Consider the following 51,308-nt stretch of genomic DNA (forward strand, 5'->3'; position numbering starts at 1 on the left):
ATGTCTTCTCAAAGATAAAGATGGAGGACAACAAACTGTTGTTAGTGTATGTCAGCAACCCTCTTGTAAGGTTTCCTCTCGGGGGGAAACGGGAAACGGGAAGAGGATGAGTTTAGGGATATTGCCTAAGGTGGGCCAACGGCCCTCAATTAGGCGCAAGTTCTCCCAAGCCCATACTTGGCGCGATGTTGGATTTCATCTTAAAATTCAATTTAACCTATGGGATTCTAGGAGTCACTACTAGCCTTTTTGGGATCGGCTAGAAACCAAATGAAATACGAGAATTTTGTCTCGTTTCTACGTAATCAGAGACTAACTTGGTTCGGAGACTTGATTACGCTAATCATCTAATTAGCGCCCTTTCGGTATCTATAACTCGATGGGATTGTTCATCAAAGTGATCAAGTGTATTTTTACGAATTATTACCCTGAAGGTTTTTGAGTCGCTACGTGTTCATGCAAACATTTATTTTTGGGTTTATTATGTTGTTAAGGGTTGTCCTAACTGATCTAGAAAGGGAAATAACAACCAATCTATTGAAAGTTTCTGAATTAAACACACGAGTATTTTAATCCTCAAAGTAAATGTACGGAAGTGAAAACCCGATACTCATTGGGCAAAAAACATACATGGCTATGTTGTAAGCCTGGGACATGACTCCCCATGAGCTAAATTCGAATCGAGTTCAATTTCTTGTCCAAAGGATCGAGCTCCCAAGAAAGACTAAACTACGTGAAAAGGCATTTGCTAAAAAAGTCCAACTATATATACTAGCTAAAATGAAACTAAGTTAAATCAATACTAAAATAAAACAAAGCTTGCCTCTAAGCCATTTTTTTTTTTGGATTTTTTTGGAATTAAAAAAATATATATTTTGATAATTTTTAATTCCGAACAAAAGAGGACTCGGGCCGGGCCCTTGAGCCCGGTCCGAATAAGGGCAAGCCACAAATGGCTATTAACTAAGCCTCTTCCAAACCGACATTTCCTCACCGGCGGCGAGCACAAACCGCGGGAAGACTTGCAAAACAGGGGATAAAAACGAACAAACGTATGCTCAGTCCCGGTCTTATAATAACGGTAACACTCAATAAACAGCAAAGCTTTTTTCAGTCGTACTAATATCCGGCCAATGCACATCCTAAAACGGACAGAAATCAGTAATGTGGTCGTACTGGATTGACTCGGGCATTTCATCAAACACGTAACGAGCGACTTCCTGGTGGTGTTCGTGCATTGGAAACAAACCGGAAAATCGACATCCAGCCCAAGATTTGGTTTAACATCAGGTTTGGTCTCGTTTTTGGTTCAAGCAGGGACTGGGTTCTGACGCTTTTGCACATATGTTCGCCAAACCGAGATGGGTTCGTACCTTGACGAAAAGAACTTCGAATCGTGACACAACAGCGAAAACGCGAGCCGGCTCTAAAACTTGTTGACAATCGAGATCAGGGTCGGAGTAGGGATTTCGAAAGAGATTTGGCGGCTTCAAGGTTCTCGGCTACGAAACGGAGCAAGACAGGGCACTTCTGGTTCTCCTTCCAGAGATGAAGCTGGCGGCGCCTTAACGGTGACGAACGGCAACGAATGGCTTCAGGAGTTGTGGGAATCGAAGATTTCGAGCGGTTTGATGTTCTTGGTCACAAAAACTGGGAACGACCAGAGAACCAAACCTTAGAGGAGACACTCTCTGGTTTGGTAGAGACCGTGATGGATGAGAAAAATGGTGAACTCGAAAACGTAGCTATGGTGGCGAGATGATGGTGTGGGCACGGTGGCCGACGGTCGGAAAAGAGGAGAATCTGTGGGTTTAGGTCTGAGGTGCTGTGTTAGAAAAATGGCGTTTTTTCCTCTGTTACGTCTCTACCCCACTTTTGTTCACTCTGTCCCCCTCAAAATTAAAGGAGCGAGCTTGTAAATCAAGATGGGATGTTGTAATCCCTCCCTTTTCCCTTTTTTATTTTTTAAAGGAGAACGATACAAACGGTTCTTGAACTACGGCGTAATATGCTACGTGGTCCCTAAATTTTTAATTTGTGGTCCCTAAACTTTAGCCAAATATTTAACGTGGTCCTTGAACTTTTGATTTGTGCAATGTGGTCCTTGGACTTTGGTACATAATCAATATAGTCCCTGAACTATATGAAAATTTTCAATGTAATTTCTAATCTTAAATTAATGGAAGTATTATATTGAACAGTTTCATATAATTCAGGGACTAAATTGAACATGTACCGAAAGTTCAAAGACTACATTGCATAAATTAAAAGTTCATGACTATATTGCACATTGAATTAAAATTCTGGGATCACATTATACGTTTATCCAAATTTCAAGACTATTTGTGTCATTTTCCTTTTTTTTTAATCCAAAAGAGCCACCTTTCTCTTTTTGTCATTTTCTAGCCGACGACCATACTTCTATTTTTGTAGGGTTTAGTGTGGTGGTAGCAAGTGTCAAGCTTGCAATTGTGAGGATTTGGGCCATTGAGGAAGTGTCATGTGGCGTGAGAATTTTATCTGTAGAGAGAAAGGCGCAGTTTTTGGTGGAATTGGGCTGAGCTCTGTTCGGCCGTGCCTAATGTGCTAGGTCAACCCTAGTCAAACTTAATTGACCCGAGTCTTTGCAATCTTTCATAATTAACCGAATCTCGTTGGGATACTAGTTGAGGAATTTCAGGTGTCAACAACCATTAGTACAACTGAGGTCTCACAAGAGTTGATACTCAACTAGTTTACCAACGTTCGTTGGCCCAGGTGGTAAGGAGCCTGGGTTCCCTTAAGCAGGGTCTCGAGTTCGAGTCGTGTATGGACCAAACGGCGTTGGGAGAGCCACCCCCTGTGGGTCCGACAGTGCTTGATTCCGGATTTAGTTGAGGATACTCGGAGACCAGAAAGTCACAGACCAAAAAAAAAAAAAAATGGAACTGGAGTCCTAGGATTAATTGAATATAACGCTCATATTACTCCATTACCATGTCAAACTAACTGGTTATCAAATACTTCAAAAAGTTTGGACAAACATGAAATATTAGGTATTTTATTTACCATCAACAGAATATTATGATGCTTGTGCTGAGGTTATTTTATGTATCCCACTCTAAATTAAAAAAGAAACTTCATCGAAGTTCGAGAATTTTATTGGAAAAATGACACAAACAATCCCTGAACTTTAGCTCAATGTGCAATTTGATCTTTGAACTTGTAATTTGTTCACTATAATATCTGAACTTTAGCCTAATGTCCAATATGGTCCCTGAATTTTTAATTTGTTTAATGTGGTCCTAGACTTTTGATTCATATTCAATTTAGTCCATGAATTATATGAAGATGTTTAATGTAGTCCTTTCATTAATTTAAATTCAGGGACTACATTGAATATTTTTATATAGTTCATGAACTAAATTAAATATGTACCAAAAGTCCAGGAGCTATATTGAACAAATTAAAAGTTCAGTGATCACATTGAACATTAAGCTAAAGTTCAGAAATTACATTGAGTAAATTAAAAGTTCAAGGATCAAATTATATATTGGCCAAAGTTCAAGGACTTTTTATGCCTTTATCCCAATTTCACTCAAGCCATTTGTACAGTTAGAGTCAACTTATAAGTCGACCAAAACCTCTATCATTTCCTTTCCTTTTCTTTGTTTTGGCCCATGTAAGTCTTGGTCTTCTTCTTTGACCAAAATATAAAAAAGAAGTCTTGGTCTTCTTGGACGAGGATTCCACACTTCTCTTCGCGAGAGAGTATTGTCAAACTTGTATGATAAATCAAACTAGTTGAATATCAAGAAACATGATTTTATGAACGCAGTTTTTGCGAAATGGGTCCATCCGATAATCTCCGATATTTCTCGGAAAGCGCTTTCACTATCATGATTCCTCGTCGTTCTAAGCCTAACACGTAATGATGATGAAAGAGTGATAAGCGTGTTAGAGTGCAGCCATCGCAGGAAGGTTGGAATGTTCCTTCCTTTGGCTGCTGCTAAGCCTTTTGGGCTCCTCCTCAGTCTCGCTCCTGGTTTCATCAGACAGTCTTGTAGTTTGGAGCTGATGGGAGTGTTACGGACGACATTGTTTGATCCTCGCCGGCTGTCCTTTGGGCTGAGCATCGCCGGCGTAGGTTTCGGAGCAGATGGGAGAGAGTGTTCATGCGCTTGCCCGTTGGGATTCTCCAAGTCTCTTCAACTGTGAGTACCATGTCTTCCGATTTCTTGTGATTAGTGATAAAGTGGGAATAACTCCTAAAGAGTTAGTGAGATTAAGATAAAACGATTCCTTCCAGTTTTGCTTAGCAAAGAAGTAAAGGGAGAGGCTTTACTCCCACAGTCCCACACTCACTTTTTGCCTTTATATTTTAAGCGATCATTGAAGATGAAAGTCATGGCAAGGACAAGGATGTCTCACCAAAGAACGATGGAAGGCGTGGTAGCAGGAGGAGTGGTGATGAGGGTGATTCTAATTTGAAAACACTTACCTAGTGGGAGAAAAGATGCGAGTCCGGAAAGAGCGACGGTAAGTCTTGACAGAACGGAGGAGCACGTCTGTTCGGAGGATGGAGGCTTGGTAATCGTGGGAGCTACGACGAGGGTGATCGTAATTTGAAGATGCCTTCCGAGATGAAAGAAAGCACACGAGTCAATATCGAGGGATGGAATTCTTGACAAAAAGGACAAGCATCGTCTCTTTAGAGATCAAAGGCAAGCTTGGTAGTAGTAGGATCAATGGTAAGGGTCGTTCTAAATTGCAAATGCCTTGCTTGATAAAGAAAACGCACAAGTCAATAGCGAGTGACGTGAGTCACTTTTCCATCTTGCTAGACCTCAGACATGACTGAGATTGACTATTTACGATTCTCTCTCTTTCTTTCGCAGGGTCTTTGGGACAGGAATGAGGATTCTGCGCTGGTGGCTGCCTTAGATGGGACTGGATATTTGGTGGGCAGTGATCTCAGGAGGGTCATCTAGTCATTCGCATCTGGACCTCCTATTTATTCTTCACTTCAGGCCAAGCAAAATCCTTGTGGACCTACCGGTGGCTTCTTCATAGACTGTGGTGATGATGATTGGGAGTTCTAAGAACACCATGAGCACTTTGGGCAAAATGGTATGACTGAAAGACCACTAAGCTGCTCTTGAACAGATAAATTATCTGTGTTCATGCGGTATGTCTGCTAGTGCTAGGGCCGTGGCTTCATTGATCTTTTTGCGGGCTTGGTCCACGTGAATTAGGTCGGTTGTTTACAAATAGTGTTGGAGCAATCCATAGACCGAAAATGTGGAAACCGAAGAAGGATGTCACCTAATTTCAGTACATTACCTGGGCTGATGGCTAACTTTTTGATTCTGATTTCAGATACGAATGTGAATTGTCACACGGTTTTCTCAGGAAAAGGGATGACTATATGTTCGAAAATTTTGATTCTGCAGTTAATCTTTTCTTGAGAAAGCAAGACATGCTCACGATTGGGTTTAGTTTTGATGTTTGCATTTCTGAAACGCATGTCGAATAGACCATGTTGATGCCAGGAAAAATCTTAGTTTTTGTCTTGAACATGTGATTCATGTGATTAAAATATGGATGATGGACTTTTCGGACATTAATCTGTTGGTACAGTGTGGCAAATCAGTTACTGCATTCCTCAGTTTTGGACCTGTGGATGGATGTATTTAATGTCACGTCTCTGTCTGCCTTCAAGAATTAGGAATACCTCCTGGTTACTGCGGCTGTTACTTACGTCTCTGGTCTCTTGTTACTTGTAAAAACTGTTAAATGCTTTGCTTATTGCCCCGGTTTATACGCCTTGTTAATCTGACTCCCACGAACGCAGAAATTAGGAGCTAATGTCGATGATATAATCGAAAGCACACCACTGATGTCGGAGGATGGATCGGTTAGACTTGGATCTCAGAGAAGCACTGTGTTTGAAATTGATACTCTGACTGGAAGACTAGTACGTGTTTATGGTTCATCAGATTTTCCATCTACCTCTCGAAATGACATGGAAGAGAGTCGAGACAATGTTTTATTCGTTAATGATGTGAAGGATTTGGCAAAGTTGAACTTTAAAAATGAGCAGCCACATCTGAAGATCATACGGACAGACTACTCATTACAATCATTCGCTCCAAACTCCGATAAGGTTTCGCGGAGCTTGTCCCCAGCTGAGATAGAGGCTTCCTTACTTGGTAAAGAAGACAACGGTCATCCTAGTAATGTATCTCCTGTTGATTCAAGATATCGACTTGGTTGGGAATGTGGGGACCCCTTTACAATGCGACTCTCTTTCTCTTGTCCACCTATTGTCGTTCATGTTCGAACTTGTCAGATGTACAATTCATTTTCTAGACCTTCTCAGTCTGAGATTGGTCAATCCTTGAGTTTTGAGCCCAACAATGTGAGACTTCCTTCTTCAGATCTCACGCTTCATCAGCAACTGAAGATGAATATTATGTTAAGGTTGCAAAACGAGGATGCTTTTGATGTGATACTGTCACTGCCTGCTCCAGAGATCCATAATTCAGGAGTTGTCTGTTGGTTGGACCATACAGCCTTCTCAGGCGATACTTCGTATATCTTTTTTGAGCTGTCAGAAGCTTCATCTATCATATTGATGATCCTCTTGATCATTGGCTGGTTTGTCTGCTATTCCGTTCAGGTCCCAAATGAACAACTGAAGCTGTTGGGAGATTCTAATTTGGAAAAACCTTCAAAGAGAAAGAGAAGGCGTAAATCTAGAAAGGGTAATGGAAGTCTTGACAGCAAGGAGAAGCATGCTTCATCAGGGAACAAAGGCAAGCATGGTAATATTAGGAGCGACAATGAGGCTGATCATAATTTGGCAAAGCCTTTCCAGATGAAAGAAACACATGCGTCAAGAAACAGTTGTGGACGTCTTGTTCATCAGCAACTGAAGAGGTTGCAAAACGAGGATGCTTTTGATGTGATACTGTCACTGCCTGCTGCAGAGATCCATAATTTAGGTGTTGTCTGTTGGGTTTACCGTACAGACTTCTCTGGCGATATTTCAGATATCTTTTTTGAGCAGTCAGAAGCTTCATCTATCATATTGATGATCTTTTTGATCATCGGCTGGTTTGTCTGCTTTTCTGTTCAAGTGCCGAATGAACAACCAAAGCTGTTGGGGGATTCTAATTTGAAAAAACCTTCCAAGAAGAAGAGAAGGCGTAAATCTAAAAAGAGTTACGCAAGTCTTGGCAGCAAGGACAAGCATGCTTCGTCAGGGAACGAAGGCAAGCTCGGTAATATTAGGGGTGCCAACGAGTCCAATCGTAATTTGGCAACCCCTTCCAAGATGAAGGAAACACACGAGTCAAAAAACAGTGGTGGTCTTGTTCATCAGCGATTGAAGATGGATAGTAGGTTAAGATTGCAAAACGAGGATGCTTTTGATATGATATTGTCATTGCCTGTTTCAGAGATCCATAATTCAGGAGTTGTCTGTTGCGTTGACCATACAGGCTTCTCTGGCGATATTTCACATATCTTTTTTGAACGTTCAGAAGTTTCATCTATCATATTGATGATCTTTTTGATCATCGGCTGGTTTGTCCGCTTTTCTGTTCAAGTGCCAAATGAACAACCGAAGCTGTTGGAGAATTCTAATTTGAAAAAATCTTCCAAGAGGAAGAGAAGGCGTAAATCTAAAAAGATTAATGCAAGTCTTGGCAGCGAGGAGAAGCATGCTTCGTCAGGGAACGAAGGCAAGCACGGTAATATTAGGAGTGCCAATGAGTCCAATCGTAATTTGGCAACCCCTTCCAAGATGAAGGAAACCCAAGAGTCAAAAAGCAGTGGAGGAGGTCTTGTTCATCAGCAACTGAAGATGGATAATATTCTAAGGTTGCAAAACGAGGATGCTTTTGATGTGATACTGTCACTACCTGCTCCAGAGATCCATAATTTAGGATTTTTTTGTTGCGTCCACACAGCCTTCTCCGGCAATATTTCGTGTATCTTTTATGAACGGTCAGAAGCTTCGTCTATCAAATTGATGATCATCGGCCAGTTTGTCTGCTATTCCGTTCAAATGCCAAATGAACAATTAAAGCTGTTGGGGGTTTCTACTTTGAAAAAACCTTCCAAGAGGAAGAGAAGGCGCAAATCTGGAAAGAGTAACGTGAGTCTCAACAGCGAGGACAAGCACGTTTCATCAGGGAACGAAGGCAAGCATGGTTATATTAGGAGCAACAATGAGGCCGGTTGTAATTTGGCAACGGCTTCCAAGATGATGGAAACACATGAGTCAAGAAACAGTGGTGGAGATCTTGACAGAAAGGATGAGAATGTTTCTACAGACAACGAAGGCGGGCTTAGTGATGATGAAGTTGATCCTAATTTGAAGACGCTTTCCAAGAAGAAGAAACAAAGGAAGTCTAGAAAGAAAAATAAAAAAAAAGACAAGCTTGTCTCTTTAGAGAATGATGACAAGTTTGGTAATAGTAGGAGCAATGATGAGGGTGATTCTACTTTGGAAAGGCCTTCGAAGACGAAGAAAGCATACAAGTCAAGAGAGAGCGATGGAAATCTTGACAAAAAGGACGAGCATGTCTCTTTGGAGAAGGAAGGCAAGATTGGTAAAAATAGGAGCAATGATGAGGATGATTGTAGTTTGAAAATGCCTAGCAAAATGAAGAAAACAAACAAGTCTGGAGAGAACGATGGAGGCCTCGACAAAAAGGAAGAGCCTCCCTGTTTAGAGAATGAAGGCAGGCTTGTTAGCAGTATGAGCAATGAGGGTTATTCGAATATGAAGACACTTTCCAAGAAGGATGAAAGTCGTGACAACAAGGATGAGCATGTGTCTTCAGAGAACGATGGCAGGCTTGGCAATATGAGTGATGATGAAAGTGATACTAATTTGAAAATGCCTTCCAAGATGAAAAACTTGCACACGTCAATGGAGAGTGATGGAAGTCTTGATAAAAAGGACGAGCATTCCTCTTTGGAGAACGAAGGCAAACTTGGTTATAATCGGAGCAATGACGTGGCTGATTGTAATTTGAAAATGCCTTGCAAGATAATGAAAGCACACTTGTCTGGACAGAATGATGGAGATCTTGACAAAGAGGACAAGCATGTCTCTTTAGAGAATGAAGGCAGGCTTGGTGATAGTAGGAGCAATGGGGGTGATTTAAATTTGAAAAAGCTTTCCAAGAGGAAGAAAGGAAGCGTGTCCAGAAAGAAAAATAGGAGTCTTGACAACAGGGACGATCATGTCTCTTCAGAGAATAATGGCAGGCTTGGTAATACCAGGAGCGAAGATGAGGGTGATCCTAATTTGAAGATGCCTGCCAAGATGAGGAAAGCACACAAGTCACTAGAGAGTGACGGATGTCTTGACAAAAAAGACGAGCATGTCTCTTTTGAGATTGAAGGCAAGCTTGGTAGTAGTAGGATCAATGATGAGGGTCATTCTAAAATGAAAATGACTCGCTGGATAACGAAAACACTCAAGTCTGGGTGTCAAAAGGACGGGCATGCCTCTTCAGAGAACAAAGACCGGCTTGGTAACAGTAGGAGTGGTGATGAGGGTGTCTCTTCAGAGAATAATGGCAGGCTTGGTAATACCGAGAGCGAAGATGAGGGTGATCCTAATTTGAAGATGCCTGTCAAGATGAGGAAAACACACAAGTCACTGGAGAGTGACGGATGTCTTGACAAAAAAGACGACCATGTCTCTTCAGAGATTGAAGGCAAGCTTGGTAGTAGTAGGATCAATGATGAGGGTCATTCCAAAATGAAAATGACTTGCTGGATAAAGAAAACACTCAAGTCTGGGTGTCAAAAGGACGGGCATGTCTCTGCAGAGAACGAAGACCGGCTTGGTAACAGTAGGAGTGGTGATGAGGGTGTCTCTTCAGAGAATAATGCCAGGCTTGGTAATACCGAGAGTGAAGATGAGGGTGATCCTAATTTGAAGATGCCTGCCAAGATGAGGAAAACACAAAAATCACTCGAGAGTGACGGATGTCTTGACAAAAAGGACAAGCATGTCTCTTCGGAGATTGAAGGCAAGCTTGGTAGTAGTAGGATCAATGATGAGGGTCATTCTAAAATGAAAATGATCTGCTGGATAAAGAAAACACTCAAGTTTGGGTGTCAAAAGGACGGGCATGTCTCTTCAGAGAACGAAGACCAGCTAGGTAACAGTAGGAGTGGTGATTCTAATTTGAAAACACTTTCCAAGAGTTACAGAAGTCTTGACAGAAAGGTGGAGCATGTCTCTCTAGAGAATGAAGGCAGGCTTGGTGAAAGTAGGGGCAATGATGACACGTGGATGAACCTAAAGAAACTTGTTAATGGTGGCACTTCTGGGGGTTGGATTGGTAAACTCTTTGTATCAAATACAGAAATCTCTAAAGGAAGTAACTGCACCATCCTCCTTGAGGGCTTCTATGAAGGTCGATCTGTCATACTGAAGTGCCTTGTTTGGGGTCATGACTATGTTGGTTCACTACAAATACAGGCTCTGACAGCATCTGACCGAGACTCAATTATCACTTGGTTATTTGGAGCAGAGTATGATCAGGATTTCGTGTATCTTGCTCTGGAGTTATGTGCTAGCAGCTTAGATGACTTAATAAGAGCACATTCAAATTCTTCAGAGATATCTGTCTTCCCTGATGACCCAGCATCAAATGCTATCATCAAGTACAAAATGCGATTGGATTTGGTTAAGGGGATGATGCAGGATGTGAACTTGTGGAGGGAAGATGGCCATCCCTCACCTCTGTTGCTCAAACTGATGAGGTAATTTCTATGTTGTGACACGCGGAAAAAAAGGTTTGAACTGAGACATTACCACAGAATTTTGCTCTGGTGGCACTCCTAAATAAACTGTTACATACTTCATATTGTATTTTGTGCTTGCTTGCCTATGTTCTACTTTTACATGACTCTCAAGCATGTTCACGGCGACAATCTCCATGCCTCAATCAAACTGGGTCCTTTAGACCTCTTCTTTTGCTGGCAGTGATTCTGAGTTACACATGAGACGGGCAATTATTAGGCCACTAACTGGCCTCGAGTTACCCTGATGGATTCGATATCATGGGCTGAGTTTTGATCCTCGCATGTTTCAGTTTCATAAATTAAGGTTATTGTTACTATCTAGGCTGAACTCGGCGTTTCTTACTATGATACTCAGTTAGTAATCATTTAGTTATAAAGTGGCAGATTTCCCATTTTAATTGAATTTGGCTTACAGGGGGTGGCAATTCGTATTGTGTTACCTTGTTCATCTCAATCCTTATTGTCATTTGATATTTACCGAAATAGTTTAAAGTCGATGAAAAAACTGGTTTTTGCAAAAAGGGTCATGTAGTATAAGTTTTGAGTTGGTCATCCTCATGTTGTTCCGGATTCGGGTTTCTATCTGTGAATCGCTCTCTTATCATCTCAAAATTTGCCACCCAGCTTCTTGCGGCAGTTGTCATGATACAAAAATATCCTTTCCACGTTTTCGTTCTTCTTTTAATGATAGACCTAATGATTATTTTTTCTCCACTGTTGTCTTGACATTCTTACCATGTCTCATCTCATTTTGTGTTAAAGAAGTTTCTATGAATCGGGTCTAACTATCAATTAATGCCTTCAAGTGGGGTTTCTATTTCTAGCTTTTGGTTAATCGATTATTGGTAGAGGGCAGACGACCACCCTTGTCCACATACCTTGCCTTCGTTGATCTTGAATGTCTGTTTAATTAATGGAAAACATTGTTTGGTTCATATGTTTTGTTGGTTTAAGTGCTAAGATCGACTCTATATTGTCATACAGGGATGTGGTCTCAGGGCTTGTCCATTTGAATTGCTTAGGAATAATTCATCAAGTGTTAAAGCTTCAAAATGTCTTGATTACTAAGGAATTATGTGCCAAGTTATCTGATACGGGCAGTAGTAAACTCCTCCTCAGGGGTACGTTTTCCTCAGGATATCATGGTGCTGGTAAGTGCTCTTGACGGCTTTACCTGGACCCTAGATCTTCCTTGCATCTAAGATTGATCCATGCAGGTCTGAATCTGTTAGGTGATACTGTAAAACCTTCAGCCATATAATTTCAGCTGTAACAGCTGTCTTTTTTTATTTATTTATTTAAAGAAGACCTTATATCGAAAGTTGGATCACTCGATATTCTGCTGTCTAGATTGTGGTATGATTCTGGAGATCCAAAGAGTTTCTGCCGCTCTCTTTTGATTGACTGTTGAATCCGTAATGCCACATCTGTATGTGTCTGTCACTCAATATTTTGCTGTCTAGATTGTGGTATGACTCTGGAAATCCAAAGAGTTTCTGCCACTCTCTTTTGATTGACTGTTGAATCTATAATGCCACATCTGTATGTGTGACAGTAGCTCTTTGACAAATGCGAATACCGGATGTCTATCTTGCAGATTGTGGCAGCTTGGGATTGCAAGCGCCTGAACAACTTTGTACTGCCCACCAAACATGCTCAGTTGATGAGTTTGGTCTTAATCGTGTCTCGTCTTTTTGCATCACTGGTGGAAGACATGCATTTGGAGGCAGTCTAAAGGGCGATAGTAATATCGAGGAGAATACAATGGATTTGTCCTTGGTGGAAGTTATGCCAGAAGCTGCAGATTTGTTTGCTTGTTTACTACACCCTGATCCTTACCTGAGGTGAGAGTACCATGTAATGTGCATGAACTCTTTTTCTATCCTTCGATGGATTTTATGCCAGTCATTCCTAATGTAATATTTAGGGGACTGAATGATTTTCAGGGATTGTAATTATGTTTCTTGCTAGTAATTGAGGTTAGAGAAAATCGTTTTCATCTTCCAATTTTCATTAAAGATGCTTAGTGAATCACTGAAGTTATCTGTCTCTTGTGACTGAACAACAAAAGAATATTTACATTCTGAACTCTTCTAATGTCTAGCAGGCCAAAGGCATTGGAGCATGTCTATTTAGAGGATGAAGGCAGGCTTGGTAATTGTCGGAGCGATGATGAGGGCAATCCTAATTTGAAGGCACTGCCCAAGAGGAAGAAAAAAGGCAAGTCTAGAAAGATAAATCAAAGTCTTGACAACAAGGATCAGCATGGTTCTTTAGAGAACGATGACAGTATTTGTGATAGTAGGGGCTATGATGAGGGTGATCCTGGTTTGAAGATGCCTTCCCGGATGAGGAAAACACACGAGTCAATAGAGAGTGATGGAAGTCTTGACAAAAGGGACAAGGATGTCTCTTCAGAGATCGATGGCAAGCTTGGTACTAATAGGATCAATGCTGAGGGTCAGTCTAAAATGAAAGCGCCTTGCTGGATAGAGAAAACACACAAGTCAGGAAAGAGAAATGAAAATCTTGACAAAAAGGACAAGCATGTCTCTTCAGAGAACGAAGACAGGCTTGGTAACAGTAATAGTGGTGATGAAGGTGATTTTAATTCGAAAACACTTTCCAAGAGGAAGAAAAGACGCAAGTCTGGAAAGAGTAATGGAGGTCTTGACAGAAAGGATCATCATGCATTTTCAGAGAATGAAGGCAGGCTTGGTAATAGTGTGGGCAATGATGATGCGGGGATGAACCTAAAGAAACCTGTTGGTGGTGTCACTCCTGGGTGTCAGATCGGTAAACTCTTTGTATCAAATACAGAAATCGCTAAAGGAAGTAAGGGCACCATCATCCTCGAGGGCTTCTATGAAGGTCGACCTGTCGCAGTGAAGCGCATTGTCCGGGCTCATCACTATGTTGCTTCACAAGAAATAAAGTCTCTGACAGCATCTGACCAAGACCCAAATATTGTTCGATTGTATGGAGAAGAGAATGATCAGGATTTCGTGTATCTTGCCCTGGAGCGTTGTGCTTGCAGCTTAGATGACTTAATACTAGCACATTCAAATTCTTCAGAAAAATCTGTTTTCCCTGATGACCCAGCATCAAATGCTATCATTGAGTACAAAATGCGATTGGATTCAGTTAAGGGGACGATGCAGGATGTTAACTTGTGGAGGGAAGATGGCCATCCCTCACCTTTGCTACTCAAACTGATGAGGTAATTTTTTTGTGGTGAAATTTGAAAAAAGGTTTTTGAACTAAGAGATTACTGCAGTATTTTGCTTCTGGTGGCACTCCTACAATCGACTGTTGTAGACCTCTTATTGTATTTTGTGCTTGCTTGCCTATGTTTTACTTTTACATGACGCTCAAGCATGTTTACAGAGAAAATCTCCATGCTCAATCAAACTGAGTCCTTTAGACCTCTTCTTTTGCTTGCATTGAATCAGTTCTCAGGCAGCAATTTCCAAGTCATACATAAGACAGGCAATTATTAGGCCACTAACTGGCCTTGAGTTACCCTGATGGGTTCGATGTCATGGGCTGAGTTTGAACCTCACGTCTCAGTTTCATAAATTAAGGTCATTGTTGTTATCTAGGCTGATACTCAGTAACCATTAAGTGATAAAGTGAAAGATTTCCCATTTTGATTAAATATGGCTCACGGGGGGGCAATTTGTATTATGTTACCTTGTTCATCTCAGTCATTATTGTCATTTCATGTTAAGCCGAAATAGTGTAAATTCGATGCAATATGAAAGAACTGGATTTTGAAAAAAAGGTAATGTAATATCAGTTTTGAATTAGCCGTCCTCGTGTTGTTCCAGATTCAGGTTTCTCCCAGTGAATGAGTTCTTCTCTCATGTCATCTCAAAATTTGCCACCCAGCTTCTTGTGGCAGTTGATCAGAATACAGAATTATCGTTTCCACGTTTTTCTTTTAAAGTAGTCCTAATAGTTTTTTTTTTTTTTACTGTCGTCTTGACATTATTTCATTTCCCCTATCATGTTGTGTTAGAGAAGTTTCTATCAATTTGGGTATAACTGTCAACCAACGCCTTCAAGTAGGGTTTCTGTTTCTAAATGATGGTAATCAAATATAAGTAGAGTTCACACTACCACCTTTTTCACAAACCTCGCCTTCGTTGATCTTGAATGTCTGTTTGATTAATGGAAAACATCGTTTGGTTGACAGATGTCTTGTTGTTTTAAGTCCTAAGATCTACTCTATATTATCATACAGGGATGTGGTCTCAGGGCTTGTCCATTTGCATTGCTTAGGAATAATTCATCAAGGCTTAAAGCCTCGAAGTGTGTTGATTACTGAGGAATTATGTGCGAAGTTATCTGATATGGGCAGTAGTAAACTCCTCTCTGGGGATACGTCTCCCTCAGGATATCATGTCACCGGTAAGTGCTCTTGACAGCTTTACCTGGACCTCAGATCTTCTTTGCAGTTAAAATCGATCTATGCAGTTATGAATCTGTTTGGTGATACTAAAACCTGCAGCGGTATAATTTTAGCCATAGAGCTTTCTTTTTTTCTAAAGAAGATCTTACATGGAAAGTTGGATCCCTCAATGATTTTGCTATCTAGATTGTGGTATGATTTTGGAGAACTAACAGCTTCTGCCGCTCTCTTTTGATTAACTGTTGAATCCACAATGCCACATCTGTATGTGGCTGAGTGATAATGGCTCTTTAACAAGTGCGAATACCTGATGTCTCTCTTGCAGATTTTGGCAGCCCGGGATTGCAAGCGCTTGAACAACTTTGTCCTGTGCACCAAACATACTCAGACGATGTGTTTGGTCTTGGTTGCATCTTGTTCTTTTGCGTCACTGGCGGAAGATATCCATTTGGAGTCGGTGTAAAGGGCGATAGTATTATCAAAGAGTACCCGATTGACTTGTCCCCAGTGGAATTTTTGCCAGAAGCTGCAGATTTGTTCACTCGTTTACTAAACCCCAATCCCAACCTGAGGTGAGAGTACTGGCATGTAATGTGCATGATCTCTTTTTCTTTCTATACTTCAATGGATTTCCTGTAAGTCATTTATCAACTCTCAATTCCCTGTGGCACTCAAATCTTGTGTATCTGTTCCTTCTGGAAGTACAATGACCGAACAATATTGAACTGTAAATGCCATTGATAGTTGTACATGTTCCCACATAAGCCGATTACAGGTAGCTGCTTTAACTTGTCAGTACTCAAAGATGCACATGCCGATCATTCCTAATGTAATTTTAACGGGACTGAATATTCTCAGGGATTATAACTATGTTTCTTGCTAGTAAAGGAGGTTAGAGCAAGTTGTTTTTGCCTTCCAATTTTTCATTGAAGATGCTTAGGGAATTACTGAAGCCGGTCTATCTCTTGCGGCCATAAAAAAAGGACATCTACATTCTGAACTCTTCTAAAATCTGGCAGGCCAAAGGCATTGGAGGTGCTTGGCCATCCACTCTTTTGGAATTCAAAGATGAGACTGTCCTTTTTCCGAGAAGTCAGCGACTGGGTAGAATCGAGAGCAAAGGGAACAAAATCTGATCTTCTGGAAAAACTGGAGAGCATTGCTCAGCATGTTTTCGACGAGGAATGGCACGAAAAGATAGATTGTAAAGTCATTGAGCACCAGTGTAAATTCAGGGCCTACAAGTTTAAAAGAGTAAGAGACTTACTGCGAATTGTGCGCAACACGTTTAGCCATTACAGAGAACTTCCACCGAAAATTCAGGTATGTTTCTACTTTCCAGTGCAAATAATGCATGAAAATTTCATATCTACAATGACATGGACATTACTGATTACATTACTATCACCAATACGTGAAGTCAATATTTTATGTTCGATGTTTATCTGTCTACTTTACAATCATTAAACACGTCCTGCGGTGAGCCATCGCTGTACAGTTATATGTGATTACTGCAACTGAATCTCGGCAAGGCTTATAGAGTGAATGTATCCGCGAGCAGTAGTGTGGACTTTGTGGCTCATATTTGGTATTGTTCTGATGGTTGGATGTGGCAGGAGATAGTTGGATCATCTCCCGAGGATTTGGACAGCTATTACGCGAAACGATTCCCCAGACTCTTGATTGAAACGTACAGATTCGTCTCCATGTGCTGCGAAGATGAGGAACGCTCTCTCTTTCCGGAGTACTTCAACTGGTGATCACAATGGTTTATCAGCAGCGAACTTCGCAATAATCTGGGTCGATGACCGCAATTTGCAGGATGGTTGATTTCGGCATCGTGTGTATTAAGACGAAACATATACATTTAGGAAACCTGTATGTGCATGTTTATATGATGTATATGGTTTGTGGTAAATTGCTATCTAGAGGTGATTGATTCATGCCTGTATATGCCTAAAAGAGAAGGCAGAATTTTCAGAATATGTTTTTTTATGAGCCGTTCATAAAATGTTGACCTACTACTATCCATAAGCGTAAGATATATTATACTGCAATTTCTGCTGCTAATGTTCTTTCTGACGGAACAAAATGGACTTAATCCAAACTAAAATCGAGTGATAATTAACATTTAAATTAGGGTTAAAATCACGAAAAATCTTATACCGGTACACCTGTGATAAATTTATCTCAAATTAATTTTTTGACTACCAAAAATCTTAAATTAGTACATATGTGACAATTTTACCCTCCGTTAGTTTTCCTTAAATTTTACTGTCAAATTTCTGAGTTGGATGGCACATGATAGTCGATGGGTATACCAGTTTGGGGTTTTACCTTTCGTTTATCACAAGTATACCGATTTGTGATTTTTCGTGGTATTAATTCAATTTAATGGAGGGTAAATTTGTCATAAATGTATCAATTTAGGGTTTTTAATAGTCAAAAAATTAATTTTAGATAAATTTGTCACAAGTGTACCCTTTTGGGGTTTTTCTTGATCAAAAAATTAGTTTGGGGTAAATTTATAACATGTGTAATAATTTGGGATTTTTCGTGGTATTAACCCTTTAAATTAATATACTAAATAATGTGACAAATTTTAAATACTCAAGTTACCAAGTGATCCATGTTGGACCGAATCAGATCTGACTGATGTGCTAGCGTCGATTGACTGCTTGGACTGGGTTGAGCACGGGCTTAAAAATATTGAATTTTCTAATTAATATCACAAAAAACCCCAAACTAGTAACATTCATATCACATTTACCCCCAATCTAATTTTTGTTCACAAAAAATTCTAAATTGATACATCTGTGGTACATTTAGTCATAACAAATTTTCATGCCATGAAAAATCTCAAACCAGTATACCCGTGATAAATCAACTCGTCGTTAACTTTTGCCCAATATCCCGTAAATTGGTGATGTGAAAACACAAACATGTACAACTTAGATGATCAGCGTGTGACGAGAATCCGATGTGGAAATTCAACATAGATGGGTCTCTTAATTGATGTTGTTTTGGAGAAGACAATATGAAGAAATGAACTAAGATTGGGATACACTGTTCTAGTTTGATGAATTGTTCTAGCATCTGCTTTTGATATAAGGTGAGCATGGTTCCAGCGTAGAACTAGGGACCAGAGAATTGATCCGATTCCAAGGGTATGCAAAGTATGTTCTAATTTCCAAAAATTGAGGAACGGGTTCCAACGGGTAGGTCCCAATTGGATTTGGAACAAGTCTATGTTTCTCTTATTCTATGTTTTCGCGCGATCTTGCGGTAGTCCTTGATATCCAATGATGAGTGTGTAATCTAGAACAACTTGTTCGAGCTTCAATTTCCAATGATATACATGACTGAGATTTTTACTTTGTTAATATTTTATATTTTTCGTGCGTCTAAGTATGAGTTGTGGTTAATGGATTGTAGCAGCAAATAGTGATCATTAGAAGTGATGATTCACTGTAATCATTCAATTAAAAATACATGTAGAATCTAAGTAGACTCTAGAATCTCTGACATGATAAGTTTTAGATTTCAAGGTATGCAAGGTGATATATAGGGTGGTATCTAGTTTCCAAACATTAGAAAACCGGTTTCAACTGATAAGTTTTAGATTTCACGTGAAATCTAAATCGACTTTACAATCGCTCAGTCCTATTTTGATATGCCCTTTGGGCTTGAAGCTATCAATGGCACAATAATGAGTTAATGACCAGTTTAGGCATTTTTCAGTGACTTGTCATGTCATTCTCTGTGTTGGGAGATAACTCCACCGTTTCTCTGTTTTCTCTTATTTTTGCACGCCTTTGCTTATGGCTTCTACTTTTGGACAGAAATCATGACACTTCCCTGGGTTGCTGCCCCCGATGTGACGATCCATTTGGTGGACAGTGATTCTAGGAGGGTGATCTGGTCGTTCACATCAGGACCTTACCATTGCATTTGACGTTGGTAGTGAGAAATAAATAAATTTTTTCACTGTTAAACTTTTAGTTTGAGTGGTAACTTTCTTTTAAAGGTTGATGATAACTTACTATTGCATTCGGTATTGGTAAGTAGCTAAAACTATTGGTAAATTACCATCGGTGTACCAACCAAGCGATTGCCCGTTACATGATTTTACCGATAGTATTCAAAATATACAAACTATATGAGAAAATTACCATGCAAGGAACATGGTTCCTGGCAAATGCTACCTAGACTCGTCTTTTAGTACAAATAGACATAGAGATAACAAGAATTAGTCCCTATTTGTCCTCATTCATGAAGGAGACCAATTTCTTCATCATCTTCACATCATTATCACAGCTGGGATTCAACAAATGAAACACATGATCCTCCCCCGGTGCTTCCATCAATTCCACAGCTCCCCTCCATCCGCTCTCACTCAACAACTCCTTCTACTACCAATCCCTTTGTCTCAAAGTATCCTTTTCAGCAACACAAATTAGGACCCTATTGACACCAAAACCTGAGAGCCTGGGGTCGTTTGCCGGGTTTATTGGTGGGTCATCGCACCCGGTGGTCGTTGGGTTTGCCGCAAGCCAGAACTCCTTGAGGAAGTACCTCTTCTTGGGTTCGGTGGTCAATGGTTCGTTGCCCCAGAAATAAGGGTGCACCATAATAGTACCTGCAAATTCAATTCCATCTAGCTTCTCCCCTCCCAACCGGATGCCCATGTTGTGAACTATGTTACTATCACCAGCCATAAACACCTATGAAGAATTTATAGAATGTTGTAAAGATGTCTAATAAACAGCTCTCAACACATTACCATTGTAAATATGAAAAATTGGTTTTGAAACCACCAAAATCAAATGATGATTTCCAAGTATTTGTTGATTTGTTTTCAACTATTTGGGGAAAAAAATACCATAAGTGTCATAACTTTGGTACGGTACTCACTTGAGTGGCATAATTTCTTTTTCGATCAATTGAGTGCCACAATTTTCATACGATACTTACTTGAATACCATTAACTTTTTTTTTTCTGATCACTTGAGTGTCATAATTTTTCAATCGATCAATTGAGTGTCATAATTTTTTTAAAAACGTTCACCACAAGTGTCATGACATTCAATTGATCAAAAAAAGTTATGGTCAACGAGTGAGTGCTATATGAAAGTTATGAAACTTGTGCTGTCTTTATCCTCAATTATGTGATAGATTTCTAGATAGAATAGTAAAGCATTTCTATATCTGGTTAATGACAAATTCAAAATCTCTACTACCCAACCAAAACTATTTTGAAATTTGAACATAGAATTTAGCCAAAACCATATTTTTTTATTTGCTTATAATGTTTTTTTTTTCGAAATATGAAATAATATCAATACAACAATAAAAACAATATCTTCCAAGTCTTACTTTTGTAAAGAATGCAAGCTTGGAAAATCTAGGTAACCTAAATGAGACAATTGTTTTCCTTGTGTGTCGCCTTCACAATTGTCCCACGTTGACTAAATTTGTGAAGTTGGAGCTTGATCGGCTCTTTAAAACCAACCCATGACGCTAATGTTCTTGATAAAATCTACCAATAGGCCATCTTTTTATTATGGAAATAATAAAAATAAGAGTAAAATGTCAAATAACCATCTAGCAAGTGGTACTGAATGTATTTGAGCATACATCCATAAAAAAAAATACTAGCTTATAAAAAAATTGCCTCACTCAATTTTAACGTATTGTAACTTTCAAACATACATCGCCAATAAGTGATCTCGATAGAAAATGAAGAACATTTCAGATTACCTTGCTGAGATTGGCACGAGACTTCAACCACTCCTCGGGGCCGTTTAGGCCACCCATTTGAGGGTAGTCCATGAATCATCGTAAGCCGCCAGAAGAGGATGCTCGGGGGCCCTTCTAAAATCGATGGAGACGGCGATGATGTAAGCCTCCGCAGCTCGGGCATTGAGATAGTTGTGGTAGGTTGGCGACCGCACCGTCTCCACTAAGCCTCCTCCGTGAAAGTACGCAAGCACGGGGAGCTTTTGGAGAGAGCCAATCACCGCTTCGGGAATGTAAAGCCTTGCCGACAAGCCGGAGTCCAATGAAACGGCGACGTCCTTCGACTGGACGCTGGTTTTCACATCGAGTGACGGAGAGACGGTGGCCGTGCCCACTAGTCTCTCCACTCGGCCATCCTTGTAAATCCTTACCACCCGGAAACAAGTCATTGGCCACTTCTGTTTCCATTAGGTTTTTGGCTGAAACAGAAGCAAGAATGCTATCGAGGAGAAGAAGAACAGAGAGTGAAGCAGGAGTTTATGTTGTGTTCTTGCATTATGTTGCTGTTTTCATAAACCTAAACATCGGCGATAGTCTTTGTCATATCTGGAAAGAAGAATCTTCATGCGACTGGCGTTGTGTAATTCTTTGTTTGCTGCGATATTTACTATGAAGAAACCCCCCATTTGTTTTATTTGGAATGATGATATTGACTGGATAAGAAACTTGATAGCCGGCCCGATCGGACACACAATTGATTTTTTTTGTTCGTCTTTTAACAAACACGATATTTAGGGTTCATTTGTTTCATGAAAAGTGAATGATTTATAATACTTTTTCCTAAAAAAAGATCATTTGAAATAATTAGTCAATTAAAAAATATTTTCATTAACGACGAGATTTATGCCCAAGCATTTTCGTAAATAATATAAATATTTTTCGTCTATTCATTTTTGTAAGCAATGCAAGTTGTCGTTTTTATGAAAATATTTTTTAAATAATTCGTTTTCGACGAAACAAGCCGAATTTTACTGGTTTTAAAAAGCCTTTGGAAGATATATTATAATATATTTAATATAAACATAGTATAGTATCATATAAAGTTAAAGTAATCTTAACAAATCGTGAAGTAATCAATAATCAGGAGTTTAATTAAGTTTAAGTAAGCGAAATAAGAATTGAGTTGTGCTTAACAGTTCAAATTGACAGAATATATTGAGGAACAACTAAAAGATTTTATTATTTACTTGCATTAATTTCTCTCGTGGATTAAACGTGCACATCTCCAAATCCAGCTTGAGACTGGTACGATCTTCACGAAGAACGAATCTACACATCATTAAAGAAAAAGTATTTGGAGAGAGAGAATCCATATCTGAAAAATAAGAGAGTTCATTATGGGCCTAATTTTCTAAAAAGTCCCCACTTTCGGTCTAATCGCAATTCGATCCCGAATGCTTTTTGGTCTAGAAAAAAAAAATCTCTAATTTTCACTTTAGTCCCAAATTTGTTAACGTGTTCAAAAATCGTCATTGGTTTCTTCAAGATTATTAACATGATAATAAACCTCTAACTAGCTCTGGTGTTGATAATCTTGAAAAAATTAGAGGCGTTTTTGGATTCGTAAAGTGAAAAATTTGTGATTTTTTTAGATAAAAAAAGTTCGAAGTAGAATTAAGATTTGACCCAAAGTGGGTGTTTATGTAGGAATTAGTCCGTTTACATTAGTCAACCTTGAGTCATCATCTTTGACCTGCCTCCTGGCATAACTAACTTTACCGGCTGTAAATAATTATGGACACTAATTTTACCTGCCACGGTGCGACCCATTACTCGATGATTTTGTAGATGACAAAACTACGTACTCGATAACTTACATATCTATTTAAGATGGATGTAAGGAAATATACGTCTTTAGTGCCGCAGATGTAGGTTATAGTACCATGAGTTACTTACATTGTAGCACCAATTGGCGATGAAACGAGATCGCGATTATACGAAAACTATGAGGTTTACAACGGCTAATTGATTGAAGAGGGATGTGCAAGGATCGAGCTGATTCGTACTGACATGGAAAAGTAATCTCATGTGACACTAACTGATGCTGCGCGATTTTTGCCTGAATATGAGTTTGGAAGAATTGAAGATAGAACAGCTAGTTGAGGTTTTACCCAACATTTGTGATGACTATGTGTATAAGCTCGAGAAGCCGAAATCGGATGAGAAGAAGTGCACACGGTGAGAATCGGGGAACCGAGAGCTTATCATGCTCATTTGTTACACTCTTTTACTTAGACTCTGTGAATGTTTTGAGAGAGTTTCTAGACTGTATTCATGGGCGTTTTATTCTTTGGTAAACACAGAGTTGGAGTGTTTTACGAAATAGATCCTGCAACTAGAAGCATCGACTATCGTTTCAGCAGCTGCTAAGGATGTCATCTTCTGCTGTGAGCATCTGCTAATGTTGTCTGCATAACATCAGCTGACGTGCCGCTTTACATTGCGGATGACTTCGAGACGATACATTTGTGCATGACATGTATCGCCTCAGAGCCCTAACGCCGGAAACCATGCTTTAACTTACTGGAGTCTTGCCGAGGCTCGCTGGTATGATTGTATTTACTTCGGCCTTCAAATTTGGATTTGTGCGAGAACAGGATCAGGGAGAAAAAGGATACTAATAGTGAATTGGTAAGTAGTTTAACTCCAATATACAACATTTCATTTCCAACTTAAAAGAAAAAAACTTACTGTTGAATTGAACTTTGGTTAATTCATTTATTGGCGGTAACTTACCACCCTAAACGCGCGTGCATTACTAACTTTTGTTGCGGGAAAAAAAAAGGTTTGGTAGGGACGGGGACCTACCTCATAAGCTGATGGAATGTTAGATTTGAGGTGCCGTTGAAGCACCAACTTCCCATTGGGTGAGCCTGTCACCACAGTCACTTCAGGCGAGCGGGGGAAGCCCAAGATGGACGATACACCTAAATCTAGGCCCGTTTTTCGCAAACTAACCAAGGTTTTTTAAGATCAATGATAGATTGGGTAATCTAACCTGTGACTTTCGATTTGCAAACCAAGTCTGGACCGCTTAGTCATTTCCAACTTTAATGGCAAGATTTCCAGTGGTAAATTTCTAAACTACTCGATAATTAACCATTAAATTTGGCGTGCGAACTTAGTAAAGTAAAATCGAGCCTATGTCGATAAGTTACTCATTTCAATGACAAGTTACAAAACTTCAATTTTTATATATAATGACGAATTCTGTATTTGTTGGTAGCTAAGGGTGCGCATGAATACCATTCTGTGCCCGGGAATAATTTCTGAACAGAAATGATTTTTTTTTATTCTGTGCCCGGAAATAATTTCTGAGTATTTGAAGGCGTTTGATAAACTGTCCAAAATTTCTATTCCTAGAGTAGAAAAGAACAGAAATGCGTTTGGTAACTACACAAAATTTCTGTTCCCAAATAATATTTTAATAATATTTTGAATTGTTTAATTTTTTTTTCTTTCTACCCATTTTCTTCTTTGGCCATGGCCGGTCGCCGGACCGGCGGCCGGCCCAGCCCAGGGAAGAACAACACAAAAATAAGAAAAGAAAAAAAAGAAAAAGAAAAAAAAACTGATTCTCAAAATTGTGCCGAGAAACAAGAAGCAACATTTTTTTACTTCTTGTTTCTCTTCCAAAACTGTTTCTCGGCACAAATTTTTGCAAAAATGTGCCCGGGAACAAAAAGTTTACCAAACGCATTTCTGTTCCCAAACTATTTCTGGGAACAAAAGAACAGAAATTTTCACTGTTTGGCACGTTGCCAAACGGGCCCTAACTAACTTGTAAGTGGACCTACTTATGTAAGTTGCCCATTTCACTGCTAAGTCTTTGTTTTAAGTGGTAAATCTCTAAGTAAGTAAATAACTTATGTTCCATTTGAAGTTGATAAATTACTTACCATAGGTGGTGAGGTGCTACATTAAAATCGACTCTATGTCGGTCAATTACTCATATTGAAGGTAGATTTCTATTTTCACAGTTGAGTTTTTGTTTTGAGTGGTAAATTTTTTTAAAATGTCGATAACTTACTATTGCATTTGACGGTTGTAAGTAGCTAAAATTAATTGGTAATTACCATCAGCGTACCAACCAAGAGACTGACCGTTACACGATTTTACCAATAGGGTTTAAAACTTACAAAACATATTAGAAAATTACCACACAAGGAACATGGTTCCTAGCAAATGGAAACCTAGAATGGTCTTTTAGTACAAATAAACATTGAGATAACAAGAATTAGCCCCGCACACAAAGGAAGCTACTCATTCATGAAGGAGGCCAATTTCTTCATCATCTTCACAGCATTATCACAGCTGGGATTCCACAAATGAAACACATGATCCTCCCCCGGTGCTTCCATCACTTCCACAGCTCCATTCCATCCACTCTCTCTCAACAACTCCTTGTAATACCAACCCCTCTGTGTCAAAATATCCTTTTCAGCAACACAAACGAGGACCCTTTTGCAACCCAAAGCCGAGAGCCTCGGATCCATTGCCGGGTTTAGTAGCGGGTCGTTGCACCCGGTGGTCGTTGGGTTTGCCGCGAGCCAGAACTTCTCGACCAAGGACCTCTTTTCGGGTTCGGTGGTCTCGGAAGGCAATGGCTCGTTGCCCCATAGATAAGGATGCACCATAATAGCGTCTGGAGATTCAATTCCATGTAACTTTTCCTCTCCCAATCGAATGCCCATGTGGTGAACTATGTTACCGCCGGCGCTGTCTCCAGCCATAAACACCTATAGCAAATTTATAGGATTAGTGTGCATACTTATTGCCGAGCCTGTTTAAGGATGCCATAAACAGTTCACAACAGAAAATTATGTTACATCATTAAAAGTATTAGTTTAATTGATAGAACAGTAAAACATTATTATATTTAGTTACCGACATATTTGAAATCTCCACTGACCAGCCAAAACCAATTTGAAATTTGAACATACAATCTAGGGCCTATGATGAAACAAATAACCATTATTCCATTAAACATACATTTTAAGGACAATTCTAGGAATCAACTTATAGTGAGGCTTTATTTTTCCCCACAATAAAACGACCCACGGGGCTTGCAGCGGGCAGATATTAGCCCCTTGTACAATTTCAGAAAACAAGCTATTAATTTTTTTTATATAATATATGCTTCAAAAATATGAAATAATATTGATGCAACCCTAAGAACAGTCTTTTCTCTCGACAAGTCCTGCTTTTGTAGAAAATGCTAGTTTGTAAGTCCTCTAAATAAGCTTTGACCAAAAAAAAAAAAAGTCCTCTAAATAAGCAATATGGAACAATTGTTGGTCATGTGTTTCATCTTCACAATAGTCCCACTTTGACAAATTTGTAAATGTTGGAGCTTAATTGTCTCTAAAACAACACATGATGCTATTTTCTACTTCATGAAATCTACTTAAGAGGCTATCTTAAAATAATAAAGATAAGGAAAATGTGAAATAACCGGCTAGCAAGTGGTACATGTTCTTTTTGAGGAAAAAAAATTGATTTTACGGCGGGGTCACGAAAGCAAAACCTTCCTGCATGGGGCGGTGAAAGGGATGATCGACTTGATCCTCGTCCCTGCGCCGCTATAAGTGTTGTAACTTTAAAACATGTATCACCAAACATATGCTAAATCTACTGTTGTGAATTTGGGCATCTTAACTACTAGTATGTATATGCCATCTTAACTAATAGTATACATATGCCAATAAGTGGTCTAAATATAATAAGTGATTTAAATATAAAATGAAGAACATTTAATATCACCTTCTTGAGATTGGCATGAGAATTCAACCACTCCTCGGGCCCGTTTCCGACAGAATGAGAGGCCACCCATGTGAGGGTAGTCCATGAATCATCGTAAGCTGCCGGAAGAGGATGCTCTGGTGCCCTTCTATAATCGACTGAGATGGCGATGACGTTAGCCTCTGCAACTAGCGCATTGAGATGGTTGTGGTAAGTTGGTGATCGAGCTGTTTCGAATAGGAAGCCTCCTCCGTGAAAGTACAAGAGTACGGGGAGCTTTTGGAGAGAGTCCATGGCTGCTTTTGGGATGTAAAGTCTTGCTGATACGGCGGAGTTCGAAGAAATGGTGATGTCTTTCGACTGGATGCCCGTTTTCTCATCGAGCGATGGAGAGACGATGTCTGTGCCCATGAGTCTCTCCACTCGGCCATCCTTGTAAATCCTTACGTACGGAAACAAATCATAGGCCAATTCCGTTTCCATGAAGTTTTTAAGTGAAATGGAAGCAAGAGTAATATGGGGGAGAAGAAGAAACAGACTTAACCAGGAGTTCTTGCATTATGTGGCTGCCTTTTATAGACCTAGGCATCGCCAATAGTCCGTGTCATATGTGGAATGGAAGAGTATTCATGCCATCAGTGTCGTGTAAATTGGTTTGGGTGATGCATACGATGACCCAACACCCATTTGTTTTATTTGGAAGTGGCTACTAATTTCCACGCATGGCCAACCTCAAAGGAAGTTCTATGTATTCTTGTCACAAGAAGCCGATTGTCATTACCCTTGTGGGGACATATCTAGAAGATGTGGAGTCATGCTATCCGTAAATCTAGAGACATATAATGTAAAACAAAGTAAAAGTAATCTATAATCAAGGAGTTTAATTAAGGTTGAAGTTTGATGTGACAGGATATATTGAGGAATTTATGGATGTTAGCATGAGAGTTCCAATAATTAAGGATTTTTTTTCTTGACTTGCATCATTTTCCCCCTAATAGGTTAAATGTCCACAAATCACCATCAAGCTTAAGGTTGCTACCATCTTCACTTGGAACGAATCTACACATCACAAACGGATAAGTCTTTGAGAATTTTCTTCTAGGTCTGAAAAGTAAGATAGCATACGATGACCCAACACCCATTTGTTTTATTTGGAAGTGGATACTGATTTCCACGCATGGCCAACCTCAAAGGAAGTTCTATGTATTCTTGTCACAAGAAGCCGATTGTCATTACCCTTGTGGGGACATATCTAGAAGATATGGAGTCATGCTATCCGTAAATCTAGAGACATATAATGTAAAACAAAGAAAAAGTAATCCATAATAAAGGAGTTTATTTAAGGTTGAAGTTTGATGTGACAGGATATATTGAGGAATTTATGGATGTCAGCATGGGAGTTTCAATAATTAAGGATTTTTTTTCTTGACTTGCATCATTTTCTCTAATAGGTTAAACGTCCACAAATCACCATCACGCTTAAGGCTGCTACCATCTTGTCACGCCCCGGACCCTAACGGGCTCGCGACACCCCTACGATGGTCGTATCGAACGTGACATCCTAGGACGCGTCGCCGACCCAAACGAGATACCCACATGAGTACGCAAGCAGAAGCGGAATAAAACAACCCGGACAATAAACAATGACAGAGGGATAATAACAGCATAAAACAATAATTTCATAGCAATGGAAAACAGTCACTTACAACATTCAGCCAGACAATCAGATATTAGGCTCTTAGGATTAACATCCACCATTATCATCAAAAAGGGACAGGTTGTAGGGTAGGCTGACTAGCTGCACAAAAAGAGCTCTACCAAAAAGCTTCTAAACCCATCACCCAAACACTTTTACGGTGCCCAATCTGAATTAGACCCTGAAGACTCCGACTCCGTATAAGAGTTGATCTCGATCGGCTCTTCCTCGTTACCTGGCTCCTCCTCAGGTTCGGACTCCATGGGCTCTGGCACAGACTCGGGCTCTTCTTCAGGTTCGGACTCCTCAAATTCCTCTTCGAGCTCGAGATCCGCAGGCACTACAGGTTCTGGTACGGGCTCGGGTTCGGGACCAGGGTTCTCCTGGGGATCTTCGGAGTCCAAAATCTCACCATCGGGAGCATACATATCCCCGGGCTCTCAATCCACGGCATCCTCGTTGCCGTGCTGCTGTCCCTCGAAATCCCGGATTGGGCCAACTAACTCCAACCCGTCACGATAGAACCAGGCCAAGTAAGTATGACGTTGCAAGTCCTCTAAGCCCACATCTACCCAGACTGTAGTGAGGTGCTTAATGTAAGTCTGATGTGGACCTACTGGATACTCGGTCTCCTCATGCACCGTATGCATAGGGACCCTAAAACGCCGAGGTGGCGGCATGATTAAGGTCGGTGTCGAAGATCTGAAATGGTTTGCACTACAGCAATGAGAATAAATATCAATAAGCAAACAACCTAAATCCCACCTAGGCCAATGCGTACCCAGACGAGTCCCAACATGCAACCTAGCAATCGACATGATAAAATTCTCATGCACACTTACCTCACTCCGAATCACACGCCAACTCCACGCATTAGTTAAATTACAATAATGCAATAATAGCTCAAGAACATAAAATGAACACTCGAGCGTCATAACCACGTACATTCACCCAATTCAACTAAACACATTTCGTATACGTGTCCAACTAACTAACCACGACCCGCGTCAACACGCCTTAGGTCCAGCCCTCCGATCAATCCAGGCTCAGTCCCGCGTAACCATGCCTCAGGACATTTCTCTTGACCCGCGTAACCACGCCTCAGGTCATTTCTTGCCTTTCTAGCCACACCCGTGTAACCACGCCTCAGGTTGGCAGCCCTCCAATCAATCCGGGCTTAGTCCCGCTTAACCACGCTTTAGGACATTTCTCTCGACCAGCGTAACCACGCCTCAGATCATTTCTTGCCTTTCTAGCCACACCCGCGTAACCACGCCTCAGGACATTCCTCATGCACATATGCCACACACAATTCGTCAATATCAATCTAACACGTTAGACTAATCAAATTCAAGTCATGCTCACCACATTAGCCCACCAATCCGACCTTCAAGTCGGCCACATTCAGACATCAATTTCACCCATAAACACCACGATAACTCAGTCGTTAAACCCATCTCGATCGATCACTAATTTAGCCACAAAATCACCACCACAATAATCCATAAACCAATCACATTCAATTAACTAATCCCTACCTAACTTAGTCACTAAACCAACACTAATCACCCTAAACAAGTCTAATAATACCCAAAGTACTAAGTACGGTTTAGAAAGTCACTTACCTAGGTTTTGGCCCAAGGAAAACCGGCAAGGGGGCTAAATGGCCGGTCAGGGCAGCGGCGGGCGAGGGCACAACGGGCAAGCAGCTCGGCTACGGCTTGGCACAGCCCTCGGCCACGGCCTGGGACTCTCGGCCACGGCCGGGCGAGAGGCCAGGCGTGCGGGCGAGCGGCTGGGCACGACGGGCGAGCGGCTGGGCAAGCTTGGCCACGGCCGGGACGGCGGTTAGCGCCGGGCGGCTGCTCGGCACTCGGTTCGGGCAAGGGTAGCAGTGGGTTGCTCGGCCACGGCCGGGACGGCGGCAGGCGCGCTCGGCCACGGCACGGGCGAAGAGGCCGGGCACGACGGGCGAGCGGGCCGGGCAAGCTTGGCCACGGTCGGGACGGCGGTTAGGCGCCGGGCGGCAGCTCGGCACTCGGTTCGGGCAAGGGTAGCAGACTGCAGGTTGCTCGGCCACGGCCGGGACGGCGGCCGAGCGCGCTCGGCCACGGCCCGGGCGGTAGGCTAGGCGACACCGCCGGGCGAGCGACGATGGGCGACGGCGGCAGCGATGGGCGACGGCGCGGCAGCAGGCGAACGAGCGAGAGTGTGCGGCAAGGCTGGGGAGCGGCACGACGATGGCAAGTGGGTGGAAGCGGCGAGACGCGCGGCGGCGGGCGGCGCAAGGCGGACGGCCGACGAGCTGTGGCTGGGTGCACTGCGGTGATGGCGACGGGCTCAGCCATGCGAGCCGCGAGAAGGCGGGCTGCGAGCTGGCGAGGGACGGCGACGGCGTGCGGTAGCTGGGCGGCAGCGACGAGCTCGACCAGGCGAGCCGCGAGTAGGCGGGCGGCGAGTTGGCAAGTGATGGCGACGACGAGCTGTGGCTGGGCGGCGAGACGCACGGCGGCGAATGACCCAAGGCGGACGGCGAGACACGCGGCGACGGACGACCCAAGGCGGACGACGAGCAACCTGCGGCTGGGTGCGCGGCGGTCGGGCAGAAGGGGAGCAGGAGTAACGGTGAAGGGGAAGGAGGAAGAAGAAAAAGGAAGAAGAAGAAAAAGAAAGGAGGAGAGAGAGTGAGGTCTGCATGGCAGAGGGGAGGGGATGTGCGCAGGGGGGACGTGGCCGGGAGAAAGAGAGAGAGAGAGAGGAAAGTCAACTCAATCGAGTGCGTTCCAACGGCCCACGTTCAAAATCGAAGTCGATTCGACGATCCACGAAAAACCCTAATTTATAAATTAGGAAAAAGACCAAAAACACTAACTAAAATACACTAAGAGGGAGGTCTACTAGTCAAAATCCGCACCCGATCCAAATTTTACTTTTTACCAATTCCGGGTAATATCGACGCTGGCCATAATAATATTGACACCGTCCAATTAAATTTGTCACGAAATTGCGAGAAATTCGACACCAAAGTTCGGGCTCTAAATAACGGCCAAATTCGATCGAGTGCGATTTTAGCGAAATCTCAAATTTAAAAATAACCCAAGAGTGATCAGTTCTAGGCAAGATTTAACTATAAGCGCACCGACGAAATACACGTTTTATAAATCCCAAAAATGGGTCAAAATTCGGAATGTCACACATCTTCAACTGGAATGAATTTGCACATCACAAACGGATAAGTCTTTGAGAATTTTCTTCTATGTTTGAAAAGTAAGATAGCATACGATGACCCCACACCCATTTATTTTATTTGGAAGTGGCTACTAATTTCCATGCATGGCCAACCTCAAAGGAAGTTCTATGTATTCTTGTCACAAGAAGCCAATTGTCATTACCCTTGTGAGGATATATCTAGAAGATATGGATGTCAGCATGGGAGTTTTATCCGTAAATCTAGAGACATATAATGTAAAAGTAAAAGTAATCTAGAGACATATAATGTAAAACAAAGTAAAAGTAATCCATAATCAAGGAGTTTAATTAAGGTTGAAGTTTGATGTGACAGGATATATTGAGGAATTTATGGATGTCAGCATGGGAGTTCTAAAAATTAAGGATTTTTTTTCTTGACTTGCATCATTTTCTCTAATAGGTTAAACGTCCACAAATCACCATCAAGCTAAAGGCTGCTACCACCTTCACGTGGAACGAATCTCCACATCACAAACGGAGAAGTCTTTGAGAATTTTCTTCTAGGTCTGAAAAGTAAGATAGCATACGATGACCCAACACCCATTTGTTTTATTTGGAAGTGGCTACTAATTTCCACGTATGACCAACCTCAAAGGAAGTTCTATGTATTCTTGTCACAAGAAGCCGATGGTCATTTCCCTTCTGGGGACATATCTAGAAGCTATGGAGTCATGCTATCCGTAAATCTACAGACATGTAATGTAAAACAAAGTAAAAGTAATCCATAATAAAGGAGTTTAACTAAGGTTGAAGTTTGATGTGACAGGATATATTGAGGAATTTATGGATGTCAGCATGGGAGTTTTAATAATTAAGGATTTTTTTTTCTTGACTTGCATCATTTTTTCTAATAGGTTAAACGTCCACAAATCACCATCAAGCTTAATGCTGCTACCATCTTCGCTTGGAACGAATCTATACGTCACAAACGTATAAGTCTTTGAGAATTTTCTTCTAGGTCTGAAAAGTAAGATATCATACGATGACCCAACACCCATTTGTTTTATTTGGAAGTGGCTACTAATTTCCATGCATGGCCAACCTCAAAGGAAGTTCTATGTATTCTTGCCACAAGAAGCCAATTGTCATTACCCTTGTGGGGACATCTCTAGAAGATATGGAGTCATGCTATCCGTAAATCTAGAGACATATAATGTAAAACAAAGTAAAAGTAATCCATAATAAAGGAGTTTAATTAAGGTTGAAGTTTGATGTGACAGGATATATTGAGGAATTTATGGATATCAGCATGGGAGTTCTAATAATTAAGGATTTTTTTTCTTGACTTGCATCATTTTCTCTAATAGGTTAAACGTTCGCAAATCACCATCAAGCTTAATGCTGCTACCATCTTCGCTTGGAACGAATCTGCACATCACAAACGGATAAGTCTTTGAGAATTTTCTTCTAGGTCTGAAAAGTAAGATAGCATACGATGACCCAACACCCATTTGTTTTATTTGGAAGTGGCTACTAATTTCCACGCATTGCCAACCTCAAAGGAAGTTCTATGTATTCTTGCCACAAGAAGCCAATTGTCATTACCCTTGTGGGGACATATCTAGAAGATATGGAGTCATGCTATCCGTAAATCTAGAGACATATAATGTAAAACAAAGTAAAAGTAATCCATAATAAAGGAGTTTAATTAAGGTTGAAGTTTGATGTGACAGGATATATTGAGGAATTTATGGATGTCAGCATGGGAGTTCCAATAATTAAGGATTTTTTTTCTTGACTTGCATCATTTTCTCTAATAGGTTAAATGTCCACAATTCACTATCAAGCTTAAGGCTACTACCATCTTCAAGTGGAACGAATTTGCACATCACAAACGGATAAGTCTTTGAGAATTTTCTTCTAGGTTTGAAAAGTAAGATAGCATACGATGACCCCACACCCATTTGTTTTATTTGGAAGTGGCTACTAATTTCCACGCATGGCCAACCTCAAAGGAAGTTCTATGTATTCTTGTCACAAGAAGACGATTGTCATTACCTTTCTGGGGACATATCTAGAAGATATGGAGTCATGCTATCTGTAAATCTAGAGACAAATAATGTAAAACAAAGTAAAGTAATCTATAATCAAGGAGTTTAATTAAGGTTGAAGTTTGATGTGACAGGATATATTGAGGAATTTGTGGATGTCAGCATGGGAGTTCCAATAATTAAGGATTTTTTTTCTTGACTTGCATCATTTTCTCTAATAGGTTAAACGTCCACAAATCACCATCAAGCTTAAGGCTGTTACCATCTTCACGTGGAACGAATCTGCACATCACAAACGGATAAGTCTTTGAGAATTTTCTTCTAGGTCTGAAAAGTAAGATAGCATACGATGGCTCAACACCCATTTGTTTTATTTGGAAGTGGCTACTAATTTCCACGCATGGCCAACCTCAAAGGAAGTTCTATGCATTCTTGTCACAAGAAGCCGATTCTCATTTCCCTTCTGGGGACATATCTAGAAGATATGGAGTCATGCTATCCGTAAATCTAGAGACATGTAATGTAAAACAAAGTAAAAGTAATCCATAATTAGGAGTTTAATTAAGGTTGAAGTTTGATATGACAGGATACATTGAGGAATTTATGGATGTTAGCATGGAAGTTCCAATAATTAAGGATTTTTTTTCTTGACTTGCATCATTTTCTCTAATAGGTTAAACGTCCACAAATCACCATCAAGCTTAAGGCAGCTACCATCTTCACGTGGAACGAATCTACACATCACAAACGGATAAGTCTTTGAGAATTTTCTTCTAGGTCTGAAAAGTAAGATAGTTCATTAGGAGTCACTTACTTGATCTAGAGGGTCTCACCTTTCTAGCTATATTAGTCAACCCTTGAGCCATCGTCTTGGACCTGCCTTCTAGCATAGCTAACTTGTAAATTACAGGCTGTTAATAACAATAGAGACATTGATTTGCCTTGCCACAAGCATTTGATGTATGTATTAAGGGACAAGGATTTGTTCAATCTCTTACCCTATGATTATGATGATGACAAAACTTCATACTTGATAATTAACATTTTTGTTCGAGTGGATGTGGCTTAAGAGCTGTAGATGTAGGTTACCGTGCTATTTACATTGTCAAGAAAATCTCCTTATGATGTTTTAAAAAGTCGAAAACTTTCACACTAATTGTCATATGATAAATACACATGTTGTCATAATCGGATGTTGTCGATGTAAGGAAGATTTTGCCACTACCAATGGTTTCCTAAGCTTGCAGTGGAAAGGCATCAACAAGATGGATGATTCTTGCTATAGGGAGACCAAGTTTGGCAGAACGAGGTGCTCATGAGGATTTGGAAGCATCATGGGAAGGTGAACATTTGAGTAGTAATCGCTGATATACTTAGGAAGACCATTGCATTGTAGATCACAAGTTAATTTCCATCAAATAGTTTGGAAGACTCATCGAGTCGTCGTTGATACCTAATTTTGATGACTAATTTAGTTATTCATTGCATATAAAAAGTAGGGATCGACCCTGGTGCCTAAACAAATATATTAGTTAAATTGCATATAAATATTAGGAGAATTTTAATTAAGTTCTTATGATATTGCATTGGAGTTAATAGATTTAAGCGAGGGGGATTATGAGCTTAATTAAATTAATTGAATTAAGCCCATAAGGTGAAAATCAAATTGAGGCTATTAAATCTTCATGATGGAAAATTTGTGCCAAGTTGGAATTGATTTATCAAATTTAAACTTGTAGAGCAATTAAACTTGATATTATGCCAATTTAAATCAAAAGAGATAATAGGAGAGTTTTCTATTGTTAAAGATAGGGTAAGTCTCTTAGAGTAAAAAATAGGAAAGTAAGGGATTTTGATCTTAAAAGAAACTCTAGACTTGCACCTATAAATATGTGCCTTGAGGGTTAACAAAGGGGTTGATAATACACAATAGAAATAAAAAAGGACACAAGAGAGCACAAAAAACAAGAAACATACACGAGCTTTTTTTCCACCCCTGAAATCTCAGCATGCGATTTCATGAAATCGACGAGTACACATTATTAATTAACCGTTGGATTGCGCTCAAATTTTTTGGGAAGTACGGTAAGACATTGTTCTTGAGTTTGTCTAGTGGGATTGATGGGAACATATCTGCAAATATTTCTTTGATGGAGAAAACCGAAATAGTCGGACCTTGTGGATCAAGATTGAAGAACTCAATGCATGGTCTCTTGAAAACGGTGAGTACGCTTTTGTTCTAATCAGAATGCATTGAAATTGTGAGGAAACCTCCATGACACCTAGTTCTTCAACTTCACCAAAGGAATTAAACATCAAAGATCCAGAGATACCACTGTGATTTTCACAGTCCTTGACGTTACCTCTTGCCATTCCTTACCGGTTACCTGCGACCCCGATAATCCAATTCAAGTAATTTCCTAAGTTATCTTTGATTCAAATATTCAATTGCCTAAATTGTGGTTATTTGACTCTAACACGATTTATTTTGAGATTTTAGTTGGTTTCCATATAAGAAGTCTCCTTTTGAGTCATGCATAATAGCCGAGGTTTTGATGTTCAAGACTTAAGATCAGATCCTCGATGGTGATAATTTCCTATTTTTGAATTCAATGGATAATTAATTATGTGGTTTGAAATATTGCATGATATTTATTTTAAGAAGCTATTCTAAAATAAAAATACAAAAAAATTGCATTGCATGTGAGGATAGTTTTTCTTATTTAGAATTTGCATATCTGGTAGTAATATAGTAATTTAGGAAATTTCCTAATTTAGAATAGGATTTAATCTAAGTTATTCCTAGTTTAAATTAGGTAATTATATATTATTTTATGTAGTTTCCTACTTTAATCTTTAAAGAAAATCACAAAAATAATAAGCATATATCATATAAAATTAGTTGCATCACTTGCCGTGTCATCACATGCCATGTCATCATGTTGCCATGTCAGTGTTTTCACATCGTCATATTTCCATGTCGTAATTCTCATGTCATTTAGCGATAGCAAGTTTAGACTCATATAAATTAGATTACATGTTATGTTAGATTAGATCATAATTTTTGCACGTCATTAGAATTAGGTCATGTCACATGTTATTAGTTTGATAATTTAGGTCATGTCATATGTCATTAGTTTAATAATTCATGCATGTTAAACTTGAATTGAACTTGCATATAATTTAGTTTTCATAAACAAGAAAAACCCAAACGAGAATTAATTAGAATGTCATTGCTTTTAGAAATTATGTTTAGATTATGCATGCATTTTTAATTGAAATATTGCAAATATTGATAAATTAATCATCGTAAGATTGTGCTTTTCTTTACATTGAGGTTAGCCATATTTCTAGCAATTTATTTATTTTTTGCTTTAATTATTGAGTTATTTGAGTGTTACATTACTGATTGCGTACCCGCATGAACATCCATCGCATGATGGTGGTTTAGAATTAAAATTAACCAAGAGTGCTTGCAACATTTTTTTAAATAAAGAGAAAAGGTACCGAAGGGCGTTAGATTAATCTATCGTAACAAAATTCCTGTATCCATGAACCTCTAGTTTGTAGAAGTAACGTGTTCTCCGGCACTTTACTTAAATGTCTAATCGATCTATCAATAACCGATTAGTGACGACTCCTAAATAAATTGATTTGCATCTTTAAATTAATTAAATTAAAATTCAAAAGTTACGATTGATATGGATTTGAGAGAATTCTCGCTTAAGTGTAAGCTTTGTAATCTATTTGCATGTCTATTTTCCTTTTGCCGTTTCAATTATGAAGGCTCCTCCGTGAAAGTACTCTAGTACAGGGAGCCTTTGGAGAGAGTTGACAGCTGCTTTTGGGATGTAAAGTCTTGCCGACATGGCAGAATCTGATATAATGGCGACGTCTTTCAATGGGACGCCAGTTTTCTCATCAAGTGATGGCGAGACGGTGGCCATGCCAATGAGGGTCTCCACTCGGCCATTCTTCTAAATCCTTACCAACGGAAAGTTCTTCGGTGAAATGGAAGCAAGGGTAATATTGAGGAGAAGAAGAAAGAGAGTTTAATCAGGAGTTTATGTTGTGTTCTTGCATTATGTTTCTGTTTTTGATATGCCTAGACATGATTTTACCAACCAGATTTAAATTACAAACCATATACGAAAATTAACGCGCACGGAACAGAGTTGCTGGCAAATACAAAACAAGATTCTGTCCTTTAGTACAAATAGAGATAAGAGTTAGCAAGAATTGGCCCTGCAGACAAAGGAAGGTACTAATAAACAGTAATACCTTTGACCCTATTTGTCCTCGTTCATGAAGGAGGCCAATTTCTTCATCATCTTCGCAGCATTATCACAGCTGGGATTGAACAAATGAAACACATGATCCTCCCCCGGTGCTTCCATCACTTCCACAACTCCACCCCATCCGCTCTTACTCAACAACTCCTTGTAGTACCAATCCCTATCTCTCAGCGTATCCTTTTCAGCAACACAAATCAGGACCCGATTGAAACCCAAACCCGAGAGCCTCGGGTCGTTTGCTGGGTTAAGTAGTGGGTCGTCACACCCGGCAGTCGTTGGGTTCGCCATGAGCCAGAACCTCTCTGCAAAGGCCCTCTTCTCGGGTTCGGTGGTCTCCAATGGCAATGGTTTGCTGCCCCAGAAATAAGGATGCACCATAATAGCATCGGGGAATCCAATTCCATTTAGCTTTTCCTCTCCCAGACGGATGCCCATGTTGTGAACTATGTTACCTCCGGCGCTGTCTCCGGACATAAACACCTATGAGAGAATTTACAGAACGTGGTATTAGTGTGTACGCTCACCGCGGAAACTGTTCGAGGACATTGTGCTAAGTCACCTTAATTTTTTGATAGTATTCTACAATTTAAGCTGAATTTTTATTTATTAATTTTGGAGGCAAATTCGAATAGGTTTTTTTATTTGGCTTCAACCTCTCTTAATAGTATTAAGGCAAAGATAATGGATCTATTTTTAAAAGGGTTAAAACCACAAAAAACTCTAAACTGGTACATCTGTGATAAATTTACTAAAAACTAATTTATTGACCACCAAAAAATCAAAACTCGTACATCTGCGATAAATTTACCTTAAACTAATTTTTTGATCACAAAAAATTCTCAACTGGTATATTTGTGATAAATTTACCCTACTTCAAATTGAATTAATATAAACAAAAATCAACAAATTAGTACATTTGTGATAAACGGAGGGTAAAACGCTAAAACTAGTATATGCGTCAATTGTCACGTGTCATTTAGCTCAGTAATTTGATAATAAAATTTTAAAAAAATTAATAAAAATTAAATTTATCATAAATATATTAATTTGGAGTTTTTCCGCTACACTTACTTCTACGGAAAGGAGTGTCATGACTTTTAGGCGTTCGACAAACTTCTGCATTTGCAGTACCCTCAAAGCCGTAGCAACATTTAATATTGCATTAAACTGTGGGGCATGGGCGGGGTTGGTATTAGCGACTAGCGTTGCCCACCTGCTCATCTGCCCCCTGTCCGCTTTAAGTAAACAATATATTAATTTTTTTGAAATATTTTTCTTATAATATTTCTTTTAAAATATGAAATAATGTTAATACAACCCTGAGAACAATCTTTTCTCCTTATAAGTCTTGCTTTTGTAAACAATGCGAGCTTGGAAAGCCTTGCGATTGCTTACCTGCTTCATCTTAAAAATTGTCCCCCATTACGAATTTGTGAAGGTTGGATTTTGACCAACCCACGACGCTATTCGTGCCCATAGTTAGCATATGGAAGATTTTAGAAAACTGTCTCACCTAACTCTAAGGTGTTGTACTTTACCCAAAAAAAAAACTCTAAGGTGTTGTAACTTTCAAACATTTATCACCAAAATCACCATATGCAACACTTCATTGCAGAGTCATTACGCAACTACGCTATATTATAGCCACAATTATACCATGTAGACAATGAATCTACTATTGTGAGTTTGCATGTCGTTTTCATTAGTATATTTATGCCAACAACTAATCTAAATAGAAAATGAAGATAATTTAAGATCACCTTCTTGAGATTGGCATGAGAATTCAACCACTCCTCAGGGCCGTTTCCGGCAAAATGAGAGGCCACCCATTTGAGGGCAGTCCACGAATCATCGTAAGCTGCAGGAAGAGGATGCTCTGGTGCCCTTCTAAAATCTACGGAGACGGCGATGATGTTAGCCTCTGCAACTAGGGCATTGAGATAGTTGTGGTAAAGTGGTGACCACGCCGTTTCAACTATGAAGCCTCCTCCATGAAAGTACACGAGTACAGGGAGCTTTTGGAGAGAGTCGACTGCTGCTTTTGGGATGTAAAGTCTTGCCGACACGGTGGAGTCCGATGAAATGGCGACATCTTTTGATCGTACTCCAGTTTTCTCATCGAGCGATGGAGGGACGGTGGCCGTGCCCATGAATCTCTCCACTCGGCCATCCTTGTAAACCCTTGCCATCGGAAACAAATCATAAGCCACTTCTGTTTCCATGAAGCTTTTGAGGGAAATAGTAGCAAGACTGCTCTTGAGGAGAAGAAGAAAGAGAGTTAATCAAGAGCTTTTGTTGTGTTTTTGCATTGTGTTGCTGCTCTTTATATACCTAGACATCGTCGATAGTCTGTCATATGTGGAATTGAGGAACTTTCAATCGTTTGGTGTCGTCGGATACCCACTATTACCAAACATTCATTTATTTTACTTGTACTGATGATGTTGACTAGACATGAATTTTAATAGCCGGCCAGATCCGAAAGATATGGAGGCGTGCTATGCATATATCTAGAGATATATAATGTCGTATAATATAGTACAATATAATATAATGTAAAGTAATTAAAGTAGTTCGTAAAGTAATCAATGATTCCGAAGCTTAGTCAAGGTTACGTAAGCGAAGTGAAAATTGAGTTGTGCTTAAAGTTTGATTTGACAGAATACACTGGGGAAACTGTTGATATGTCATCATGAGGGTTCCTATAATTAAAGATTTTGTTAATGAGAGAGAGATAGAGAGAGTCCATGTCTAAAAATTATCATTTGTTATATTTGATTTGGGCTAATTTCTTAAAAAAATCTACGGTCCAAAATCCGTCCACTTGTCCAAAATCTGCCATTTAAAGTTATCAACATCATAAAGCTGCTCTCGTTCGATACCAATATAAGGGTGTTGACGAAGACGTAGTTTTTAACTAGCCCGATATTGATAATTTTGAAGAAATTAGTGCTAATTTTTTAACGTGTTGGCAAATTTGGAATTAGAGTTAAAGTTATGAATCACACATCATGGGTCACACAAGCCGGCTTATTATCACTTATCTTAATTCATGCATACAGGGCCTTAGTTGCTATGTACACATGAAAATCTTACAAGCTCATAAAACATAGTTAAGAACATCAACATATCACACCAATTACCACATCCAAGCATCATGCAACCATGCACAAGAACAACGTAAAATAATTCACACGGGGTTCATTTATTACATAGCCGAAATCCATCGGTGACAGTTTAGTCCCTTGTATGATCATCAAACAATCCTGTTCTTATCTTGATAATATTAGCCCATGAAATTGTGCAGTGCTTGTGTGATCCATGCTCTATAGGGCAAATTGCCTAACATGCGGGGTCGCAGTCGAGGGCACATGGCACGGTCCGCCATACTGAGCACTGGCTCGGAGCCGAACTTGGTCCGGATCTACATGCCTCAATGTAAACCCACACCAAGCTGAACTCGTCCCGTGACACCACAACATGAGTACGAGACCATACGACACCCCGTTTCGTGACCCGTACGTGCCTTGACTCGTGACCATGAAGCAAAACAACAAGCACTCGCGCAACACCACGTCACATCAAATACGAAACATAGGCAAGACATGGAAAAAACCAACCACGACCAATCAAAAGACCGAACACAGTCCAAGCAAACCACGTCACAACGCATCTAATCTTCCTTTCCTGATATTAGGGAATTCACTTATATGCCACATTCCAACCACGTAACACACTGCCCTATCCAAGTGTTAGGTAATTCACTCACCTATAAGCTCAAGAAAACATCTACGGTAGTCAGCAGTGGCCAACGGCGAGAGAGAGATATGATTAGTGTGATGGTGAGGGAGAGAGAGAGACGTGGGAGTGAGAGATGAGAGGAAGAAGAGGTGATGTGTGGAAACTAAGGGGGGAAACCAAGCCTATTTATAGGCAAATCACTAACTTGTTCACCAAGTTTAAGAGTCAAAGCTTGCTCTCCAAGTTCTTGACTTTCTAGACTCTTTCAAGTCAAAACTTGCTCCCTAAGTTCTTGACTCTCTAGACTCTTCCAAGTTAAAACTTGCTCCCTAAGTTCTTGACCATCATGAAGCTTCTTATGCAAGCCTTTAATTGAGGCCACACATCTCTCATTTAAAAGCTCATAATGTATAGATTTTGTTTCCAGAAAACATCAAATTGAAATTCTAATGTTTTTATATAGAAATTGATGAATCTTTGAAATTTGGCAAAATCGGGTAGTTTTGTACTGTTCACGAAATCGAACTTGAAAACATAGTAAATGGACTCCAAAAATTCTCAAATTTGAATATGTCATAAACAAGGCCTTAAAAAACATTTTCCATGAGGAACACGAAATCTGAATCTTTCTATAACTATAGCTTTTAGTAGCTCAAAGGCAAACTAAAAATAGTTTACTGGAACATAATCTTTGCTTTTCAAAGTAAGCTCTTTCCAAAATCCAAATCATCTAAAAAATTCCCAAATTATATATGTTATAGATAAAGAAGTTCTCAATAAATTTTGTGAAGGAAGTTTGTTCAAAATCGGCCGAGAAAAGTTTGTAGAAAATCGAGAAAGTGTGAACATCACAGAAATACCCATTATATGCAATTTTACACGGTCCTAAAATTAGGCTATCGTACTACTCATATCAAGTCCAAAAATTCTGAAAGTACAGTATCTAAAACTTCAAGATATTTGTAGAAACTTTTAAGAAGGAAGTGTTTCGAAATTCGGATCATAAAAGTCTTCACAAAAATAACAAAACGAAGGGGTACAGAGGATACGAATCTGGATTTTCCAGAACAACAGTAAAATTAGTTCCGATTGAGGAAAACCTCCAAACTTAACCCATAGCCATTTTCTGGGGACTGAAATTGATGATGTTACGATTTCAAAAGGTTAAATAGTTAGGGTAGCATGCGAAATATATTTTATAATGGTAGGAAGGCCAATTTGATGATGAAGGCCTTAGAAATGCAAAATGCAATGCATGTACCTAATGATTTGTTGAAATCCATTGAGTACATGAAAAAGGAAACTCAAAAATGATTTCAACAACTCATGATGGAATTGATCATGAGAGAGTCATCAAGTGATGGACTCTAAGTTTCATTGAAAAGAAGTATCAACCAATTTTATGTCTTCAGACTTTTTATGTATGTATGTATGTATGTTACACATATATGAACATGAACATAATCATAATCCCTTTTACCTTTAAATAACGTATTAACGAGCAAAAAGTCAATTTTTTTATAATTTGTCTTTCTAAAAATAAAATAGTAAAGTGTAAGTACGCATTCACCCTCGTAGAATCTTAAATCCAACACGGTCGTTCTCAACGTTATGTTTCGAAAAAGACGTTATGCTTTGAAATGGATGCTATAAATAATCATAACATATTTTTGCGTGGACAAAGACGTTATGTTTCGTAACTGCCCAAAAATCAATGAAGTATGCAAAGTCGACACCTTTCATGGTATTGGGCCACGGCCATTTCAAGCATAGTCATGCATTCCATATGTTTAACTTACGGAACTATTATTGTAATGGATTCTTACCTAATGATCACAATAATCATAGTTAACAAATCAGCCACCTTCTTGATTCGCATCATAAACACCTGATCAGAAGTTGTGGTATTGCTAATTGTGGTGGTGCCTTCTCAAGCAGAGGACAATTTCCTCTCGTACCTAAACAAAATGAATCTCCTTAATTTAATTCGTAAAAACGTATTAGATGAAATATTAAGCTCATTGATTCATGCAGAACTAGCAGTCCTTGATTCTACCTTTTGTTTCTAAACTTTTCTGGCTCTTCTAATCAAGTCCTTGTATTTAAATTTTTTTAAATCAAGTCTTTCTACTTTTCCCAACTTTCCAATCAAGTCCTTTGCACTCCAAACTCAGTCAAATCCAACTGAAGTGGTCGTGAGATGAGGACATAGTATGATTGTTGACTCCTAAACTTTGATACCTATTACTTGTCATTCATCACATCAGAAAACTAGGATCGAACTTGCCCCTGAAACAGAAATATAAAAGTTGTCATAGTTTACATTTGCATTCTACATTGCATTACATGGCATTTAGGTACTAAAAGCATCCAGGACTGACCAATTTGCAATCAAGCACATCACAGGGAGCTGGAGATGAACTCGATAAATGGCCCGGCATAAGATATGAGCAAAAAATTAAGTTTGGCGTGTGGAATAAGCTTAAACTTAAGTTCAACACGAGATACAAGCTTGAAATTGAACTTTCCAACTTCTTTGGAGTTTAAGCTAAAGTTTAATGCAAGTGATGAACTCCGAACTTAACTATCCAACTTTCTTGGTGCTCGAACTCAAGTTCGGCATGAGAGATGAACTTAAAATAAGTTTCCAACATTCTTGGATTCAAGAGTAGCTCGATGAGCTAAAGTAAGTGAATTCCAACATTGTAGGAGCTCAAGGTGCTTGGGAATAATTTAAATGACAATTCCAAACTTATGGGAGCTTTGTCCTAATTCAAGATTGGGGGAACTAGCTTTCCAACATCCTTGGAATCTTGTCTTATTTCCAACATAATAGGATTATGCTCTTGTCGTGACCTCCCCTAACGGCGAACCACCTAGGGTTTGGCTAATGGATTGCTAAGCTTACATTTAGCTTGGGCTCTTCTAAGCCCATACCAATTCGCAACTTAGGTTCAATCTTTAACATGCAAATTAATTTCATTTTGAAGTCACTACTAATCAGTTATTGGTGGGTCTATTAGTGTCACGCCCCGAACCCTACGGTGCGCGACAACCCAACCGAGGTCGATTCAGGTGCGACGTCCCAGGACGCGTCGCCGACCCAACACCCAACACAGAGAATCGTGCACACGCGGAAGCAACATAACACCCGTACAATTTAAAACACACGACCAAGGATAGCACAAACAACAAACACCAATATGAATATACACTTGCATTAACAGGGAGAACATATACAATATCCATTTACAGCTTACGCATAAAAATCAAAAGCGGGTCAACGGCCACTACTGACAAAAATGGGTAAGTGGCCTGGGTGGTTAGACTACTACCTAAGGTGGGGCTCCGATAAAAAAGGTACTGGCCAGACTTAACTGAGACTAAGGCTAACCCTACGGAACTCAGTCCGGGTCGGATCTCGAGGACTCAGAGGAACTGTCAGATAGCTCGACCTCGGAGTCTAGGGAATCCAGTTCGGACTCGGCCTCTGCCGGCTCCTCCTCAGACTCCATCTCTTCGGACTCGCCCTCCTGCTTGGGGTCCTGATCTATAGGCTCTGGCTCCTCATCCAACTCCATCGGCTCCGGGTTAGAGTCCCAATCCACCGGCTCCTCGTCTATGGGGTCTGGCTCGTCCATCTCCCAAACAACAGGTCCGTGGCCAGAACTAGAACTCTCCACAGAAGTGTACTCGGGGCTCGCCATATCTCCATCCTGACACTGGGGATCTACCTCACCTAGCCCGTTGAACGGGACGTCAAAAGTCCTGAGGGGCCTGAAGGTCCCGGAATACTCCCTAAAACACCAAGCGATATACTCGTGGGCCTGAAAATGCTGCACGCCCACGTCGACCCATACGGCAGTGAAATGCCTAATATATGTATCCCCGTTCACTACGGGATACTCGGTCACGTCCCGGTCTATCCGAGATGGAATCCCAAAACGTACTGGTACCTCAGACATCTTCAGGGCCGGGGGTCTGAAAAGTTGGGTTTTAACAACAATGAGAACGAATCTCATCGAATAAAACCCCCTAAACCTAAACTAGGCTAACATGCACTTCCTGACAGGCAAACAATATACATACAACCAGTAATAATCGACAATCAATTGACCTAGGCCCTCGAGCCCAAATCGAGAATACAATGACCCTGCAGGTTAGGCACATAATACTCACCATAATGGCACATACGCGGCAGGCTCAGTCACATGTACGCCATGCACATGCTCATGCTCATTAATGCCTGCATCACGCATGAGTCACCGATACGCACAGGCATACACAACTGCCAATGCACTCTTGCACACATATGCCACCAATATGTCCATGCTCGTGATTCGGCTCAATTATGCACACTTGTACACTGCCAATTTCTCATTAGAGTTCGACCCGCGTAAAACGCATCAGGTCTATTCATATCCAACACTTCCTGGCCCGCGTGAAACGCATCAGGCCCAGTGTCTCTAGCCCGCATAAAACGTATCAGGCGCAACACCGATTTTCATAAACGGACCAGAACCCGCGTAAAACGCATCAGGTTGGCCGTCTTCCGGCAATCCAGGCAACGTCCCGCGTAAAACGCATCAGGACGGGTTCAATACCCCGCGTAACACGCATCAGGGCTTATAGTGATCACACATATACACACACCAGATTTTATCTGAACCCCGCGTAAAACGCATCAGGACAATTAGGTGATCACATGCTCATGCCAGGCACGCATACCCGAACAATTCTCTTATCATGCCAATGCTCAGCATACGAAATGCGTGACCATGCACAATGAGCACTCAATTTCACATAGGCATATAATCAAATCATGCCAAGTCATGCTCAACAAATGCCACGACGTGTTCTAGCAACGATTCGACATGCTCAATTTAGTCATCATGTGTCCAATTAACATATTAGCATGCCCAATCAAGCAATCCAATTCAATCTTGCATGGCACAAAATCCACACACATAATTCACGCGACTAGGACAATATAATTAGGCACACTCGAGGCCCCCCATGCTAGTACATTCTTGGCCACACTAGGCATGTGACATGGCATCACGAAATCAACGTCCAATCAAGCATAAATCAACCACCAAATGGACAATACGAAGCATGCTTAGAATTTCCGTCATTAAATCCTAAATTAACCGAACTTAGGCCAATTAATTCCAATGCTTCCAGCCGTTAAACAGCCCACTCTAGGGCACTAAACTACATTGAAATCAGCATATTAGACTTCCAAATCATCACATAATCCACCACTAACCAATAGCCCATTAATCAATTCTAAACCATCCTAATTAACCCCTAAATTACCCTAATCCTATCTAGAAGTGCTAATTAGCCTAATTAGGGTTTATGGTTAATACTCACCTAGGCTTCTAAGCTCCCAACTAAGCTGATCAGGTGGGGAATTCGGGTGGTTGACCATCGGCTCACGGCTGCGGAAGGCGGCTCCCACGGTGGCGATCGGCGGCGGCTCGGGCTGAGCTAGGGGGCGGCGAAGGGGGAGGATGGTGCTGGGGGGGACAGAATTGGGAGAGAGAGAGAGAGTCGGCTGAGGTGGTGGTACAAGGCGGGCGGCTGCACCCGGCGTGCGGCGGCGCTCTGGCGGGCTCACAGCAAGGAGGAGGAGAGGACGAGAGAGAATGAGGGAGAAATGAGGGTGGCTTGGTGGTGAGGCGAGGCGGCGGACAGCTGTGGCGCGCGACGGCAGCTCCTCCGGCGGCGGTGGCGCTCACGGCCGAACAAGGAGGAATGGAGAGGGAGAGAGGGCTGGCTTGGGGGAGGGGTTGGCTGGATGAGTGATGGTGAGAATGACGGTGAGAGAGAGATTGGGAGAGTGTATGGGCTTGGGCTTAGTGGGTTAGGTGAACCACTTCTCACAATTGACCACCTTGCCCTCACAATCAAGGGTTGGGATTAATTCTATCTAAAATATGTAGGGGCAAATTTGTCCACTAATACTAATAATAATAAGGCTAAGCAAGACCAATATACCCTCCAATTAAACTCTGAAATTCGGAATACAAGCCTAGGACATAGGGGCAAAACGGTAATTTTCCGGTCCCGGGTCAAATTTCCAATTTTCGACCCTATTGATCCCAAATATAATTGGCCACACTTATACGACGTTGTCCTTGCAAAATAGTCGCGTACGCCCATGAAATTCGACACCGAAGTCCGGACTCAATTCCACGATCGATTTCGCTCAAATGCGATTTTAGTGTCTCTCACTGACGGGCGGCTGTTTAGGGGTTACGTGTATCGACTTAGGATTACTCGAGTCGTGACGGTCTCGATCTCCCAGAGAACACGAGGATTTATCACTAGTTCCGGGGGTCGCGATCGTTCGGAAATAAGTTCGGGATCGTTCGCCATTCGTACTCTCGGTCGTGCGGAATCACCCGCAATCCAATCGTACGTCGTTGGCCAAACCAAATCCGTCACTCTCCTTGGACCGGCCCACATTGGCACAAAATATTCCCTCGTCGTTTTCTCGGAATCGGACTCAATTCACGGTCGAGCTCTCGGGTCCACATACCGTTTTCCTAGTTAGCCATTCCCTATTGGTCAGTATCCCGAGAATGATCAGTTCCGGACGAGACTTACTAAAACGAAATGAGAAATAACATCAATTTCGTTGATCACGAAAATGGGTCAAATTCAGGACGTTACAATTAGAAACCCAAGTAAAGTGTGGGAGTGTACCGTACTTCTATTAACCATTGATTAAATGGATTTGTGAACTTGATTACATTTGATTACTCTAATACTTTTTCGGTACATTTTCTCTTTTATTTTCAAAAATATTTTGCAGACAACTGGGGTTAATTTTGAAACATAACTACTAATAATGAGGAGTGATCATGCAGGTGTATAATCAATGAAAGTAGCAACCAACAATCAAAGCACCAAATAAATGAATTACTAGAACAAAAGAATTCAGATACCAAGAATTAATATAAAGCACTAAGCATACTAGCATAACCGTGATTTTCTAAATAAATATGTTAGTCTAATTAACTCTTTTTTGGGTTTTTCTTTTATTCATAAAACTAACCATATGACATTCTAATCTTGGTTAAATATGCATGATGACATGTGACATGACCTAATTCTAATGATGGGCAAAAATAACATGAAACTATTCTAATATGACATGAATTAAATGAGCCTAAACATGCAATCACTAAATGACATGGCATATAACGTGGCAATAACATGGTGTTCATGATGACATGGCATAAATGACTTGGCATTTGACATGGGCATGGTGACATAACAAACATTGATGATGTGGCATATGACATGGCATGTGACATGGCAAGCATTGAAGACATAACATGATGACATGGCAGATAGTGATGCAAGTATGATGCAACTAAATCTATATGATAGGCCAATGGTATTTTGCTATTTTTTTTATCAATGCAATTAATAAGTAAGGAAATAAATTATATAGAGTGAAATATTATTCAATTCAAACTAGGAAATAAACTAGGTCAAATCCTAGTTTTAATGAAAACCTCTTAACTAGATAAACTTTATCCTAGCATGAAATCTAGCTAGAAAAAGCTATCATGAAAATTTTATTTGAAATCTGTCTAAATCTATAATATCTATCCTAATCTTATCTAATCTATTTGATTTTTTTAGAATATGAATCAAATCAAACAAAGATAATCATCAATTGCAAAAGATAACCACAAATCACCAAAATATAAGAATCAAATATCTCAAAGATTATCTAATTGACTCGAATTTGGAAATAAGTAAAACCGAACTATCGACCATGTGCACATTGTCAAACTAGGAAATAATCCTAATTAGATATACCTATCACTCAAAATATGCAAGTTAGATCACCATTTATTCAATTTAGGCAATAAGATATCAAATTCAATTTCGGATAAGATTTTACCTAATTCGAAGATTTATGTCCAATTAGAGGACCAACGGATCTCGCGGTGGTGATCGGCGGTGGTGCATTTACAGCCAAGGACAGCCGCGGTGGTGGCTCGCTGGTAGAGGTCTCGAATCATGGCTGGCTTCTTGGCTCGACAACACCGAGGACTCGAGAAAATCTGTAAAGTAGAAGCAAAACACCTCAGCGACGGTGCAGGAAAATCAGAGCCGAGTCGTTGTTGTAAGGCCAAGAAAAAAACAACAATTCATTGTTGTCGCGGTGAAGGTGCTGCAGGCCGCCATTGGTGCAGAACAAGGGAGCGGCGCCACGAGCCGATGAATAGAGACGACAATGCAGGGCTCGATGTGAGCAGGCAGCAACAGCTTCGTCGGCTTGCGGCTTGAAGGAGATGATGCCGTTGTCTCCTCACGTTGCCGATGTAGATCACGAGAGTGGCAACTTCGTCGGCTCGCAATGCAGGACTGGTTGTGTCAACGACGAGGAAGCAGCAAACGTCGACAGTGCAGGGACAAGCAGCAAAAAACGTTGACGGCGTCAGGACTCATCAAGATGCTTCTCGGTCGACTGGAGAAGTAGTGGCAACAGCATGTCTTCGGTGTGGAGTCACATGAGGATGTTGTGTCACAGTTACACTGGTTCTTTGTCGTCGAGCAGCAAGCAGTGTAGTGGGAGCTCAGAGCAGCAAGTCGTCGCCGGGATTGGTCTCAGGTAACCTGGAGGTGCTCGACAGTGTGGAGTAGCGGCCAAGGCAAGGAGGCGCGACCGTGATGGAATTCTCAGCCGCTTCTCTCGCCTTTAGCTCTCTCTCTCTTAAGTGTTTTTCTCTCGTGTGTTCTATCTAGAATTGCCAAACTAGACATGTTTATAAGGCGACCACCTAGATCTAAACTTTATGAAACGGAATTGATTTAGGCCTTATTAAAATAATGTGCTCCAATAACCTAAGACTTTTCATTAATTAAACTCTAATGAGATGAATTCCATTAAATTAAGCTCAATAAGCCCCCACCCCTCTGTGAATTTCGGCCAGTGCAAGTCTTGTGGGCTTGGCTGAATTTTCTCATCTCTAGTGTTTATTTAACAATAGGCTTAACTATTAAGAGCTTAACTTAATAAAGTTCAAAGCCTTTCAATTCTAATGGGCTAAACCCAGATCAACTAAAGCTCAAGACCTTTTGCCTTGCAATTTTCGGCCAGTGCTACTTCCTTAGGGCTTGGTCGAATGGGCTCAGTCCAAATTATTCCATTTAGTTCAAAATCATCCATCACCTGTCCAATTAAAATGTGATTTTTTGGAATTTATCTATATGTTATGAAATGCTCCTAAAATCTATATGCAATTTAGTGAAAATTATTTTTGTTAATAAATTACTAAATGAGATGCCAAAATTCAAGTGTCAACATATTCTAATATATTTTGTCTTAATCCAACAACGTGGTAATTGGTTCTAAATTGGACAAAGTGGATAAGATGGCATGATGTGGTGCCACTTGGAACTATCTTGGCCGTCCAACAACCATAAGAATTCACGCCCATCAAGCTTCATTCAAGCCTCACATGCCATTGTCACATGCCACTCACATGAATTGATCACCTGTCGATCATATGGCTATCATATCTCACGTCCAT

General features: G+C 40.3%; 3 protein-coding genes and 1 pseudogene across 5 annotated transcripts; 1 reads left to right on the top strand and 3 right to left on the bottom strand.

Moving 5' to 3' along the window:
• Positions 1-3,948: 3,948 nt before the first annotated feature.
• LOC115685693 (uncharacterized) lies at positions 3,949-17,259 on the top strand. Of its 3 annotated transcripts, none has more exons than XM_056305081.1 (11): positions 3,949-4,193; positions 4,366-4,730; positions 4,878-5,109; positions 5,834-10,776; positions 11,803-11,969; positions 12,416-12,662; positions 12,923-14,038; positions 15,065-15,231; positions 15,558-15,804; positions 16,252-16,555; positions 16,849-17,259. In XM_056305081.1, the coding sequence occupies exons 3-11, from the start codon at positions 5,062-5,064 to the stop codon at positions 16,990-16,992; spliced, it is 7,383 nt and encodes a 2,460-aa protein (XP_056161056.1). In that variant the 5' UTR covers positions 3,949-4,193; positions 4,366-4,730; positions 4,878-5,061; the 3' UTR covers positions 16,993-17,259. The 3 variants fall into 3 exon arrangements, with proteins under 3 accessions (XP_056161056.1, XP_056161057.1, XP_056161058.1); XM_056305082.1 differs by having other exon boundaries at positions 16,852-17,259; XM_056305083.1 differs by having other exon boundaries at positions 12,926-14,038.
• A 2,228-nt stretch (positions 17,260-19,487) lies between these two features.
• LOC115685705 (probable carboxylesterase 12) lies at positions 19,488-21,454 on the bottom strand (annotated as a pseudogene).
• A 3,704-nt stretch (positions 21,455-25,158) lies between these two features.
• On the bottom strand, positions 25,159-27,471 carry LOC115685700 (probable carboxylesterase 12). Its single transcript, XM_030610793.2, has 2 exons — positions 26,795-27,471; positions 25,159-25,770 (listed from the first exon to the last, which is right to left on the bottom strand). Exons 1-2 carry the CDS (start codon positions 27,254-27,256, stop codon positions 25,291-25,293), a joined length of 942 nt encoding a protein of 313 aa, XP_030466653.1. The 5' UTR covers positions 27,257-27,471; the 3' UTR covers positions 25,159-25,290.
• Positions 27,472-37,760: 10,289 nt separating this feature from the next.
• LOC115685698 (probable carboxylesterase 12) lies at positions 37,761-40,348 on the bottom strand. Its single transcript, XM_030610790.2, has 2 exons — positions 39,765-40,348; positions 37,761-38,484 (listed from the first exon to the last, which is right to left on the bottom strand). The coding sequence occupies exons 1-2, from the start codon at positions 40,224-40,226 to the stop codon at positions 37,999-38,001; spliced, it is 948 nt and encodes a 315-aa protein (XP_030466650.1). The 5' UTR covers positions 40,227-40,348; the 3' UTR covers positions 37,761-37,998.
• Between the last annotated feature and the right edge of the window lie 10,960 nt (positions 40,349-51,308).

Source organism: Syzygium oleosum, unplaced genomic scaffold, assembly GCF_021117445.2.
Source record: "Syzygium oleosum isolate NSW1041296 unplaced genomic scaffold, Sole_v2.1 Sole_v2.34, whole genome shotgun sequence".
NCBI lineage: Eukaryota > Viridiplantae > Streptophyta > Magnoliopsida > Myrtales > Myrtaceae > Syzygium > Syzygium oleosum.

Bases quoted from the DNA above. Each gene is read 5' to 3' on its own strand.
- LOC115685698 (XM_030610790.2), bottom strand. From the start codon at position 40,226: ATGGAAACAGAAGTGGCTTATGATTTGTTTCCGATGGCAAGGGTTTAC. The intron at 38,485-39,764 runs GTGATCTTAAAT...ATTCTCTCATAG, and splicing joins CTCATGCCAATCTCAAGAAG to GTGTTTATGTCCGGAGACAG.
- LOC115685700 (XM_030610793.2), bottom strand. From the start codon at position 27,256: ATGGAAACGGAATTGGCCTATGATTTGTTTCCGTACGTAAGGATTTAC. The intron at 25,771-26,794 runs GTGATATTAAAT...AATTTGCTATAG, and splicing joins CTCATGCCAATCTCAAGAAG to GTGTTTATGGCTGGAGACAG.
- LOC115685693 (XM_056305081.1), top strand. From the start codon at position 5,062: ATGATGATTGGGAGTTCTAAGAACACCATGAGCACTTTGGGCAAAATG. The intron at 10,777-11,802 runs GTAATTTCTATG...ATTGTCATACAG, and splicing joins CTGTTGCTCAAACTGATGAG to GGATGTGGTCTCAGGGCTTG. The intron at 15,805-16,251 runs GTGAGAGTACTG...AAAATCTGGCAG, and splicing joins AACCCCAATCCCAACCTGAG to GCCAAAGGCATTGGAGGTGC.